The 72,089-nt window shown below is 32.4% G+C and overlaps 2 protein-coding genes across 2 annotated transcripts; both read left to right on the top strand.

Annotated features, from left to right (window-relative positions):
- Positions 1–1,303: 1,303 nt before the first annotated feature.
- Positions 1,304–4,067, top strand: LOC139520485 (tripartite motif-containing protein 3-like). Its single transcript, XM_071313139.1, has 2 exons — positions 1,304–1,516; positions 2,642–4,067. The coding sequence occupies exon 2, from the start codon at positions 2,926–2,928 to the stop codon at positions 3,892–3,894; it is 969 nt and encodes a 322-aa protein (XP_071169240.1). The 5' UTR covers positions 1,304–1,516; positions 2,642–2,925; the 3' UTR covers positions 3,895–4,067.
- Positions 4,068–42,753: 38,686 nt separating this feature from the next.
- On the top strand, positions 42,754–70,304 carry LOC139503604 (pyrethroid hydrolase Ces2e-like). The gene is made up of 11 exons (XM_071293417.1): positions 42,754–43,204; positions 53,042–53,206; positions 57,614–57,761; positions 60,575–60,760; positions 62,475–62,677; positions 64,694–64,838; positions 65,081–65,188; positions 66,121–66,194; positions 66,788–66,911; positions 67,844–67,979; positions 69,714–70,304. The coding sequence occupies exons 1-11, from the start codon at positions 42,956–42,958 to the stop codon at positions 70,090–70,092; spliced, it is 1,917 nt and encodes a 638-aa protein (XP_071149518.1). The 5' UTR covers positions 42,754–42,955; the 3' UTR covers positions 70,093–70,304.
- Positions 70,305–72,089: the final 1,785 nt, after the last annotated feature.

Genomic DNA, 72,089 nt, shown 5'->3' with positions numbered 1-72,089 from the left:
CTTTCTCATTTTTAGCCATGGCGTTGTCAGTTTGTTTTAGATTTATAAGTTTGACTGTCCCTTTGGTATCTTTCGTCCCTCTTTTATATATGAACTCAGTGTTAATAAGTGAGTTGTACAGTACTTGGACGAGTGTGACTGGCTACCGAGGTCCCTTTGTTATATATGAACTTACAACATCGGTGTTGACAAGTCAGTGATGCAGTAGTTGAACTAATGATACCATTAGGATTCCGATGCTCCTATGTTCTAGAGCAATATTAACTTGTTATTGCAATGCACCTTTAAGACATAATAACTGTATTCTGCTATTTTATCCTTAATTACATTTTTAAATATCTGTAACTATCTTGCTACATATTTTAGTACAATTATTTAATGTTACATGAAACGCGCGTCTGGCGTACTAAATTATAATCCTGGTACCTTTGATAACTACTATAAACATACAATGTTTTGATGACGCATGTGTCAGTATCCCGATGTTGCTTGCCCTTATTGTGCAGGGGTAGTTTCACAATACTATTTATATATAATAACATGCTCTTTTCAATATTGTCTCAGACATCATCCCGAAGCTTAAGCCGATGGCCTATATCGGTTGGGGATTATTTCAGGGCCAATATGGAAAAGACATGTTATAATATATTTGTCACGTATTTAAGTTCTGCAGGAAAGAGAAACACGTTCAATTATAACTATCTGATTAACAACAAAAGGTAAAATATAAAAAAAAAACTTTTTTCATTTACTGCATACACATTTATTGTAACATTTTCCCATATATTTTAATGTGGTAATACACAAAAGCAATACTTTGGCATAACTGAGTCTAATTCGATAATAGTTTGTTGCACATTGTTAATAGTAGCTATTGTAACCAAATGTATCAATTTTCACTGAAATAGTACACTATTTTTTTTAGGAATCAGCTGGGGCTTACCTCCGGATGCTTAATTTTTATCGAATAATGGTCAACAACTATGTATATTAAAATAAAAGAGTGTAAGATACATTATTGATTTTATTGATTGTGTTTTGGTTTTCTATACTACCGATACAACTGGTGAAATATTACTACCATTCAATGTTTTTTGTTCATGTTGCGTTTTAAATCTATTTTTGTTCATTTTTTTTCTCAACAAAAGTGGTTTGACCCATAAATGTTTATACGCATGCACCAAGTAGGCATTGTAAATTGGGTATTGTATTAGTTTATAGATTGACGAATTTGATCGACTAAGATATATACATTTACAACTTGTTTAGACTCGTACCAATTTAGAAATTTCTTTACGGCGACATTGCATGTCTTACAAGTGTTTCATTTACAGTTATCCTGTGTACGTATTTTGAAGTTCAAGATTTATTAATTTACATTGAAACCAACCCGAAACATTAATTTTTATACTTGGAATACTTAAGAATGTGGTACTGTGAAAATCAAAATATCGAAAAATAATGAAAGTACAAGAACGCGAATAGTCAACCAGACATACACATTCATCACAAGAAGGTGAGATATTTGATATAAACAAATCGTAAATAACAATGTTCTTGAAATGCTTTACAATCCATATATATTTTAGTTCATTGTTGAAGGACGTTCGGGTGCTTATTATTGCTTTCATCCACTTTATTTTAATTTCGATGGATAGTTGTCTCATTGAAAATTCTAACACATTTTGTTTCTTCTATATCAAATAAAAAACAAACCCCCTCATTAAACAATGTTTATACGTCACTGACACACCAATCATTGGGTTTCACTCTTACTTTCACAGCTGACAAAGGGATATCATACAGAACAGAATGTACTGTAAGTACATTAAGTAGTCTTCTTCGAATTGGAAAATAGGCAATAATGACTTGTATTAGTCGGATACAATTTCTTTTTATATCCCTGTTCTATTTTTTTAATTTGTCTGTGTAGTATTGAAATGTAAAGATACGAAAGATACCAGAGGGACAGTCAAACTCATAAATTGAAAATAAACTGACAACGCCATGGCTAAAAATAAAAAGACAAACAGATAAATAATAGTACAGAAGACACAACATAGAAAACTAAAGACTAAGCATCACGAAACCCAGCCAAAACTTGGGGTTATCTCAGGTGCTCAGGAAGGGAAAGCAGATCCTGCTCAACATGTGGCACCCGTCGTGTTGATTATGTTATTACAAATCCGGTAAATAGTCTAATTCGGTAGTTCACATTCGTGAAAAGGGAAGGGTATTGTCGTTACGACACAAGGAACATATCCGATATCATCTTTGTCACGGTTGTTCCTTAACGGTCAACCAACTCGTGATGGAGTCCGTAAAATTTACGCAGGGATGATTTCAACTTCCCCATTTGTAATTCTTGGTTTGATAGTTTCCTTGTGAGCAGCAATCCTCTATGAAGGAAATATTGTCTTTAAATCATTAGAGGCAGAAACGATATGAAAAGTATAACATTTTGTAAAAGTAAACTGAGTCAGATTTTACAATCTAAGGGAAAACAAGTGAGGAATTAGATAAATTAATTGAGGAATTTTGTTTTAATTTGAAAGTAAAATTTCGTATTATTTCCGTTGATGAAATTAAAGAACAAGTTTAATAAATATTTAAAGAGTTAAGATATTTTTTTTTGCTACAGAAATGGCAGCTGCACCAAATGTGTGTGAAGGCTGCGAAAACGACGAAAAGATAGAATCATTTTGTGTCAATTGTGAGCAGCTGTATTGCCAGGATTGCACCGCTTATCATATGAAATGTAAAACCACACGTTCCCATGTCTTAGTAGATGCATCGCATCAAGATACAAATATTACTCATTCTTCTATTGAGGTAAATTGTGGCAATTAGTGTGGAGGGCAAGCAGTAAGTCTTTGTCTAGAGTGCAGACAATTGCTTTGTGACAATTGCACAAAGAGACATTCCATGCTTAAGGCAACTAAAGGTCATATCGCAATATCTGCAAAACAACTCGCTAGAGACGAAACAATGTCATTTATTTCAGACAGTCACTCGGGGGTGGTAGAAACAAGAACACATGTAGTTTCACATGTACAACAATTAGTGCAAGCCCAGGTTCAAGTTGAGAAAGGTCAGTACTCGGGTACATTCAAACACGAGTTCATGTGTTCTGCCCCAGGAGACAAAGAGGTAACTCGAGTTCGTGGTATCGCAATTCTTTCCGACGGCAGAATTGTTGTTGCCGATTATAAAAATCGAAGCTTGAAATTATTTAATAGTGAATTGAGGTTTGAAACGGTAAAGTATATTAAAGAGGATCCTAGAGGAATGGCTACATCAGCTAATGATTTTGTAGTAGTCACTATTGCTGACAAGAAGGAAATAAGAATATATAAATTCGAAAAGAATAAGATACGCACTCACAAAACGATAAAAGTAGTCGATAAGCCGTACAGCATTGCTTGTGATAAAGACCATTTTGCAGTTGAACTTGGTGAAGGAGACGATGGTACTATTCGTATTTATGACCAGAACATTAGAGAAATGTGTGTTATTCCGGGTAACACCAGAAGCTTTGGACAATTTACTGGCAATACATTACGCCTTGCCTTAGATTATACGAAACAGGTCATATTTGTAGCCGATGTGGTAAAAGAGTCTGTCCATTGTGTTGATTTTCATGGTGGGCTGATCTGGACCGTGAACGTTAGAAGTCCAAGAGGAATAGTTTTCCATAACAGCATTCTGTTCGTTGCTAGCAATGACGCGCACAGGATAAATCAAATGAATGCAATTGATGGGTTAGTCTACGCTCTATTAGATGAAGATAATAGAATTAAGCGACCACGGTATATTGCATATAACGCTAATTTGAGGAAACTCGCTGTAGAAATCGATAGCAACCATATTAAACTTTATAGCATAACTAAATGACATATGTAATTTGCAAGTTTTTACCATTTGAAGAAGTATAAAAGAACATAGTTCCAATGTCTGTATTCGCGTAACACATATCTTATCTATTGGGCAATACCCAACGAATACATTTTTTTGTTTTATTGAACTTTTTATAACGAGTTTAAAAGAAATGAAAACTTGAGAACAAATGCAATGCAATTTTCAATATATGTTATATTTCCAAAAGACATACCTCTTTTGATTGGCACTAAACGAGCTTGTCCGAGACATTGCTTATTTAAACCTTTAGTATATAATTGATTTAAAATCTTGCAAAAATTGTTCACACCAGTACGCTTCAAATGCAATTTTCCATATAAAGTTATTTAAAAGCGGTATAACTCGATTTCATAATAATCTGGAAAGTTTGGAACATATGAGAGCGCTGTACTTATTCAGGAATCTGACAGTTGCTATTCATTCGTTTGATGTGTTTGAGCATTTGAAATTGTCCTCGGAGTTCAGTTCTTTTGTGGTTTTCCTTTTTACAAAGACATTTTCTACTATATATATAACATTTCTGAAGGAGAACAACTCTTTTAGAATGGTTGATCGGCAATGAATTTCGAACTTGTCTGAGACATTTCTAATATACACATTTGCTATCAGTTATGTAAAAGATCGGACGAACAGACGCACGATATTTCTATGTTAAATATTCGTAACTTACTGCATTTCACTTTCCCCCTAAGCTTACTGAACATAAGATCCAAATCAATATTTGAGGAAATAGAAGTGTTCGTAGATTCAAACTTTTTCTTTTACAATAATACACGTAATCAAACACCGCTAATTGCATTTATGTACATGTTAGTTTGAAAATACGCTTTATTTTATATCTGCATTTGAATGTTTTATCTTATACGTTGTATGTCAAAGGTGTATTTAAATGTTTTGTGTTATACAAGTGACGAGACTTTATATACATATTTGATCTGTATAAAACTGTTAATGAACTAATATCTAATTATCAATCAATGGTACTTGATAATAATGTTCAACACCGCAACTACAGATCTGTCTGTAAATACGAACTATTTTTTTAAGACCAAATATTATTTTCTGTAAAAAATCTTTCACTTTTTTGGCAATCAAGGTATGAATAATTTACCATTCACGATAACAAAAAAATGCCATAACGTGGAGTTATTGTAGTAATATTGTTACAATAATTTTCTTGACAGTTATTTGCAAGTTCAATATTTATGGTTTGAATGTGAAAAATTCATCAATTGTTGCCATCTTAATGTATATATGATTAATTTATATATATGTAATGTGTTGTATTTTTGATGTACGAATCTTAACTGTATTATATATATTTTATATTTGAGGGCTTCAAAGAAAATATTCAAAACTGGTTAAAGGGGCACTAGCTACGAGATATTTAAAAAATCTAAAGTATGAACTGTTTTGTTCAATCGTTAATGAAAGTGAAATAGTGAAATAATAATTCATTTTTAACAGCTAAAATGGTTCAATTTTGTCATATTAAGCTAATAAAAATTGATAATGAATTATTCACGAGAAGTGAACTATTTGACCTCATTAAACCTGCATTCATCTGAACTCCTATTTAACCTCGACGAAAGAGATAGAATAACGCATGCATTGTCCGTGTACAAAGAATGTCAACATTGAAAGTGAAACAAAGGTAAATAATTTGATTGACTGATTCGATCCACAAAAAAATCTTTCTTATTTAGGAAAAAAACGAAGGTAAACATAAATTTTTAAACTATAATACAAAATTTAGTAGACCTATAAAAATCCAACTGCACGAGTTGCTTTATCTATTTATATCTATGTTTATGTTTACATCGCTTATATGGTCATAGAAGGTCAACTCGAAATTTAATTAGACGGCGTCATTGCTAAAATTCACACCAGTATCAGTCAGCTTACATACACCAGGGTACCCGCAGACACTAGTGTACCGGAAGTACATCACTATCCCGAAAATGGCTTTTATAAATAAATCATATGGGAAAATTATGTTCTTAAATTAGATCATAGATAAGGGCTATAGTAACTATTAAAACTGTCGGCTATATCACAACATCGTTAATTAAGTTTTAGTGTGCCAATTGTTTATGACCTTTGTACGACTTGCTACAGAATATAATGTAAACATACCAGATAGCATCAGAGAAATATATTATATCACACGAAACGAAGCTAAATTTTATTGAGACTATGGCCTGTAAATTTTTAATTTTATACTTTTGATATTTTGGAAATGTTTTACATTGTTATAAATAAAATATGAGAATTTGAGTCAAATTGGTGAACATGAATTTGACAGCTAGGCCCCTTAAACAGACGTGTTAAGAATATTTGGAAAGAAAGCAATTCTTTTCCTTTGTAAGGTTTCATCTGGCTAGTAAAATGAATGTATGCTTTTGTAAAATTGTAGTTTACTACTTTGTCAGTAACTGCTGGTAGTCTTTTCTTTATTTATATATCATTGTCATTTGGCTTAATTTCTTTTGTTAGCTATTCTGACATCGGAATCGGACTTCTTTTAAACTGAGTTATACTGTGCGTATTGCTTGTTTTGTTTTGTTTTGTTCTTGTGTTTGTTTTTTTTACATTGGCTAGATATATTAAGGAGAGTTGCACCTGTCCCAATTCAGGAACCTATGACCTTTGTTAGTCTTGTATGCTTTTGAATTTTAGTTCATTTATATATTTCAGTTTAGTATGACGCTCATCATCACTGAACTAGTACATATTTTTATTAATATGCCAGCTTAAGCTCTACTCCGGGTGGGTGATTTTCTCGCTGTTTTGAAATCCATTAGTTGCCGCTGACTAATTTTCTTGCTTTGGTCAGGTTGCTATCTCTTTGACAAATTCCCCATTTACATTTTCAATTCTATTTATATGTTACATGTTTATGTGATTTCATGCTTTCTCAGACGTTTAATTGATGAGATAAAAAGAGGAAATTATTAATTTATACTGTTAAATCACAGATAAAGTCTTTTTGAAATGTTATATACTTCTAAAACAGTGTTTGTTTACAATTAAATTTAAGAGAAACAACCGTTTTTTATCGGACGATGACTTCGGGAAACAAGAATTTATTGAAATGATAAAATCTTCAGATCATTCTTAATCTACAACTGTGCAACTTAAACCAACTGAGTTCAAATTTCTAGGTTGTATCTATTCATGTATCGTTTTTGTCAAAAGTTCCTCGGAAGATATCAAGACCTTGTTGATAAATATTCTGTTTCAATAATACTGGATTGTCTTGAAGTATAGATTGTAGGTACTGACTTTAGTTACCATCTTAGTAACGTGTTTTAGTACTCTTTTTATTTGTCTGTGCATATATTTAACCGTTAGTGTTAAGTTAATTTTTTTGCAATATACCTTTGGCTATAATCGATATTTATACAGCCCGCCTGTGTTAAAAAAGTGCTATTTTATTTTTTGTATTCTTGTTTTTCATATTTGCTAATATACTTTGGCTATATAGTGGCTATATGTCATTTTGTATTTCTTTGTTAACATAGTATTTTTGGTATTTAAACTGCGTTTGATTTAATAAGAAAATGTTTTAATCAAATGTATTACTGTAGTAAGCCAAAATTGCAGACACGATATAATTTTGTGAAATTCTTTAGAAAAGAAGCTCTTTCTTGTTGTTAATATCGGTTATCTAAACTGACTTCTGTCTAAATTTGTGCGTTTGTTTTGTTGTTGCTAGAACGATCATAATGACATAACGACAATCAATGTTTAATAATATTGTTAGTTATACCCGAATATTGCTTTACACCGCATTAGCACAAAAAGGCTATATCGTAGCGATATCAATGATATATAAATTATAACGTAACATCGAAAATATTTTATAACATATAGTTGAGGTCTTTCTGTCTTTTTAATATACTACATACTTCTACAACTATAAAGAGGTTATAATTTACTTTCAATGTTAGCTAATTGTAAAATGTTCATTGTAGGAACAAATAATTTATGACACAAGTTTATAAAGATTTATCACAACCGGCCATTTTCCGAATCAAGTGCATTCAAAGTTTTCGAGTACCCTTTGTTCTCTTTATTAAACGGTTATTCAACTTATTGGAAAGGTTGTTGTAGTCGGATTATAACATAATATTCAGTGATTAGGACAGTTATGATATAAATATATATTCTAATATGATAGCACTACTATGAAATTTAGGAGTCAACAGTCATTCTACAAAGTTGGAAATAAAATCATCATAGATACCAGGACTAAATTTAGTATATACGCCAGACGCGCGTTTCGTCTACAAAAGACTCATCAGTGACGCTCGAATCCAAAAAAGTTAAAAAGGCCAAATGAAGTACGAAGTTGAGCATTGAGAACCAAAATTCCTAAAACACTGGTAGAATTTTAATGTATTCAACTAACGATGAAAATAAAGATACAAATTAAAGTCCTATTGTTTGCCTCCCCTTTATATGTGTAAATCACATTACATAAACTGCTTGATAAATGCACTAGATTGTGATAATTCACTTGGAAACTCAACATATACACCCCGACACTTTAAAATGAGAATATCCTAAAAAATCAAAGGTCTGTTCTATATCCCGTTGGAAATTCGACTAAAGACGTAGAACAGGATCTTCCTTCACTGTAATGAATACATAAACTACATAAGTGTCTTTACAAACAACGATATAGTGATGAGTCGTCAAAGTGCTCCACGAAATTTCTTTCTAAATTATTAACACTGTTATCATCAAATAAAGCCGGGCTGTAAAGTTATTGTGAAACTTCATATTCTAGAGGTGGCGTGAATCAGATGTGCATACCAAAAATCCCAAAGATATTGTAGAGTACAAACAATCTTTCATCTTGCAATAGCATTAAAACATTTGAATTTTTACAGACGCTAACCCAGTTTTTCCGATTTTAAACTAAAAGAAAATGGAAAGAGTTGGTCATGCTTTGTTACATAAAAAAATAATTTCAAAAGGTAAATACAAGTATCTTGTCTTAGGGAGGGATAAATCCTACTTCGTAAAAAAAAAAAATTCTGCTTCCAACGAAAAAAATATCTGAAAATAGTATTAGGGAGATGCTTGATTTCATACAGGAACTTCTTATAAAGTAAGAAAGAAAGTTAGCAGTACTTTTAAACTTTACTTTCCACTATATAGATGATGTTCTCACTCTAACAAATTAGAAATTTAGTGACTATGTTAAAGGCATATATCTCATCTAATGCGATAAAAGATACACCAGATAGTGTTAAATCTGCCTTATATCTTGACTAACATATATATAGGAATTGAAAATGAAGATTGGTTGAAAAAACACTTTACGATAAAAGAGATGATTTTTAACTTGTAATTTAATTTGTGAGTATCCATTTTTATGTAGCAACCTTTCAGGTGTGCACCTGCACTTGGGGTATATATCTCCCAGTTGAGTCGATATATTTCCTATCATTTATTGCTTGATAGAGGGTTGATGCCTACAAGGAAGCTATTAATCCATACTTCCACATTGGTGAAGTTGAAATCATGAATTAATTTCAAATATGTTGGCCACGAGCATCACTGAAGATACATGTATTGTCAAAATGCGCATCTGGTGCAGGAAAATTGGTACCGTTAATGTTATTATCTAGACGCCATCACAATCTGGTTGACCGTTAGGGAATATCCGTTTCACAGATGATAGCGGATGTATTTATAATGTCTTAACTACAATCCCATCCCCTTTTTAGCTCACCTTTCCAAAGGAAATGTGAGTTTTTGCCATCATTTGGCGTCCGTCGTCGTCCGTCCGTCGTCGTCGTCTGTCCGTCGTCGTCGTCGTCGTAAACTATTTCAAAGATCTGCATCTGATTGATTCCTAGGGTATTTAGAATAAAGTTTGTGTTTTAATTCCCATTTCATAAAAAAACATGGCCGCCATGGCTAAAAATAGAACATAGGGGTAAAATGCAGTTTTTAGCTTATAACTCAAAAACCAAAGCATTTAGATCAAATCTGACATGGGTTAAAATTGTTTATCAGGTCAAGATCTATCTGCCCTGAAATTTTCAGATGAATCGGGCAACCCGTTGTTGGGTTGCCGCCCCTGAATTGGTAATTTTAAGTAAGTTTTGCTGTTTTTGGTTATTATCTTGAATATTATTATAGATGTAGATAAACTGTAAACAGCAATAATGTAATGCTTGGGGTATACAATGTTTTTTTATACTTTCATCATAAATTATATGATGAACACGAGACAAACGGGACATTTCAGTGTGTCCACTCTTGTGTTTGCTTTTGAAGAAGATATGACAGAATCGAAGAACCGTTTATATAAATTGAAAACCCAAAATAATCATTGATGGAAGATTTAAGCAAAAAATTTAAGGAGAGCGATTCATGCTCTTGAGAGCCTCTTGTTTCTGAATGTGATCTAAAGAATTATAACCGGATTTGAACTAACATGAGCAAAACGACGGGTGACCAATGTAGGGCAGTATCTAAAGCCCAAATTGTGGTTGGGTTCGTGTCGCTCAGACTTTAGTTTTCTATGCTGTGTTTTGTGTACTACTGAATATAGAAAATAAGCAGAAGTGGTATGGCTGAAAATGAGACTCAAAGTCATAATATGTAAAAAGTAAACAGGCGGCGTTCAGCACGGTACATTGGTTCACATCGAACAGCAAGTAAAACACAGCTAATGTATAAAAGAGGGACGAAAGATCCCAGAGGGACAGTCAAACTCAAAGATTGAAAATAAACTGACAACGCCAAGCTAAAAATAAAAAGTCAAACGGACAAATAATAGTACAGAAGACAAACATAGAAAACTAAAGACTAAGCAACACGAACCCTACCAAAAACTGGGGTTCACAATTGTGAAAAAGGAAAAGGTATTGAAGTCAATCAGGAAAACCAACGGTTCTATCTTTATAAAACGAGAAACGAAAAACTGTTGTCTAATTGTCTTTATCTTTTTTTGGTCATGGCGTTGTCAGTTTATTTGCAAATCATGAGTTTGAATGTCACTCTGATTTCTTTCGCCTCTTCTCTAAAGATTGTGTTCTATCACTCACGCGATTAGAGAATAAAAACCGAGATACCTTTATTTAAACATCTATTTATCCCGACAACGGTAAAGGCAAAAGGATTTTTGAGATGTTTGATGTGTATAGATTGATATTTTTGTGTTAGATACATTTGTACAGTAAAGTTTTATTATACAATTATGGCCCGCTGAGAAGGTGTATATCAAAAATGTTCAACTCGAGAAAGTTTTATTCCTTAAGGACTTCGACTTAGTTATATAAGGTATACCTGTTTACTCATTTGCTATTATGTCACTTAATTACATAACATATACAAACAATAGCTATACCACTGATCCCACAAATTCAACCAGTTTCCTAGACTGAGAAGACATCAATCGAAGATTCATTTTGCTTAGAACAGGTATTTGTTTGAGGTCATATTGTATCACGGTCATCTGCCTACGTAGCTTGCTTATGTTATCCATGCCCATCTTCAATTTACATCACATTTATAAAATTTTGAAAATCTTTTATATATTTGTAAGACTCAAATCGACGTCGGGTCTCTAATCGACGTCCGTTCCTCAAATCGACGTCCAAATCTGACGTCACAATAAAATAATATTCCAAATCAACGGCAAATGTTATGCTAACCTAATCGACGTCCAATTTTAAGCTTCTCTAATCGACGTCCAATGTTTAGCTTCTCTGATGTCCGTTTTGGACTTAAACTACACAATTGAACTGAACCGACTTCAGATGAAATCTTGAGACTTTTAACATACAAAATATAGTATGTGCATGCCAAAAGAAATCTAATTTCTTTTAAATGTATAACCTTCTACTGGTATTCTTTTTTTTTTATAGTATGTAAACAGGTTGTGATATCAATTTTATAATTTTAGAGATTGCATAAAAATAGGGTGATGTAATATAATTACAAATGAGACAACTAATACTATCCACCAGAGTTCAACATGTTTTGTAGAATAATTATGAAAATCTCTTTTACATTAATATGCTCTTAATATATTCAACAGCATTTTTGCGGTATATTTATCAAAATAAATCAAAATCAATGTTAAATTTGTACAAATAATCTTTTTAATAAAAGGGGCCCATGTACTCGCTTTCGAGCTAAATCAGTTAAAATCTTTAAAGAAAAAAAAACAATATTAAAAAGCATCTTTTCCCGATATGTCACAGTTTGATGTCGAGAAAATAACAGTTTTCGGTAGCAACGTCATTACCTCGCCTGTAATTGTATCGTATGCCCTTAATTACAGTTCAAATGTCTTTTATTCATTATCGCTGTACAAACGTGTTAACTAGAAATATATAAAAAGCAAAATCACAAAACACTGAACTCCAAGAAAATTCAAAACGGAAAGTCCCAAAACCAAATGGCAAAATCAAATGATAAAACACACCAAACGAATGGACAACAACTGTCATATTCCTGACTCGGTACAGGCATACACCTGTCCTAAGTCAGGAATCTGATGTACTGTAGTTGTCGTATTATGTAACCTATTTTCACTCCCGGTTTTTAGTGGAGTTCGTGTTGTCTCTTAATTATTTTTTATAACTGTTGATGTAAATGTCCTTTGGGTTTGTGAGTCCTTGTTTACTCCTTGGTTTTGATTGTTATTGTCTGATACGTGTTTCTTGTTTTTCATTTTTTATATAGATAAGACCGTTGGTTTTCCCGTTTGAATGGTTTCACACCAGTAATTTTGAGGCCCTTTATAGTTTCTTGTTCGGTGTGAGCCAAAGCTCCGTGTTGAAGGCCGTACATTGACCTATAGTGTATACTTTTATAAATTGTTATTTGGATGGAGAGTTGTCTCATTGACACTCATACCACATCTTCCTATATCTATATAAAATATTAAAATATGTTTCAAAATCATTGGTCAAATTTTATATGAAGAAACCACATTTCTAATATCTCGTTTAAACAAGTTATCATGGATTTTACTAAATCGCTAAACCTGTTAGTGAAAATTACTAATGAAGGCTTATTCATTAAGTCACATTACCCCTTTCACAGCAGAAATTTGGGGTTTCTGCCATAATGAGTATACAAAAATCTCAAATGTTTCACAAGAAAACTCCACAATATTTATATAGACCCTAAATAGTTATCAAAGGTACCAGGATTATAATTTAATACGCCCTCAGAATACGCCAGACGCTCGATTCGTCTACATAAGACTCATCAGTGACGCTCAGATAAAAATAGTTAGAAAGCCAAACAAGTATAACATTAAAGAGCATTGAGGACCCAAAATTCCCCAAAATTGTGCCAAATACGGATAGGTAATATATGCTTGGGATTAAAAATCCTAACTTTTACGAATATTTCATACTTTTTTAAACAGTTAATTTCAAAAATGATCATAAACGCGTTTGGCTTTGTTATTTACTATATGTACCATGATAATTTTACAGACAGCTAATAAAAAATATGTTATTCTTTCTTTAAAAATTCTCTTTCAGTTCTCACAGAATCCAAAACTCAAAGCCGTACTGCTAAACACCAGAAACAAAACACTAGCAGAGGCTAGTCCGTTTGATGAGAAATGGGGAATCGGGTTAGCGACAGATCATCCAGATGCATTAAACAAAGAAAAATGGCGCGGAACCAATCTCCTGGGAACAATTCTGATGGACGTTAGAGAGGAACTATATAATGACCAAATAAAATAAATGTTTTTAAAAGAGAACAAAAACACTTGTGATAATTAACTACTTATTTTTTTTAATTAAATGTATTTTACTATATTATTACAATTTACCGATACGTTTTTACAATATTCACACTAAAATCATCCCGTTTTGTTTGAAATAGGTGATATACTAGTGCAATAAATCTTCAAAATTCATGACGTCATTAACGACAAAATCTTAGTTTAAACCAATTTTTACTTTCAAATATTATATTGCTATACAATAAAAGGGTTATTGCATGAATATTGGTAAATATTGTCCCTCGTAGAACATATATTGCACTCGCAAGCTCGTGCAATATAAAATTCTACTCGGGACAATATTCCCAAATATTCATGCAATAACCCTATATTATAGTATAATCAAATGTGTACTTGGACTCAATTACTTAATTTATAATAAATAATTTTTTTTCTATCTGTCGTTTTTTTTCTTTGAAAATTTCAAAGGTCATGCTAGTTATCAAAAGTACCAGGATTATAATTTTATACGCCAGACGCGCGTTTCGTCTACAAAGGACTCATCAGTGACGCTCAGATCAAAATAGTTAAAAAAGCCAAATAAATACAAAGTTGAAGAGCATTGAGGACCCAAAATTCCAAAAAGTTGTGCCAAAGACGGCTAAGGTAATCTACTCCTGGGGTAAGAAAATCCTTAGTTTTTCGAAAAATTCAAAGTTTTGTAAACAGAAAATTTATAAAAATGACCATATAATTGATATTCATGTCAACACCGAAGTGCTGACTACTGGGCTGGTGATACCCTCGGGGACGAAACGTCCACCAGCAGTGGCATCGACCCAGTGGTGTAAATAGTTATCAAAAGTACCAGAATTATAATTTTATACGCAACTGTAAATGTATGATGACATTTTAGCGTGTAATCTTAAACATTAAAAGTAAAGTAACAAAAATACTGAACTCCGAGGAAAATTCTAACGAAAAGTCCCTAAGCAAATAGCAAAATCAAAAACTATAACACACTAAACGAGTAAAAGCGGTCATATTCCAGACTTGGTACAGGCATGTATGCATGTTTCGTGAATTGAAATGCATTGAACAGCTGTATACTTCTGTTGCCTTTATTTACATCTTTACAGCACCTCAGTGATAGGCTGTTTTTGACGATTTAGACTACTTCTACCTCGAATGATGCATATGTCCTGTACAAGTTTCAATTTTGTACATGTTATAATTAGTATAGTGCAAAAATACAAGTTATTATATGTACAAAAGTAACTCGCCACAAAGTCTATAATTGGTTTATCTGAGATTTTTAGGGACAATGCCTTAAAATTTTGAATCATTTCCCCTCTTTTTTTGTAACATGCAAAACTGAAAGCAAGCTATTCTATCTAATCAAATCTTATGCAGCAATTTATTTTTTGATAATGAAATAGATCAATGAATGAGTCGAATGTCATTTAGATATACTACAGCGAGGTCACTGTGGAGTTGGTCCAATGCAAACATTAAATATTACTCTGCAGTTGGGACAGAATTTTTTATTCTTTCATGATATAATCGATGTTTGCAAATTTACTTTTGACAGACTGCATCAACATAGCACCCACATTTCGATATTTTTCTTTTGATTACCAGCTGTCACTATCTTATACTGCTTCAAAATGGTTCTTTCTGTGGCAGTATGTTTAGTTGCATATTTTGCCTGCTTAACATTCCTTATCAATATTTCTATCCTCCCCTTTGAAAATGGGGAGATTTTTTTGCAGAGGTATTACGTAATTATAAAAACTATTTATCTTGCCATTACTGTACCAAAATGGTATCACACTAACAATAATGGACAATTATAAAAAATCATGAACATATTGTTGAGGTTATAACTTATCTGAATGTGTTGCAATAGTAGAAACATATTTTAATTTTTCAAATTTTGTACAAGTTAAAATCATTTCGAAGCAATATGTACGAGATACGTTTGTACATGTTATAACTTGTATTTTTGCATTGTACAAATTATAACTGTTCACATTTTTTGTACATGTTATAACCTGTACAGAAACGAAACTTGTACACAACACATACAAAAAGTAGTTAATTTTTGATGTCATGATGTCATTTACAGAAGATATTGGAGCCATTCAATATGTACAAAATTCTAAAGAAATTCTTATTGACTGGTTTTGAGGAAAGAGTAGGAGAACGCCTTTTTTTTAACTTGAAGGATAAGTTGGGTTATGCTTATTTTTCATTCTATATGTTTGTTTGTACTGCGTAACGTCCTATTGATTTTTTCAAACAACACATTACATTTTATAGGAAAAATATTCTTCAAAGTTTCAATGCAAGGTATGTTTTTGTTGAGAAAACCCATCTCTGAGTAAATGGTAATTCCGTAATTAGAGATATTGATAGTTATGCGAACTTTTTTCTCTAATATAAGGGCATTCGATACAAATGGCAAACCCCCTGCTATTTTTTTAATAGTATTTTATTTGTTGTATCGATGTACTGTATTCAACATACGTTTTGGGTACAAGGTTAGCTGGGTTATACCAGGGGGCTTTAGTTGGCATTTTCTGCTTCACCACAAAGCATGCACCATTGGGAGAAGACGGATCGGCCGAAAGTCGGCACGAAATTTAGCTGATAAAATCTGAACTCAATTGAAGAAAACTTAAGAAAGAAGATAAAATGTATAGTCGCCGTCACATAAAATTTGCACCATGTTTTTTGTCAAAATTTTCTTAAATATCGACCGCGTTTACTAAAGATCATGTTTTCAATTAGCGGAAGAAAAATCCTGTCCAAATATCCACTACTGTCCTACCTTTTATTGTGTTTGCACTGTATAATCCCGACCTTTACATAATCCAAGATTATTTTGAATGGTGGAATCCGATATTGTTATTACCGGAATTGTTGCCGTGGAGTTCCACGTGCTCCCCATTTTCTTGTGTCTCTCGGAGCTTTTCGTCATCTTTAAGTAAAAAGCGCGGAAATTGCATCATCAATGACAATGATATTCCCGGAGAGTAACGAATGTTATGGAATAAGGGATCCTAATAGAAACCAAGATGGCGGTTTTACAATGTAAAAAATCTTGAAAAATGTGATTGTCAGGATTATACAGTGCAAACACAATAAAAAATGGACAGTAGTGAATATTTGGACAGGATTTTACTTCTGCTAAATGAAAAACATCATCTTGAGTAAACGCGGCTGATATATAATTTTTTTGGACAAAAAAATGGTGCCAATTTTACGTGACGGCGACTAAAGGACTCGCTATTTGAAGGCTAGATGCAGAGGGTTTTGAGTATCCAACGATACAAACTGACGAACGTAGAATTGAACAAGAGAAAACGAGAAATAGATATGAAATATGAAATTCTCGTCTCCTGTCTCGTTTTAAACTTTTAAAAGGATCAAATGTCACAGAAATATGACTTATCGTCCTTTTTACTACATAAGAAGATGCCTGTACCAAGTCAGGAATATGACAGTTATTTTTAACAACATTGTTAAATATTTATTTCAAGAATTGGCTTGTTACAATATCCTTCAGGAGTTTAAGCTCCTCATGACAGGTGTTATCCATTCGTTTGATTGGTTGAGCTTTTGATTTTACCATTTCATTAGGGACTTTCGCATTTTTTTTGTATTTGTTTACGTCATGGGCTAATAAAAACTGGTTTCGTGTGAAAATAATTGTTTTTCATATATGCTTTGTGCGGATATAAGCCGCAAAACTACATCTGGAGATTTGATAAACATGTGATTATTATGGAATGTCCCATTTAGTATCTTTCGCCTCTCTTATTTATAAGCAAAAATGACAAAGTATATAGGGAAGAAATTTTTGGAAATAATGAGTTGATGCGAAGATTTACAACTAAGCACAGCCGACAAACAAAATATATCATCCACATCACTATCTTTGGAGTTTAACCAAAATATTCTTTATTCATATCGTGGTTTCGAGTTTTGATTGACAAACTTATTCCGTTTCTTTTTAAACGTTATTAAAGTGTAAAACGCTTTGTCTGAATTAATAATATGATTATAGATATGGTTTATCTTATTAATACGACTGTTAACAAGCCAAAATTCAATTTCTGTCATCTTAGATGTATAAGGGGAGATAACTCAAATCCTAAATAAAGGAATGTTACATCAATGTGTTTATAACAAGAAAAGGAGTATTGTTCTGTTAGCGAGCCCCAGATCTCCCGGGACAGCGATGTAACAATACAACATATGAACCAACTATAAAAATTATTTGATAATGGCTTTACTCCTCAGATAGAAAAACACAAACAGGACGTGGCAGTGTATTGATACATCCTTAGAACTAAAAAGATTAAGGAACTCGCAGTTACTGACAGCTTGTTCAAAGACAAAAATAACTGATAAAAAATCATGCATCTAAGACTTAAGTTTCAATCAGCACATATCCAAAACAAAATGGATTTAGTGTATAGAAGTCATTAACAGTCGGAGAAAAATTTGTATAATGCCAAAATAGAGTTACTGACAGATTGTTAAACTGTGAATATGCATATCTATATGTATATCACAATACTATTAGTTTTAATTTAATTAACTGATAGCAAAATCAATATCTTCACCAATAAAACAATATTTAAAGATCTAATTACAGTGTAATTAGTAAACATTTACAAGTAGTTTTTAGCGAAGCTTACATATCAAATTTGTGTATTTATGAAAGAATTAGGTAAAGGTTTTAATTAATTTGTGGAAACGAATCCCTAACTTAATACTGAACCAGTAATTCATAGTTTAAATAGTGTTTGCATCGGTACTAATATGGTTAATTATAAATTAAAACAAAACAAAATACATATTCGAACGCTTGAAGTCCTACATCCTGTCAATACTTATATTTTTCCATTGCTCAAGGTCATGTTTGTTCAGCCTGTTAATGAAATCTTTACACTTAATCCATATGATGTGTGCTAATTGATATTTTAGTCTGATTTTTTTTATAAGCTGTCATTGACTCATTTTGTGTCTTTAGCCTTTCGTTAGTTTTTTTTATGGTTTGTGCTGTCAATTAAACAGAATTCTCTGGCTTTGTCTAATATATTTGTTAGTTAAAGGTTAGGTATAAGTATGAAAGGGTAATTTTTATATATGCGGTTGTTTGTTTCATGGTTCTTATCGACTTCTGGTAGAAAATGTTGCAAGGATGTATAGCACAACCACCCTTGACTAGAGCTCAATCAAATGAGAAATCAGCTTTAGCAAGAATGTGCTCAATTTCCTAAGGGTTTTGAATTGAGGAGTTCAAACCATGTAAAAACAAGCTATAAACCACAGCTGGTCAGATAGTACTGAAAAACAATAAAACAAATATTATTATTATAAACGTCATTAAGCGATTTTCAATGAAAATACATTGAAATGTTAAGCGCTAAGACTCAGTGAGTTTCAGTTAGACAATTTATGATTTACCATATTGTATCGAAACCTATAAATTTGACGAGTTGACTGATATAGGATAGGCAATCAAGCACGTTGTGTGAGTCTTAGTTTTCTCCATATTATTGAAACAGTAAAGTAATACAGGTTCAGCTGCTAGTGAGTGTCAAAGAAGTATATAAGTCTAGATAAAGCGTTTTGGTTTATTTCAGAAGATTCAAATGAAATGTAAACATAATATAGCCTCATTTGTGAATAACGTCTCTTTATAGGAAAGCAAATACATCATTTTAATAATGAGATTTTTAAAAATAAGACAATTTATAAAGATAAGGTATATGAATTCATCAAAGTCGAAATCTCTGGTTACGTTTAAAAGACAGACATCGAATTGCACACTTCGCTAGATTAAAAACCTGCCTGTTAACCAATTGTCTAAAATTATCATAAATAAAATTCTTAATTTAAACTGTAATCAATGGAAACATAAAGAAAATATGGAAATTATACAAATTCAAACATGAACGTTAATAACTTTATTGTAACGAATCGTCAAATATACTCAATGTCAATTTTATATTCTCAAACGTCTATAAATAAAGAACAAATTATGTTGTCTTTAAAAATGTACCTGTGATAATAGAAACGGCACAAAACATACTTCAATTTTGATTGCGTTGTTACATTCGTGTGAGATGCAGTTTATACTTCGTTTGTGGTGTACTGGTGAGATGTAGGAAATCAATGGGAGGTTTCTGTTGTAATTCTGAAGTTTACATGTTGTAATATACTATTATATTATTTATTTATGAATTTCTCTATGCTGTGTGTTCTTGCGTTTATTTTAGCTGTATTCCTGTCACGTAGTGTTGTCATATTAGCGATAATTCTAACATTGTCATATACTAGAAAGCTTGTTAGCTATAAACCCAGGTTCAGCTAACTATTTTTTTCTTCAAACGTCCTGTACCAAATCAGAAATTGGTAGTAATCATCAACAATTTCATTCCATGTATGTTAGCTTTAGTTTTAGTTGTAGTTCAGTGTTTCTGGTGGTCTGTTGTTTTCTTCTAATAGTTGATGGGTTGTCCTGGGTGTTGGTTTGTGACCGGTTCTATTTTCTGCTTAATCGATTTAAGATTATTGAACAGTAACATACTACTGTTGCTTTTATTTACAAAACTAGTAGTGTCCAATATTTTAGAAAAGAGTAGCTTTAACTAGTACCAATCATGTGATTGTTAAACGTAAGCAATTGAATCAAACATTGGCGGCTTTCGGCTAAAACAATTTATGCCAGTTATATTTCTCAAATGAAACTGCAAATATTTTTCACGTCATTATATTGTCCTTCTTTCTCGTCTATGAAACACTTTTTACTTACAATGAAAGATGTTTTGATAACTTAAATTGGATACCTGCTTTTCAAAGTTCCCGCCCTTGGAAAAAATACAGTTCTTTAAAGGTGACCTTGGTTACTTGTTTTGTTTTTGAGTTCAGTCAAAGTTAAGATATGATTTGAAAAAATATTTAAAGTTATGAATTTGAATGAACGTTCGCTTTTACTTGATAAAATTTCAAATTTATAATATCATGATTTGTATACGAAAGTTTTAGATTAAAAGTTTGAGTTTATATGCCTTTATGCGGGAAAGATATTATGTCATATAATTAATGAATCGAATGATTCATTGATTGAGGTTTAATGCCATTTTAAGCACTATTGATCTATTCGGAGGCGGACGTATTTAATTACTAGTGTTTAGGGAGCCAGAGTGGCGGAGAGAATATCTGACCTTCGACAAGAAAACTAACTTATTTCGAAGTAACAAACTCAGGATTAACAGGTGGGTACTTCAGTAGTTGGACTAGTGTAACATGCCACTGAGGCCCCTATGTAATATATGAACTGACAACCTCAGTGTTGATAAGGCAGTGGTACAGTAGTTGGACTAATGAGACCGGCTACCGAGGCTCCTATGTAATATATGCACTGACAACCTCAGTGTTAATAAGTGAGTGGTATAGTAGTTAGACTAATGAGACAGGCTACCGAGGCCCCTATGTAATATATGAACTTACAACATCAGTGTTGACAAGTCAGTGGTATAGATATTTTTTTAATTTATTGAATACAAATTTATTGTAACATTTCCTCATATAATTGAATATGGTAATACACAAGAGCAGTACTTTGGCATAACTAGGTATAATTCTATAATAGTTAGTTGCACATTGTTACAAGTAGCTATTGTATCAAAATTGTCATAATTTCCTCGATAGAGGGTTGCTTCTGCAGGGAAGCTATTGGACCAAGAGTTCCAAGTTGTGAAGTTGATATCATCCCTTCGTAATCGCATATTGAATAACCGTTTCACAGATGATATCGGATAATTTTCTTATGTCGCAACTACAATCCACTTCCCTTTTATCCACGATAGTGACCTACCGAATTGGACTATTTACCGGGTTTGTAGTAACATGAGCAAGGAGACGGGTGACACATGTGGAGAAAGAACTGCTTACCCTTCCCGAGCACCTGAGATCACCTATGAGATTAAATGTCCCTCTGGTATATTTCGCCCTTTATTTTTGAATACAAATACTCACAATTTAGCGCCTGTCCCAAGTCAGGAGACTCTGGCCTTTGTTTGTCTTGTATGTTGTTTTTACATTTTAGTTCATTTATATGTATTAGACAATATAAAAAAGAAGATGTGGTGTGATTGCCAATGAGACAACTGTCCACAAGAGACCAAAATGACACAGACATTAACAACTATAGGTCATCGTACGTAGAGTTTAGTTTTACGTCCATTTTCACTAAACTGTTACACTATTTTATTCAGGGACTAGCTGAGGACCACCTTCGGATGCGGGATTTTCACGCTGTGTGTAAGAACCATTGATGGCCTTCTTCTGTTTTCTGCTCTATGATCGGGTTGTTGTCTCTTTGACATATTCCACAGTTCCATTCTATATTTTACCGTCATTGTTTGCCATTGTCATAAAGAACGCAATAACGTCACGTCCTTTGAAACGGGGCAAAACAACATATAAACATTTTTTTGCCCCGGGCAGCAATGTTAGATAACAACTTTTAGGTTATTACATATTCAAAACCCAATGTTTTCGTTTCAAAGATGTGATAAATATATATATATATTTGTATTTCACACACAGCACTTAAAGATATTGATATTGTTCGTGATTAATGTCAGATAATTGTCCTTTTAATTTTCTGATTTGTGTTCATATATTTATCCATAAAGGTGATACTCGTGATGTTGTTGTTCAAACTTTGCGTATGTTTTTTTGAATTATTAACAGTCTACTTATTAATAGCATATCAAACCAGATTTAAAGGTTGTACGATGACCGACAGTTCTGCATTGAAACTCCATTATATTTTCCCCAAAGATTGCGAAGGATCATTCCTTCCGTTTAAAACGTTCGGGACAATGTTGCGGCATAATTTCGTCTAGCGATAAATATCTAGTACAGTCCATGAGGTTTTTAACTAGTTCAGCGGTATCTAGAACTGTTCCCGACGTTATCAATTAGCTCACCAGTAAATGTCTAGCACTGTCCACTAGAGATAACGGATACTCTGTATCAATGAGTTCGACGGTAAATGTCCCCGAAAGTATCATTTTTGAGTAATATATTCTTGATGCTGGAGCTGCGTTTCTTTTAATTTTATTTTATCTTCACCGTTATTTGTCCATAATGTTTCTTTTGGTTGTGTGACTTTTGACACGAATATGTATTAACACAAACCGCCATCTGGTTTTTGACATATTTTTAGTTTTTGGCTTTCCTGATGCAGCTCGGTTCTGATATGAGATTTGGAGACAACAGTTTATTACAGTGTTGTTTCTTTTTTGTTTACCCTTTTATTCATATTTACTTCATAATTTACACTTGATCGAAAAAGTGTATAAAAGACGGTGGAAAGATACCAGACGGACAGTCAAACTCATAGATCGAAAATAAACTGACAATGTCATGGCTGGAAATGAAAAGACAAACAGACAAATAATAGTACACAAGACCCAACATAGAAAACTAAAGACAAAGGAACACGAACCCCACCCAAAAAATGGGCGTGATCTCAGGTGCTTCGGAAGGGTAAGCAGATGCGGCTCCACACGTGGCACCGTCGTGTTGCTTATAATATTACAAATCCGGTAAATAGTCTAATTCGATAGGTCATATTCATAAAATCTACGAAGGGATAATTTCAACTTACCAATTTAAAACTCTTGGTTTAATAGCTTTCTTGTGAGCAGCAAACCTTCTATCAAGGAAATCATGATATAAATTCAAGCACGGGAAGATCGTATCAATTGGGAGATATATTCATGCAGGCGCTGCTAAAATGTTGCTACATAGAAATGGAAAGTTCACAATTGGGAAGCTGAAATCATCTCTTTTGTCGAAAAGTTTTATTTTTAACCGACCCTTATTTTCCATTTCTAGATGTTATCCAAGATATGATGCCGACTTAACTATATCTGTTGTATCATTTGTCTCTAGTTAGATGGGATAGATGCGTTCAACATAGTCACCAAATTTTGAATTATTTAGTGAAAAGTTAAAGGATATTGCTAATTTCTTATCTTTCTTCCTAAGAAGTTCCTGTATAAAGTCAGTCTAATAATAATAAAGAAAAAAGTCGGTAAGAGGAAAGAGGCACAAGTGGTTCCCATTGGAATGCCGACAGTCTATTGAAAAACACGTCCTCCAAACGTAACAAATATGTTGTCAATCAAGAAATCAAGCATCTTGCCAATGTCAGTTTCAGAGATTTCTTTGTTTGAATCAGAGTGATCCTTTAAAAAGTAAAAGTTATCCCTCCCTACGGTTTCGTGGAGAAATTGGAAGACCCAGCAATATAATATTGTTTGTAAGGACACTTATGTCGTTTAGGCATCCAATAATGTGAGAGAAGATCCATTTCTTCATCTTCGGTTAAAATTCAAACAGAACATAAAACAGACCTTTTTTTAGCCCATTGCCTGGCATAATCCTCGACTGAATCCATCAGTATTTTGTTAATTATTGTCACATTAACCAATTATGTATGTTTGGGTTACACACCTAATTGTGTCAATATAACGGAATAAAAAAACTTTTCTTACAAACGGGAGGTTTAGCTAGCTATAAATCAGCTTCAATTCATAATAGTCTAATAGTCAGACATGTGGTTTTTTACTTGATCCGTTGATTCACAACGTTTGATTTTGTCAACTTTGATAAACTTCTTCCCCTTTTAATATTTGCCTTGAAGTTCGGGCTTCAATTCATGAAATAGCGACTAAAGAAATTGAAAAGAATATATCATAAAATTGAGAATGGAAATGTGGAATGTGTCAAAGAGACAACAACCCGACCAAATAAAAAAACAACAGCAGAAGGTCACCAACAGGTCTTCAATGTAGCGAGAAATTCCCGCACCCGGAGGCGTCCTTCAGCTGGCCCCTAAACAAATATATACTAGTTCAGTGATAATGAACGCCATACTAATTTCCAAATTGTACACAAGAAACTAAAATTAAAATAATACAAGACTAACAAAGGCCAGAGGCTCCTGACTTGGGACAGGCGCAAAAATGCGGCGGGGTTAAACATGTTTGTGAGATCTCAACCCTCCCCCTATACCTCTAACCAATGTAGAAAAGTAAACGCATAACAATACGCACATTAAAATTCAGTTCAAGAGAAGTCCGAGTCTGATGTCAGAAGATGTAATGCCCGTGTCATGCCAACAACTGTTTTTAGAATAAATGTGTTTAGTTCCGACGCAAAGACCTTATCAGTGACTCAATATTAACGCCAAAATATGCAATCTTTAATAACTTGACAGCAGTATCGTAATTATATCCCTTCTTAATAAGTCTATTCAAAGGTTTTGTAAGTTTCTGAGGTGAATACTGACACCTTTGTGCTTTATACAGAATATTTCCATAAAAAATTGGATGTGAAATACCTGAACGTATAAGAAGTCTGCATGTTGAGCTATATTTACGAATGATGTCTTTATACCGATGATAAAATTTAGTAAATGTTTTGACTAGTTTGTGATATCGAAAACCCTGGTGTAATAATTTTTCAGTAATACATAAATTTCTCTCGTTAAAATCTAAAACATTGTTACATACATGACCGAATCGTACAAGTTGAGATATATAAACACCGTAAGATGGTGACAAGGGAACGTCACCATCTAAAAACGGATAATTAACGATAGGAAATGAAAAATCATCCCTTTTATCATAAATTTTAGTATTCAGCTTTCCGTTAGTGATATAGATATCAAGATCGAGGAAAGGGCAGTGGTCATTGTTAGTATTAGCTTTATTTAAAGTAAGTTCAGCAGGATAAATTTCATTAATATACATACTGAAGTCGTCATTATTGAGAGCCAAAATATCATCCAAATATCTAAAAGTATTATTAAATTTGTTTATCAGATGTTGTTTTGATGGGTCTTTGCTTATTTTTGTCATAAATTGTAACTCATAACAATACAAAAAGAGGTCCGCAATAAGTGGTGCACAGTTAGTCCCCATTGGAATTCCGATAATCTGACGATATACGGAATCCCCAATGCGAACAAAAATGTTATCTAGTAAAAATTCAAGGGCATATATAGTATCAAAGCATGTCCAATTAACATAGTTTTTTTGTTTATTGCTACTAAAAAATGACCTAAAAGAGTTTGAACATATATATTCACATTCTGATTTTTTGAATGCCCATTTAATTAGGTGTGTGAATTTTTTCTTAATGAGAATGTGAGGCAATGTGGTATACAGGGTAGAAAAATCAAAACTTTGAACAGATTCAAAATCACCAATATAAGCATGCAATTTATCAAGTACTTCCAACGAGTTCTTGACACTCCAAAAGTAATTTATTCCACTATTTTCGAAGGCCTTATTTGAACAATTTATTATAAGGTTTTTAATTGTACCAAGTGTGCTGGTAAGAAGAATAGACAATTTAGTAGTTGAACAATGGCTTGAAGACGAAATAAATCTATATTTGTAAGGGGTTTTGTGTAGCTTCGGAAGCCAATACATAGTTGGGACTTTCATTGTATTTGGCTCTGCTTGTAAAGCGGTGGCTAGAAGTTTATGTTTGTTACAGATTTCGTTTTCTGAAAATGGAGTCAGTTGGAATGTTGGTGAATTGGTGATTTCCTTTTTCAGAACCTCAATGTAAAATTTTCGTCAAACAATAATAATATTATTAGCAGCTTTATCGGCCGGGACAAAAACAAATTCCTTGGCTAGTTCTTTTAGTTTATGTTTGATACGAGAAATAGGTTTATTGTGGTTATTGTTAATAGTAAAATGTTCTTTAAAATGTTGAATACGTATATCAACTATCTTCATTACTGAATTAAAAAAAGAGTCCAAAGATTTTTTGTCAGCCTTTTCCCGTTTTATCCATTTCATACAGTAAGTATGGAGAGAGTCGTGGATGATATTACGACACTCATTCCAATTAATAATTGACGGGGGACGATATTTAGGTCCTTTACTGAGGAATGATTTTAACTCTCGGTCTTGAACGATGTTAAGATCTCCTGTTATAACATGGGACATGGGTCCATAAATGTATTCGGAATTACTGCAATTACATGAAGTGGGTGTATTTTCACTGATATTAACATCTTTACACAATTGAATCATGTATTTTAGAACTCCATCTCAGCTTTAGTTAGTAGTTATCAAAGGTACCAGGATTAGAATTTAGTACGCCAGACGCACGTTTCGTCTACATAAGACTCATCAGTGACGCTTATATCAAAATAGTTATAAACCAAACAAATACAAAGTTGAAGAGCATTGAGGATCCAAAATTCCAAAAAGTTGTGCCAAATACGGCTAAGGTAATCTATGCCTGGGATAAGAAAATCCTTAGTTTTTCGAAAAATTCAAAGTTTTGTAAACAGGAAATTTATAAAAAAAAAAAAGACCACATAATTGATATTCATGTCAACACCGAAGTGCTGACTACTGGACTGGTGATACCCTCGGGGACGAATCGTCCACCAGCAGAGGCATCGACCCAGTGGTGTAAATAGTTATCAAAGGTACCAGGATTATAATTTAGTACGCCAGATGCGCGTTTCGGCTACATAAGACTCATCAGTGACGCTCATATCAAAATAGTTATAAACTAAACAAATACAAAGTTGAAGAGCATGGAGGATCAAAAATTCCAAAAAGTTGTGCCAAATACGGCTAAGGTAATCTATGCCTGGGATAAGGAAATCCTAAGTTTTTTTGAAAAAATTAAAGTTTTGTAAAAAAGACGTTATCTTATCGTTTAGTTTATAAAGTTATGGGGTTTGATAACATCTGACCATTTGAACTTGAATAATGATTATACAATAAATGTAATTAAATCTGTGTAAGATCCTGATTAACATCTAAAAAAACAGACAATGAAACTAAACGTACCACCAAATAAAAGACATGATTTCAGTTTTAACATTTGAACATTTCAGGCAACAAGATGTAAGCAAAATCATCAACGTTGTTAAACTGTTCAAATTGAAAATATTTATAAACTCATCATATATACCAGGATTAATGTCTGAATTTACGCCAGACGCTCGTTTCGTTTGCAAAAGGCTCATCAGTGACGCTCGAATCAAAAATGTTTAAAAGGCCAAATGATGTACAAAGTTGAAGAGTATTGAGGACCAAAATTCCTAAAAGTTTTGCCAAATACAGCTAAGGTAATCTATTCCTGAGGTAGAAATGACTTAGTATTTTAAAAATTCGAAGTTTTGTAAATAAAGGCAACAGTAGTATACCGCTGTTCAAAACTCATAAATCCATGGACAAAAAACAAAATCGGGGTAACAAACTAAAACCGAGGGAAACGCATTAAATATAAGAGGAGAACAACGACATAACACTAAAATGTAACACACATAGACAAAATCCAACGAGAATAACAAATATAACATATATATATAACATCAAAACCAAATACATGAATTTGGGATAGACAAGTACCGTGACAATGTGAATTTACACTCAAAAATAAGAGAAAACAAACGACACAACGTTATAATGTAATACACACAGAAACGAACTATAATATAACAATGGCCATATTCCTGACTTGGTACAGGGCATTTTTAAAGGAAAAAATGGTGGGTTGAACCTGGTTTTGTGGCATTCCAAACCTCGCACTTTTATGGCCATGTGAAATATAACATCAAAATGACAACACAGGACTACAATATAAATAAATTGGAGAACACAATTGGCAAAGAATCATACGAACAACAGCCAACAAAAGGCAACAAGTTCAAAATTTTAATACGCCAGAAGTGTATTTTGTCCACACAAGACCTACGCATGACGCCCAGATACAAAAGTTTGAAAGCCGAAACGAATACAAAGTTGAACAGCATCGAGGACCAAATGATCAAAAAAGGCTGTGCCAAAAACGGCAAGGGTTTTCTGTTAGTTACCAGAAAATCCCTATAATTTAGAATAATTTATACTTTTGCAAACAGTAAATTTTATAAAATGAATATTCAAAAGATGTACATGATAAAACTGAAGTATTAACTAATTACAGGAAACAACTGAAATACATTTACATAACCAGACATTTGAAACACAAAAGTAGACACATCCGAATAAGTTTAAACCTCTACGCCAAGTGACGTATATTTTCTGGGAGATTCAGTGTGATTTTTCACAAAATATGAATTATTGTAACCCAAAACAAGAAATTTGTATCTACGATTTCCATTTTTATAGAAAAAGCTCTGTTTTATGAGATGGTGTAGTCGATCTTTCAACTGAGCATGGGGAATAGTAGTATATAGCGTAGAAAAATCAAAAGTTTTTATGTTGCTGCAAAATTGCAAAGATTGTGATTGAAGGTTAAGCAGTAGATCTTTCGAATTTTTGAGAATCCACATCTGGTTAACACCACTGGTAGAATATATCTCCTCACAATATTTTTGAAGCCCATCTTTAACTGTCGAAAGAATAGTAGTCAGTACTTTAGAAAGATGTTTGGTCGAACATTTTGAAGACCCAGCTATGTATCGTTCTTTATATGGAGTTTTGTGTAATTTAGGTATCCAGTATAATGAATGCAAGTTTTCTTCGTTTTCTTTGATGTTGATACCAAAAGAAAGAAGAACAGATTTATGATTTTGTAAAATTTCGTCCTTGGTAAATGATGTTAAAGAATATGTAGGATTACCAGTAGTTTTATCAATTCCAAGCTCTGTAGTGAGACATTGCAAATAATGTTTTTTACATATGAAGACAATATTATTGGAGGCTTTATCTGCTGGAACAACGACATATTTGTCATGCAAAGAGGATAAAGCATCCACAACCTCGGGATTCTTGAAAGGGTTAGAAACTTTAGTACTCATATTACATCGTAGTTTTTTTTTTTGCGCCTCTGAATGCATGATCGAATAGCTTTGATCCATTCAGACAAAGTGTCCAGTTCTGGATCGTCTGGTTCGCGCTTTACCCATTTTCTTGCATAGTCCTCAACCGCATTCATCAGTAACTTGAAATTCTTTTTCCAGTTGATGGGCTTGGGGATTCTATATTTTGGTCCCTTGGCTAACAACTCTCTTAGTTGTTCATTGGTAACGATGCCAAGGTCTCCAGTAATAATATGACCAGCTGGACTGCAATTGTATTGTGACGATGCACATGATCAATCCGGAGGCTTGGATTTTGTATCTTTGAGGTTAAAAGCCGCTAAAACTCTCTTGTGGTTGAAAATCTTGGATGCAATAGACTTGGTGTAAGTATAAGAAATAACAGGTGTAGCTTTATTTTTGAAGTAATCAGGTATAGTTTTTTGTACAGATTTTTTGATGGAAAATATTGCTAATATTTACAGCATCTAAACCTTTTAAACTATTAATTTGCGGACACTTGGAACTTTCGAACGAACAAAATATTCAAATTTTCAAACATGTTCAGAATTACATAAAAAGGTCAAACAGATTTCTTATGCCTTGATAGAGCGTTATTATTGCTGACACAGGACGTCATCGTTACCATCAATCCACAAGTCATCGTCACAGAAGTATACGATTTTTCAAACTTTCTTTTTCCTTTTTTACTTTGTCTCCTCTTTGTTCACCTATGAAAGCTAGTATTATATTGTATAAACTGTTTGTTTTATATGCATGTCCATTATATTATACTATTATTGTAACTTTATATTGTATTATGGAGAAGACTTCATAAGTATGATTTACTTGTGTCTAATCCATTTTGCTTTAATTCAGCAAATAAAATATGTTTAAACTAAATCTAAACCTTTATTGGCGAATTCTACCTTAAAAAAATAACGTTTTTCCTCACTATTGGATGTAGTCGATACGGGTTTGAATAGTCTATGGTTAGCAATGTCCATGATAATTGCAACAGTTAATTCATAAATATGACCATATCAATGATGTAATAAGTTAAACTTTTATTTTATTTTGTAGAAGTACATGCTGGGCAATATTGTTTAGAGCATATTGTGGGGAAGATGTTAGGCAATCTTTGAATAGATATTGGACTATGTTTTTGTATTCACAAATGTTTAAAATTGACCAACATTCAATAATGAAAATCTTTGTTAAAATCATGTCCCCAGTGTAGGAAGAATTGAGTTCACACCAGATGACACATGAAAAACCATATATGTTAGAAAGTACATACTGAGCTAATTTTGTTCCACAAAAGAGAAAAAGAAAAGTCATTAATCATGTTACAGTTTTATAATTCATTTTTGACGTTAACTAATAATGTCTTTAGAAGATTCGGATATGTTCAGTTATTTAAATGGTGTTATATAACAAAGAATTAGAAGTTGTAATTGAAAAAAAGTCGTTAGATGTACGACTTGAGGTACATTTTGTACCATGTAAATTAAATGTATCAAATTTCTTATAAGTGCTTAACTATCGATGCCACAAAATAACTTGCTTCCGAACGGGTGTGTAATGCACTTTTTAAACTCAGCAGGGACTATCTCTTAATTTCATTTGTTGCTTTTCATTCATAACGACTTTGAAGTAAACACAATCTTCTTAATATACAAGGATCATTTAATTTCAGAATAGTCAACAACAACATTACACTGTTACGTACGGAAGCCGTAAAGGGACACACAAAACATAAGAAAATATTTTTTCTAATTCGAGATCACGATAAAATATTACCGTTTTACCGAGATCTCGATAAAATATATTGTTATCTCGATAAAACGAAATTGTTATATCGAGATCTCGGATTATTAAATCGTTATCTCGGATTATTAAATCGTTATCTCGATTTATTAAATCGTTATCTCGATTTATTATATCGTTATCTCGATTTATTATATCGTTATCTCGATTTATTATATTGAGATCTCGATTTATTATATCGAGATCTCGGATTATTATATTGTTATCTCGGTTTAATATATCGAGATCTCGATAAAAATATATCGTTATCTCGAGAAAACGAAACTGTTATATCGAGATCTCGGATTATTAAATCGTTATCTCGGTTTAATATATCGAGATCTCGATAAAAAAATATATCGTTATCTCGAGAAAACGAAACTGTTATATCGAGATATTGGATTATTATATTGTTATCTCGAGAAAACGATATATTTTTTATCGAGATCTCGATATATTAAACCGAGATAACGATTTAATAATCCGAGATCTCGATATAACAGTTTCGTTTTCTCGAGATAACGATATAATAACCCGAGATCTCGATATAACAGTTTCGTTTTCTCGAGATAACGATATAATATTCCGAGATCTCGATATAACAGTTTCGTTTTCTCGAGATAACGATATATTTTTTATCGAGAATTCGATACATTAAACCGAGATAACCATTTAATAATCTGAGATCTCGATATAACCGTTTCGTTTTCTCGAGATAACGATATATTAAACCGAGATAACAATATAATAATCCGAGATCACGATATAATAATCCGAGATCTCGATATAAGAAATCGAGATAACGATAAAATAAATCGAGATAACGATATAATAAATCGAGATAACGATTTAATAATCCGAGATAACGATTTAATAATCCGAGATAACGATTTAATAATCCGAGATAACGATTTAATAATCCGAGATCTCGATATAACAATTTCGTTTTATCGAGATAACGATATATTTTTTCTCGAGATCTCGGTAAAACGGTAATGTTTTATCGTGATCTCGAATTAAAAAAAATTTTTTCTTATGTTTTGTGTGTCCCCTTACGGCTTCCGTAGTTACGAATAAGACGAAGTACAGAGAAATATAGATTAAGGCAACAGTAGTTTGTAGATATTCAAATATATTAAAACGGTGAGAAAGGTATGTCAAAAAGTTTGTGTATACTAAAATAAAAAAATCACAAAATGATGGACTGTTTGTTGAGTTTGGTGGATATATATTTCCATAAAAGATCATTCCAATAGAAACATTTAAGGAATGAATGTAATATGTTTTCTGTCTATGAAGAAATAACATAAAAAATGTGGTGCACACTAAATTACCCGCGTAGAGGGTTATTTTGAAGTGTGCACCACATATTTTATGTTAGGCCGTGTCTGTTTTTTTCTTTGTTTTGCGTCAACTGATTCTGAGAAAACCTACCAGACAGCAAGGAAAAAAAAAACACACACAAAGAAAATAACACAAGAGTCTGCTGAAGTTCTGGACTGATTAACAATGACTTTAGATCAATACTGTCATATCTAAGTGAAAGAGCAAACATGACAAACAGGAAATTTAGCAATGTACAAACTTGATATGACTATATTCTGAGAAATGGCCTTGGTATTTCAAATATTTCCCATTTATACTGAAGCCTTTGAGAAGAGACATGTTTTGATCTGAGATGTGTCATGTTGTATTAAAACCTATGTATAATCAATAATTCCCTGTATCAAATCAATAATGCTTTAAGCATGAATTATCTCCCATTTGCAGAGTTATTTTCCTATAATTGGAATACTTTATGTAAACTTTTTGGCAATATATTGATATTTTGTTCTGCATACTTTTTTTTCAGAAAATAAACTAATGAAATTATGTTTTATATCTTAATATCTTGTGGAATTAAAAATGTACATACTAATTTATCCTATCTTATCAGACAGTAGATATCATTTAAAGAAATTTATTAGAAATATTTGCAAAAACTACTATTTTTCATTTAAAAAAGTATAAAAATTTATTTCAATTATAAAATACGATAACTGTGCAAATGGGAGGTAACTCTTGAAACATAACATTTTATCAGAGTTTTATCCCCTATGGTGATAGGTTCATTGAATCTTGTATTTAACGTGTCTCTTATGCTGGCTACGTAAAGGCTCTCTAGGATCTGAGAAAAAGTTTCTGTGCCGGCGAGCGGAAAGAAATATGGAGCCAGAACGATCCTTTTATCTTTGAAAAGTGAAACACAAACGATCTCGCTCGCAGGCACATTTATACTGGCCATTTCTGCTGTCACATGTATCGAAGTCAAGATCGCTTAAACGCTTTAAATAAGGAGCGTACTTGTTATTTAAAGCGCAAAATAGATTTGAGTATAAGAATACACAAAAACACGGCTGGAAAAACCCGGAAAATACGGATTTTCTACTGACGAACAAAAAAAAGTTTGTGTTTGTTTTTGACACAAATTGGCCGAAAACCTACCCGCACGCGGACGCAAAACAAATAAAAAAACAACTACGGCCTTATTTCGAATAGGCAGAAAAAATATTACAGTCATGGCTTATAATTTAATTCTTAATTCCATTTTAAACCGGAGTAAATCATGAATAAACGTCGATGACGTCACGATCACATGACAACATTATGTCTATGAGCTGATAAACAAAACGACGTCAGCCAATCAGATGACACATTACATCCATAATTAAATTATTAAATAATGTGCTAGCAAACTTACTGTGTACTCGCATTAAACAGAAAGTCAAGAAGAAAAACCTTCACTCAATAACCCTTTTTATGTTATTACATCTCATATATCCCCGTGGAGTCATAATTATATAACAAAGGGTATCAAATGATGCTGATATAGATATAAAGAACCAGCAAGAATCTTAACCTACAGAAGGAGAAAAAACAGGTGCGTCGACAAGTTAATACTCCTGGTAGGTTTTTTGTTGAAGCATGTTAAGAATTTACCGCATACTGACAGAAAATAATTGTTGATATTAAACTCCATACCACTGACTTTATTTCACGATTTTTGGACACATGCTTATTTATTTGCTTATATTTCCATTTTTCGTGAAAACTGTATTCTTGCGTCTTTTTTTCTGTGGTATAAGGAATTTTTTTAACCATCTTTTTAAACATCAAATATCTAAGATTGTTTTAATGAAAGTTGACATAAACCAATGATGATAGACACTTCAGTCCTCATAGAGATCTTAAGTTGTGATGTGGTCTTTAAATCGGATATAGATTCATTAAAATGGGCTTGGGGAACAAGGCAGGAATATAGCAGTTGTTTTCCATTTGTTCTGTTGGTGGGGTTGTGGAACAAGGCAGGAATATAGCAGTTGTTTTCCATTTGTTCTGTTGGTTGGGTTGGGGAACAAGGCAGGAATATAGCAGTTGTTTTCCATTTGCTCTGTTTGTTGAGTTGGGGAACAAGGCAGGAATAAATCAGTTGTTTTCCATTTGTTCTGTTGGTTGGGTTGGGGAACAAGGCAGGAATAAAGCAGTTGTTTTCCATTTGTTCTGTTGGTTGGGTTGGGGAACAAGGCAGGAATAAAGCAGTTGTTTTTCATTTGTTCTGTTGGTTGGGTTGGGGAACAAGTCAGGAATAAAGCAGTTGTTTTCCGTTTGTTCTGTTGGTTGGGTTGGGGAACAAGGCAGGAATAAATCAGTTGTTTTCCGTTTGTTCTGTTGGTTGGGTTGGGGAACAAGGCAGGAATAAAGCAGTTGTTTTCCATTTGTTCTGTTGGTTGGGTTGGGGAACAAGGCAGGAATAAGGCAATTGTTTTCCATTTGTTCTGTTTGGGTTGGGGATCAAGTCAGGAATAAAGCAGTTGTTTTCCATTTGTTCTGTTGGTTGGGTTGGGGAACAAGTCAGGAATAAATCAGTTGTTTTCCATTTGTTCTGTTGGTTGGGTTGGGGAACAAGGCAGGAATAAAGCAGTTGTTTTCCATTTGTTCTGTTGGTTGGGTTGGGGAACTAGGCAGGAATAAAGCAGTTGTTCTCCATTTGTTCTGTTGGTTGGGTTGGGGAACAAGGAATAAAGCAGTTTGTTCTCCATTTGTTCTGTTGGTTGATATAAACCAAGATATAGGAGACAATTATTTTTTGTCAGTTTTTGTTTTACTTCTCCTTTTTCAATTGATCTTTGAGTTCGGTATTATTGTTAATAATCTTTGTACTCTGGTGACGTTACTATAATCCTAAATCGTCAAAATCTCACCTGAAGTAAACATAAAATAATAAAGCACTGTTCAGGGCTATTTTGATCGAATATGGTACCGCATTTATTGAATCAATCAGTTCCAACTATCAGACCAATTGTCGAATAGTATGAACAATTACAACCACTGGGTCAATGCCACTGCCGGTGGAGTTTCTACTCCCCGAGGGTATCATCATTCCTGGAGCTGTTTACAAAACTTTAGATTTTTGAAATACTAAGGCTTTTCAACTTAGCAATATATTACCTTTTGTAGACAATACGAGCGTATGGCGCAGATACAAAATTTCAATCCTGGTATCTATGATGAGTTTATTTACTTGATCTGTTGTTCCAGAAGTATTATAGTGCTACAATGTCTCCTGTATAGCACGAAAGTCCTAAAAACAACTTTATTAAAATTTCAAACATGTTACATTAATGTTATTCATATCTGCTGAGAAATGCACAGTTTTCTTTTTTTGAACTACAAATAAATCTATATTTGGATGGTGTGGGCAACTAATTTATATGATATTTAAGGATCAAACCACATTGTGGTGTTCATTATATGTATCAGTAGATAAAAAAAACTGTTACTTTATTGTGTAAAAATATGATATTTGAAACCACCTATTAATTTTAAAGGTAAACTATATTTGAATCTTTTACGTCAAATAGTACGACATCATATCTTAAGCGATTTGATAATTTTAATTCCGTTTCCGTTGACGAATCGTTTATAGATAACTTCTTAGATCTGACTGAATATAATATGGAAATTAAAAGTAATAATGTAATCCAAGAGGCCGCATCCTGAAAACAAGTTTAACATATTTGATAAAGAGAAACGGAAGATACCAAATGGATGTTCAAGGTCACCTCCATGTAAAAATAGAACGAAATATGGCCTATTGATAACCAGCAGAATCCATCATACATAGACTGAAAGATAATTTTTATAATGATAACTCCCATTTTCTGATCGAATATACATTTATCATCCTGTAATAAGCTCCCCTGCACAACATTTATTTACACACTTCAAAGTGGTCTTCGCAAACAGAGGTACACAAGGACCCTTCGAAAACCTTTTTTTGATATCTAAGTATTGAACAATCTGTGCCATGAAAATTCCGGAGTTATAATATTGTCAACGAAAACAAAATCGAAACACCCTTTTTAATAGTTTTTATTGGCTTTGAACTCGCTGTGAGTAACTGCTAGTACTTTCAGATCTGTACTTAGTGTCCTTTTTTTGTCGGGATGTGTACAACTACCTGGTCGCTTCCTCTCTGTATTTTTATTTGTATCCTTCTGATGAGTTAAGCCTTTTCAACTGACACTGTCCGAGGATAGGTGGAGGTTTGGTATCCCGCTAACATGTTTAACCCCGCAATATTCTGTATGTATGTGCCTTTCCAAAGTCAGGAGCCTGTAATTCTGTGGTTGTCGGTTGTTGCTGTGTTAGGTATTAGTTTTTCGTTCATTTTTTGTTTAAAATCATATTATTTACGCAAATTTGAAATTTTCAAAAATATTTTTTTTCCTGGGTCAAAGCCTGGTACGCCTACTCTGAAAAAAAAAGTCATTGCAAAATCATTAGCAAGATGATTACAACATCACAGTAACAATTAGCTGTGTTGTAATAAAGTTCGTTTATATATGCATGTAGCGCATAGACGTTTAACCCTATTTTAAGTTGGCTAAAATTGATTCTGAGCGAAGACCGGGTTTTCTTTCACGAAGTAATATGTTTTAAGAAGAAAATGTAACCGGATACAAAAAGAAAACACAGTTGTAATTGCTTTTATTAAAAAAAATCCCTCCACCGTAGAACTGTTAAGATTACGGTGTTTTCTCTGTTTATATAAATTAAAGATGTCAGCAGGAAACTACAATAGGATAAAAGGACAACCACTTTGGACTTTGGACACCTGACAATAACAATAATAACAACAAAAAACAAGTCTTTTTAATATTATAAATTTAGTTTGGGGATCAAATACTCAAGTTAATATTCAACATCATGCTTATAACCATTTCTTATATTTCTTTAAATTGTTAACATCCTAACATTTGACAACTATTCTTTCATAATTTCACGGAGGTAAACATTTCATCAGTGAGGGAAAGACACACAGTTCTATCTTTTTACAGTTTTACCATGTTAGATGAACTATTGTGACTTCTTGAGTATAGCCGGTCATGAGGCACTGAGATTGTACATAGAAACTTCAAAACAAATGCCAAACATGTACTAGAAGTCCCGAGGTGGCTATCAAAATTATTAATTGAACAACATCCCATTTATTTACTATCATTTTCAAGTGGTTTCAATGGGGCAAATAATTCGGTCCCCGTTCCAGTGAACACACCAAATACCAGAAAATTAACTATGTGTATTTCAGTTCCGATCAACTATCATTGATTCATGTTCTTTTTATTATGTATATATTGCACACTGAAATTCAATATTGAAATATCAATTATTAATACATGTTTTTGCTAACCTTTGTTAATCTGCAATAAGCATGAATTGTTTTGCTAATCAATTAATGTTCCTATACAATGTTTACAAAAATGCATTATCTATTTTTTATAACTTCAGCTAATCTAGGCACACCTCCACAGTCATGTCTATTTGTAAATGTTTTAATTTTCAACAAGTCAAGTGAAGCATGGGTGTATAACGCACACTTTTAAAGTAAGTCCAAATGTATATCAATCAATATTTAAAAATACAACATTTCAAATACTCTATCAACAACCACATGCGCGCATATTACCTTCAATTAGGATAGAGCGAAGAAGTCCATAGCTTTTTAGAAAGCTCAAACTTGTGTTATTGTATGTTACAATATGAAAACATCAACACAATTGTGGTCTTCATTAATAGTTTTTAAATAAGTAAAAATGGACATCTCTTGCTTTAGAAATGACACCTTCAATTGTGGACAAGCTTAAAGGCCTTGCACTTGATTCTAGATGAAAAGACAATTTGGTTGGTGTCCACTTACATGATAGGTTCAACAAACAAGTAAACTGGACTAAAATGGCGAAACAAATATAAATCATTGTGGACATGTGTATCTCTTTCATATTTTGTTTGTAATATAGAACTTATACATATTGTACAATGTGTGTACTTATTTTCCATTTGAAAATCACTTCTAACACTAAAGGAATGAATCAACTTTTTTTTCAATTTTGGTATTTGGTCCTACCACTCAATTTCTGAATTTTTCTTTCATTATGTTTTTTTAAGATTTAAAACATATTCATAGGCATCAAAATATCTCGAACCGGTTGTAAAAATAACCCAATCGGTGACCGTAGATAAACTCGCATGAAAAAAAAGAAGAACGAATAAGTCCACTAAGAAGATGTGGTATGATTGCCAATTAGACAACTCTCCACAAGAGACAAAATGACACAGAAATTAACCGTTATAGGTCACCGTACGACCTTCAACACTGAGCAAAGCCCATACAGCATAGTCAGCTATTAAAGGCCCCGAAATGACAATGTAAAGCAATCCAAACGAGAAAACTAACGGCCTTATTTATATAAAAATAAGGAAGATTGGAGACAATCTTTTCAAAAATAGCATGAGAAGAAAAGTCCGGCATTTGAAAAAGAGAGACGATAGTTATCATACAAAAGAGACAGTCAAACTCATAAATCGAAAATAAACTGACAACGCCATGGCTAAAAATGAAAAAGACAAACAGACAAAAAATAGTACACATGACACAACATAGAAAATTAAAGAATAAGCAACACAAACCCCACCAAAACTAGGGGTGATATCAGGTGCTCCGGAAAGGTAAGCAGATCCTGCTCCCCATGTGGCACCCGTCGTGTTGCTCATGTTATAACGTATCCGGTAAATAGTCTAATTTGGTAGGTCACATTCATGAAATGGAAGGGGATTGTACTTACGACGTAGGGAACATATCCGATATCATTTGTGAAACGGTTATTCCATAACGGTCAACCAACTCGTGATGGCGTCCGTAAAATTTACTAAGGGATGATTTCAACTTCACGATTTGGAACTTTTGGTTTAATAGCTTCCTTGTGAGCAGCTACCCTCTTTCAAGAGAATCATGATAGGAAATGCAAGCACGGGAATATAGTATCAATTGAAACATAAGTCTCGGTACAGTTTTATGTAGATTATTTCTTTTTTCTGAATAGATATTATTATAATTGTGTTGTATCGCTTGTAAAATAAATTAGATTTTTTTATTTGATGTTTCAATGAAATAAATTGCTTCAGAGGGAAAACCATGGTATATTATCTGCAATTTGATGTTGTATCATACTTTGCTAATTACATATGCAACTCAACTAGAATCCAAAGGAAAGAAGGCGGGGCTTAGCTATGGTACAATATATTTATTTTGATGTTATTCCATGGCTGAAGCTCCACCCTTTTTTTGAAAGGTATCCGCCTCAGAAATATTTAGGAAACTGAAAAATGTAAAAGGTCAAGATCTTCATTTGTTTTCATTCATATCAAAAAGCAATAAATCATGTGTACCACGACTTAAGAAACCTTTTTGAAACTATATAGGATTGTTACGAGTTCCCTTAATTTTGGAAAAATTACTAAAAGTTTCTTCTTTCAGTTCTGAGTACCATTTCCTTTGCGAAAATTCAATTAAATTTCGATTGAAAGGGGGAAGGGGGGGGGGGGGGGGGGTGTAACTATAGAAAAAGGAAAAAATATCGGCTACAAAAATTTGTGAAAAAAAAATTATTCGGACTATAGAAAAAGGAATAAATAACATATATTCAACTCGTGACCAAACAACACTGATAATTAACTCATGCGCTACGCGCATTCGTGAATTAATGTGTTGTTCGGTCACGCGTTGAATATTTTTCGATATTTGAATTCTTCGATTAGTTATTCTATAAATTTAAACAAACTCATCCGTTTAAGGCAAACAAAGACTCACAAAACCAAAGGTCATTTACATCAACAGTTATAAAATTAATAATAATTAAGAAACAACACGAACTCCACTAATATGATATGTTAACTTGTAAGACCCATGGTATATATATAGTACTTATAAACAAATATTTGTTTCAATAACAAAACAATAAATGATTTATTTCCGACATATGGCACCGATTTCGAATCGGTCAATTATCGATAAATGATTATTAGGGGTGTTGAAAGCTTTTGTTTTTGTATTTAAAGATGTCTACTACAGAAAATAAAATAAGGATACGGAAAACTTGAAGCCTATAAGCGATTTTCTGAAAGGTTAAATTAATAGAATCAAAAACTACAATTTCTATGAATCGCCGCTTTATATCAGGCGCCTCGCGACACGATAGAATGGCTTATCGTTCGTCATTAGCATTAAAACTTCAGATTTTTACAAGTGCCTCAAACATCAGTTATTGTGTTAAATTATCCATCAGTACCATGTAATTAGCTTGTCAACATTAACCAAATTGGTTTTCTACATTGAATCTACAACCATTTCTATTATTCGGCGTAAACTGTAAGTACTATGTAATCGCAAAGGGTTGGGGATTTTGGACAACGTCGTTTATGGACGATGTTTACATCCTAATGGGTACTAATGGTGTCTCTGTGATAGCAGACTTATTTATGTATTGATACGAATCACAATTTGTGGCTAAACTATATAAGTAAAGATCCGTCTCAGATCGATTAAAAATATATAATAAATATACATTTACCGTTGCTTTAATGTCACCTTTGCTTTATATAACAGTAATTCTATAGTTTTACTATGGTATTTTACACATGGGACCTAATAGTCAAAAGATATCTAATACAATAAATTATTGTCTATGTTTTAATTTCTTAAAATTACGACTTACATGGCAATGTTTAATGGAATATATTATAATGAAGATGGAGTAACGTCCAGTTCCACTGAGTGGCCAATTAAATGCATATTTAGGGACGAGAACATGTTTTAAAAATACGTTATTGATATGACCTCTACACTGTACTAGACGATACGCTGAGTCGGGTTTTATTCGTTCCAAAAAAGATATGCCACCCTATGACACAATATTCTGACCAAATGTCGTCCACTCTTACTCCTAAATATCGTGTGCTTAGTGAGGAAGGATTTTCAACTTTCAAGCCTTGGTTTGACCAGGCTAGGGACCATAAACACGATTCACAACCCTCTAGGCGAGCATGCTATCTTTAGAACACCTAGAAGGTCAAGACATGACATGTTTATATTTCCTAAATGATATGAACAGATATCAGAAGGCAAATATCTAAACTTGTTTATGTTAATTTGATAACTATTATAAGTTAAAATTTTATTAAAACATCTATTATAGAGCTCCTAAACAATGGAGGATCCTTGTTTGACAAGTAAAAGAGTGCGAACTATAATTGGATTTTCTTACATGTAGGGACAGCCCGACGGTTCTACGATGGGATCAGGAACTGTTGATATATCCTAAACATATTAGTACATTCCTGTTTTGCAGGGTTTACTTTTATTAGTGTAAAAGGTAGTGCTATAATGTTTGTTTTTCTATAATCAATATGTGGGGTTTTTTTTTTTGCATCTTCCCATTTTTGTTTACATCGATAGTCGTTATACATGTATGTATTCGACTCTTTAGAACAAGTTTATTTTCTAGCTTTGGAGCTACTTATATTATAAATTATGATGGATCGATAAATATAATTGATAAATGTATAACGATAACTTATAAAGTTATAGAATAATTAAAAAAACATTCTGTTATAATTAGTAAAGCCTTTTTAAATGGAATATCTGATAATCCATAACATACACATTTATTTACGAAAACCAGATAAAATGCACTATCTATCTAAGAACATTTTTCTCGTGTCAAGTCAGGGTAAAACATCTTTTCCAACATCATGTTATCTCACTGTTGTTTTCAATTTAATATCCGATTTCTTATTACACTACAATAAAGCAAGGAAGGTGTAATTGAAAATTTAATATATCCTCCATCTTATCATCTGTCGATAAATGTCTAACTGTAATGTAAATTCGACAAACTGTTTGGCCATAACATGTTGACCTTTATAAGAATGTGATTTGTGTCCTGTCAAAGTGTTTTTGAACCCAGTTATTACCTGTTAAATACAGGTAATTCTTTAAGCTACCTGTTCCTTTCATCTTTAACCAGGTATCGTTTACATTTTACCACCCATAATTAAGGCTTTCGATTGATAGACGCTGAGGTATTCACGGGTCAATTTTTCATGAATAATTTTACAGTAATATATAACGTCTTATCCCAGTGTTCATTGATTGATTGAACGGGTACACGGAGAACTGCTATAAAAGATAAGCCTTCTGACTGCGCATCTCAATTACAATGGTGTACTAGTGAGCAAGTCAGGTGGAAACCATGCGATCTCTCATAATACCTACTGACCGAGCTTTTCTTTCTACATTTTACAAAATGACAAATATACAGTTATATTGTGTAATTATTGTGTTATGTTATAAATATACTTTAGCTGTTAATCATGTTATAAGACACACGGAGTATGGTAAAGTTAAAGGTGTTTTGGAACATGTTCAGCATGGGAAAGTAATAGAGAAATTTTTAGGCATTCCATACGCGCAACCACCTATTGGGAAATTAAGATTCGAGGTAAGCTTAATTAGTTTATTTCTGTAATGACTTTCAAACTATTTATTCAACATTCATAACTCCTGTGTTACATAATCTTGTTATACATAAAGAAACATGATTAAAAATCAAAGTAACTGATATATTTCATATTTGTCTATTGACAGATTTCTGATATAAATGCATTTGCGTATTAACTACATTAAGATTTGTATTCAACTTCAGGATTTCAATTATATGTTTGATATCTATGAATATAAAATAATATGAATGTTCAGATGCATGTCGACTTAACTTACATCGATCTTATTTATGTTCAATTTAAATAAAAATGTCTTTTATTATTAAATATATTACCATTACAATTCTGTTTCTGCGTCAGGACATGAGGAACTATTTTTATAATTCAGATATAAACATTAAATTCAGTAAAGTACATGTTTAACCAAATAATTGAATTGTCATGTTTGTGTTATTTTGGTTTTCTATGTACGTATTATAAATATTTATACATATTAATTTTTTTTTATCAAGTACGTATTTTCGTACTCTGATTCTAATAAATTAACATCCAATCATTTATATTCTAAAACTGAAAAAAAAGTAATGAGATATAATAAGATAATAGATATAGGAAGATGTGGTGTGAGTGCCAATGAGACAACTCTCCATACAAATAACAATTTAAAAAGTAAACCATTATAGGTTAAAGTACGGCCTTCAACATACTGTATACTTTTGTAATAATGTATACTTTTTTGTGAAAGTTTCTAAACTTGCTAAAGAACGAGCCTCCCGCATTTTGAAAGAGGAAATGCATCTTAATCATTAGAAAATCGTATAATAAATTTCACCAGAAAAAGATGGATAAATAACTGATTAATATCACAGTACATTTAAAGTTGGATCTTTAGTTTAGCAGTGATAAAATATTGTGAAATTACGGTATACGAAAAGTGTTGTCCAAACCCACATATTCTACTATAAAATTTGAATGTTGGTACTGCACTGTCTATATCAAAAGGGTAGGATCCACAACGGCACACTGCCTACTAACAATTTGTGGGTAAAACTTGTACTGAAAGTTATTTTTCTATGTCATCACCTTATCAAAAATAATGAAATGGCTTGTTTCTTACCTAATGACAGGAATATGTTTTTATATTATTTGCATTCAAACGTACTGTCGTGCTATCAAATTAATAGAAATTGATTATCTATTCTTAGGGAAAACACAAATAAGGATAACGAAAACATAAAAATCTATTTAAGGAATTATAAATAAACTTTTATGTAGATTAGACTGTTGGTTTTCCCGTTTGAATGGTTTTACACTAGTAATTTTGGGGCCCTTTATAGCTTGTTGTTCGGTGTGAGCCAAGGCTCCGTGTTGAAGGCTGTACATTGACCTATAATGGTTTACTTTTTTAAATTGTAATTTGGATGGAGAGTTGTCTCATTGGCACTCACACCATATCTTCCTAAATCTATAAACAGACACCAAGATAAAGCAAAATGTGTGAACCAGACGCGCGTTTCGTTTACATAAGACTCGCCAGTGACGCTTGAATAAAATCTTTAGTATTTAAAAAAAAATCTAAATGTTGAAGATAGTGAATTTAAAATAGAGAGCATATCAATGTTAATTCTTGTTAACACAAAAATGACACTACTAGGCTGGTAATAAAACAGATGGTTCAATGGTAGATAATGAACTCGGGAGGGAGACAGACAAGCAAATGACGTATGGACATGCGACTTGATACACTGACAACTATTTTATAAATATCCAGCCTTGGGTACGACAACTTCCACTGGACTACAGTTTCCTTTGTTTGGGAAAACAACAACTACCACTCGGCTACAAACTCCTTTTCTTGGGACATGAAAACGGTCTCTGAAAAGAGGGGATTTTTGCAGCCCTGACTTGAGCAAACACGTGTATTGCAATAGAACGTCTAATGTTTCTAAAAAGACTTTGAAAGTGTTCCTCAACTTGAAGAGAAATTATTAAAATCAGAGATACCGGCCCCATTTGCACCGTGTGTGGTTGAGTATTTGCACTTCCTGCATAATGAAAACGCAGACTCTATATTTAGTGCAGGGTTAGAGAAGTATAGGAATTATATATCTATATCCCTTTAAACCCTTGAGTGTTATAGGAGGATATCAGTAGTAGTATGTAACGTTATGCGAATGTACTGATTTTATTTAGAGACTAAAGCGGGGGAAACATTTGTAAAAGATAATGTTATGACAATGACATGAAACAACACAATATTAAATGGAGACTATAAAATGAAAACCGTAAGGGGTAATACAATACGGAGTTATATATGTTTGTGATGCGAGTAGCTTGATATTGTTGCCCTTCATACTCAAGTGGAGACGATAGAAAGTAAACCGAAGCGGGTATTGCAAAACAGAGTAATGTATGGTCGTGATGTGTAAAGCTTCAAATTGTTATATACTTCATACTCAAGTGGAGACTATAGAATTTAAGCAATAGGGGGTAATGGAAGACGGAGTAATGTATGGTCGTTATGCGAATAGCTTCCTATTGTTACACGTCTTGCTCAAGTAGAGACTATAGAAAAATAATCTGAACTATTTTTGCAAGTCTTCTCTGTCGAGATTACAATAACATGGCTAACGTTTTCTAGACGTAAGTTTCAAAATTCATCAATAGGTGTAGTTGACCTTAGACAGTTTTTGTTGTTATTTTTTATACCAGAGCACCGCTAACAAATTTAAAGACATTTAGAGATCAAGATATGGGTTTTCAATGATGCATAATGAAAGTTTCCCCAAATAAGTGCTTAATTACAAACAATTAACAATGTCACTTACTCAACAGTCGTATGCAAATCATTTTTTATACGCTAGATTTCTTTCCTAGAAATATCAATGTAATAGGGAAAAGAAAGAATAAGGAAATGTGATGGCTACTTTTGAATGATAAACCTCTTGAAAATCAGATACATAGAATTTCGAAGAACAATGGCATGTATTTAATGCATATTCAAGAAATGAATAATTCATACAATAGGTATTATTAACTAAGGGTAGTCCAGGATAGATTGAGAATGAAAGTATGGTGCAAAGGGCAAAATTTGGCCTCACAAAAGACAACCTATGGACCCTAAAATAATTGTGTTTAAATGAGGAGAGAGCGCGGAACTCGACCTACACGAGGCATAAGATGAAACGTCAACAATCCGACTAAACAATGCTGGAGATTTATACATTGATCACAACCCACATTAGCAAGGTTGTTACTGTCTAATAGGAGCATTCCAGAGATACAACAACAAATGGAACTGTTTAACGACCTAGACTGGCTATACAGCCCTCGCACGGTCGGTATTCCAGAGGTAAACATATGTAAATACCCCAGTCAAACCTTGGCTATACCTCACAAGACAACAACGTAGTCTTCTTTAGAGTTGGTGGAGGCGGCTTTCGTGGTGTGGATCTCGCACTATTACCACCTACAAAGTTTGTGTCTTTTCCTTAGATATAAACAAAAACAACCAGAGACGATGCTATGCAATGCCTCTTTGATCCTGTTTGACCTACAGTGACCTGCCTTGTCATACAAAATAAATTATCATTTTATTTATACACGTCTTTTATTTCGAGTGTTATGCAATAAACCTCCCCGGTGACATGCTATATCTTTATAATGTTCTTAATAGAATCAATTTTAAACACCAATATCAGAATTTCTTTATCAACAAAAAGTAAAGTAGAAGCGTGAATTTCCAAATGTAAACACAGCGGGAAAATGATGATAAATTATCAAATATCATTGGTATTCAATCTTAAAACGCTTCATTACTTATCGTAACTGTATTTTTTCGTTTCCGAGTACAGAAAACGTGTAGGTTTTGAACCTGTCATTTTGGTGAGGTTTATTTGGATAAATGTTCTAAAATGTGTCACCTAGAATTAAAATGTTACATTGATTTATTTCTCGAGTTAACATTATATGAAATAGAAAGCCCTCCTATAGATCAGATCTTGTAAAAAATGTCCCACACTACACAAGTATCAATAGAGAATGACTTGTGTTTTTGAAAAAAAAGAAATAGCTATCATTGTTATGATAATATAATAGACATAAATCAAAGACTTTTGCCTTTTTTTCTGTCAATTTTGAAAACGGGAGCTAATCGTTGAGATTTAGAATAGTTTCACGCGATTCAAACGCAAATAATAATATTAAATCTTTAACAAAATCTAATTCCGCAAGATCACATCAAAAACTTCTAGATCAATGTCCTGTGCACGTTCATTAAAAAAGAAAAATAATCCATGTGTCGTTTATGGCAACGATAGAATCATAGGTTTATTTAAAACATGATATAAGAAATAAAGAACGAGAATTCACCTAAAGAACACGTACATTTGACACACAAAACAAAAATTCAAATAAAAAGCCATATTTTTTTTTTCATTTTGCACTAAATTAAAGAAAAAAAAACTCTTAATTTATCTTGAAAAAAAAACATTGACACGGATGTCAGCCATTTTGTTCCAAAATATGTGTCAAAACGATATTATTTCCTCTTCGTTGTTCGTGTAGTATTATATTTTATACACTTACAATATTTCCTGTTAGTGCAGATTTGTCAATTCTAGATGATCTGTAACTAATTAAATGACCTTTTTGGTTGTTTTCTATATGTTGTTATATCGGTATAAAAATTGCGGCTTTTATTCAACGCAATAATAAGTTTGAACGCTGTTTTCAATTTAGAACTGGTATGTTCTTATATCGGTATATGGGTCATTATAAAAAAAAAGGTGCCAATTTTGACGAGGTAATATTTTGAAAAATGATGTCATTGTTTAAAACATTTGAATGTGGCCCTCTATTCTAATGTATGGAAGCAACGATATCAGAAATATCAATGGGGAAAATGAAGAGTTCCTTCAATTTTATTTTAACAATTGAAGGTCATCCTTTGATAGAATCGTGTCAATGTTGTAACCAGTTTAAAACATACATTTAGGGACTAAATATTATTGTTAAACATCAAACAACTGTTCCAATTTGTTGTTTAGGTTTAAATTACGACTTATTGACATTATGCATATAGCTGTGCATTCTATTCAAACATAAATTTCAGAATACATTGTCGTAAAAAAGTTGGCTGTTCTAATTATGGCCGTTGTAAATACTAAAAAATATACTTTAACTGAATATATGTAAAATGTATAAGATTACATGATAATAATATACCTAATCCTTCTTATACGACCTAAAAACACTTTCATTTATGAATAAAAATTTAAAAAAATGTCGCATTTTTATATAGTAACACCACTGACCCTTCAGTTACTCCAATGACACAAAAGTATCACCATTGACATCACGTTTAAAATTTTACTTTTATTAAGTACTGAACACAAAGCTAAGAACACAGAGCAAAAGAAAAAGATGAAAAAATACTTCTTAGGCTAAAAAATCTCAAATTATATAACATAACATCCATTACTAAAAACGTCAATAGTGTTTCTCAATAGTGTCATTGGTGTTACCATCAGTTTGTGAAAACTTTGTATATGTAATACATGATATTGTTAAAACATTGTTAAATAAGTATTGTTTTTCATAAATAATATGATGTTTCGCTTGTTAAACATGAAAGAAACACAAAACAATGCTGATTGTCATGATATATTCAGTGGTCAATGGTGTTATTTTATCAAAATGGTCTCACCATTGACAGTAACACCAATGATTTAAGGTGTATTTTAAGATTCAGTTACAAAATAAGTGCTCCATTCCCCTATTCTATATGTTGTTACTGGTGCATGTTTCTATAATCAATATATTTCATAATTCAAAGTTAAGGAAATGTTTTAAAAAAATGATTTTTACAAGGGTACACCATGGACACTATTTTCATTTATGATAAAGCTTTCACTTATTTTTAAGATTTTTTTCACTAAATTTTCAACATAAATGTTTGTTTTCTTTTGCATAACATGCTTATAGGTAACATTGCTAAGGGAGAAACTATTGCAAATACCCAAATCTTGCGAAAGATAACTCGTATCCTACTAATTTGTCCTTTGGTTACACCATTGATTTAAAAAATGTAACATTTCCTTTTGGTGAAATTTTTTATTATAAAACCAACATACACCTCCTAAATCCTTAAAAAATGCTTGTCTGTATCAAAATGCAATAAAAAGTGATAATCGTAATAACAAATGATATGAATAATAGTCCTATTTCAAGTCTGAAGGGATTTATAGTAAAAAAAATAACAGTTAATTCTGGCTATATCCAAGGGTTTAAGAAAACATTAAGAATATTTTTATAAAATTTCATACTGTAAACTGTATATTGTCTATCACAAAACATTCATATCTAACATATGCAAGTGTTATTTTGATATATTTTCATGTCTGTGACTTAAAAATACCCAATAACATAGTTTTGCATGTTTTTTTTTTATAATGACCCATATATATAAGTTTGCACGTGCCTATCCAAAGAATTTTTTGTATGTCATACTTTCACGTTTTTGTTTATTAAAGAATTGGGTTTTGAATGCATTTTTCTAAAATAATTACTCGCACAGCAGTTTGTGTTTGTAGACAAGACAAGACAAGACAAGACAAGACAAATACTTTATTAAAGTCTCACCACTTGTTACATATAAAATATACAGCTTTTTAAAACACAAATTAACAACAAAAGCCACTCTATAAAGAGTTATGAGAGACTGTAAAACAATATTTCGTAAAATTTTTATACAAATACAACTTACTTAAGTCAACTATCATGAATATAATACATTTTCGCTTTATTAAAATTTCGTAGCAGATTTTGGCAATATAAAACACCATATTTTCATTTGTAAAAAGAAATATAAATTTTTCATTATCAGACATATGTAAAAAATTCTCATCAACAATACTAGCATGGTTAAAAATAACATTACGAATATCTGAATATACAGGACAGTTTAACAAAGCATGTTTTTCATCTTCAACCAAAGCTGCCGACAATGTACACGTGATTGTGGTGTGCTAAATACTACACGGAAGTTCTTATGATTGAGCTTTCGAATCCTTCTACATAAAAGTGCGTGCGCGCCACAGGGAGTCATACAGTAAACAATTATATCATTACCACATTACAGTTTAAGACCTCTTCTAAACATTTGACTTATGTTATATTCTTAGAAATCTTTATGTAAGTTTTTGTCGTTTCTTCGCTGTCTCTTTGGCGTTCATATTAAAATCTGCCGTTATTAAGTTTTAAAATCAGCACTTGAATGTCAAACTTATTCTTAAAAGTAGATTTTGTTTCTGTACAGTATTTGAATTTAGATATTATTCTAGAGAGCAGATTTCGTTCTTGTACAGTACTTGAATTTTGATCTTATTCCGGAGAGTAGATTGTGTTCCTGTACAGTATTTGAATGTCGATCTTATTATGGAGAGTATGTTTTGTTCCTGTACAGTATTTGAATGTCGATCTGGTGTTAGAAATAAGATTTTGTTCCTGTATAAATATACTGGTTTTGATCTTATTCTTGATAATTGATTTTGTTCCTATGCAGTACTCGACTGTTGATCTTGTTCTGAGGTGTAGATTTTGAATTCTCAGTCTGTTATTATAATTACAGAATGATAATTATCGACATTATATTATTAATTATTTTATCACTCTCAGTGCAATTAGATGAACTGATGACCTGAATACTAAAACATCTTTTAACGCAATGTAAATTAGGCAGAACAGAACTGATGCTGTAGACGAACTGTTACCCCGAGCTTCTAGGTCAGGGAAACAAGCTATTAAATCTGTACGTCAAATAATTAGTGACGGATACTTTGGAGACAAGTTCCTTAACTATTATCACATATATCGTAAATTTTAATGACATATTATTGGATTCTAGAGATGAGGATAACGTAAATATATCAGCTGCATAAACAATGTCGATGGTGTGAAGGGTCCTTCCTCCTTTAAGTATGGTCCTCATATTACACTGCTGAAAGCAATATAAGAATTTAAATGAAATTCAGCATTCTTGTGGTTTGGCAGCATTGTATAAAGAATAGCCTCTTGAAATGAGCAAATCATTAACTATTAAAACCAAGGAGACACAGACTTCTAACTTCTCGGGTTCATATATCTTAACCCAAATAGTAACCTACAAATTATAGAAACAGTGCAAAACAATATCATGGTGAAACACTTTCGTCTCTTTTTAATAAAAGACGTCAAAACAAGTAAACAAGGACACTCAGACTTATCATCGTCTTACCAGATATAATAATCAGTGGAAAGTCGAAGGATAATCATATATTTCATGCAGATTTGCACTTTACAATACGGCTTTTTGAAATTTAAAGAAAATTAAAATGAATTTAAAGTTCTTAAATTTAGATGAAAACAGCCACAATAAAATTCATTGAGTGCATTGAAGTAAACATTTCAATTATCAAAATAAAATATCAGTATACTTCCGTAAGAAACTGTGTTAGTTGTTTTAGTTTGTTTGATTTAAAGGTTCACGACAAACGAAAGTAGACAAGAGTGTTTGTATTCATCAGATGATATCTTAATAAAAACAAACATAAACAATTCAAAACATTATACATAGTATACATAGTATACTGTAGCTGACGACTTTCCGAGTAGTCTACTAGTTTATATCGTATCATAGAGTAAGACAACAACGGGTAACAAAACTGTCCAGTAAAACATAACAAGACTATAACAGGTAAAGGTGGCATGGTAATATTTGCATTCCGGAATTTAGCTTGCTCTTGTGTGTACCCTAAAGTCAATGTATCTGAACAGTGTGATTGAAAAAAAACAGTTATCTGCTGAACATACCTTCCCAAACTGAGGTATGAATCAGGCGTAGGAAAATATGAAACAATTTTAATACATACAGGTAAAAAAAAAATTATAATTTTTATAATTTTGTATTCACTGCACGATAAAGACCTAAAAGACCTAAAAGGACTAGTTGCCTTAAGATTTTTAAAATAGCAAAAAACAAAAAGTAAACGGTCATGATACATATTCTATTTCATTTCTGAATATTATAATAAAAGTACTTCACTTAACTGTGTATGTATTAATAAAATAAAGCTTAACTGTGTATGTATTAATAAAAAAAAAGAGGCTAGTATTGTTCCTATGGGCCAGAACATACTACTGTAACACCTTAAAACATTGTCTAGTCAGAAATAACGAGTTAACCATGGTCCAATCAAAATATCAAAGACAGTCAAAGTAACATACACTGTTAAGTCAGATGTAACAAAAGAGCCACGGTAATATTCACTGTCCTGTCAGAAATAACAAGACCGTCATGGGTAACATTTACTGTCTAGTAAGATATAATAAGACAGCCATGGGTTTAAAATGCTGTCTAGTCAGAAATAACAAGACCGCCACAGGTTAAATAAACTCTCCAATAGGAGAAATGCAAAGGCAATCACAGTAAAACACACTGTCCAGTAAGAAATAACAAGACTGTCACGGTTTTAATACAATGTCCATTCAGAAATAAGGAGTCAGCAACGGGCTAGATGCACCCTCTAGTCAGAAATAACAACACAGCCACGGGTTGGATACAATGTCTGGTTAGAAATAACAAGATAGCCACGGGTTAAGTATAATTTCTTGTCAGAAATAACAAGATAGCCACAGGTTAGATAAAATGTATAGACAGAAATAAAAAGATAGCCACAGGTTAGAAACAATGTATAGTCAGAAATGACAAGATAGTCACGAGTTATATACACTCTCTTATCGGAAATAAATACTCAATCACGGGTAAACTACTTTAAATATGTCTTTTCTATTTGCAGGCCCCAATCCCCCCACATGGCTGGGGCAGTGAAATACTCCGTACAGAAAACTTTGGTCCAGCCTGTCCCCAGGGTGCAGGAGGTATGGAATATATCAAACTGCATCATCCTGGATTTGATTTATCAAGTGAAGATTGTCTCTACCTCAATGTATATGTGCCTAAGGTAAGATAATCTATCAGTAGTAGAATTTTTCTGTTTTCTCGGGAACGACAATACATATGGTCAAACTATAAAATGAGAATAACTTCTTATTTTAATCACTTGATGTCAACTTTATATCACATTGATTTATTTTTGGTTTTTTTTTATAATATATATATTATCATATATTTTACTTCTGTATATTTCACTTCTGTGACGATGAACTGAAACAAACTTTTTTGTTTGTTATTGGCATTGAACTAGCTTTTAAGTAACTGCGAGTACTCTGTACTTTATGTCTTTGTGGTTTTTGTTAGTTGTTTTCGTACCTTTTAAAATATTTTTTGAGGGAAAAAAGCCCACACGAAGGCATTTTTATAGCACTATTGGAGCGGTGGACTAACTAGTCTATAACAAATAAAAGTTGTTGATCCTTTAAATGATAAAGTTCGAAGTAATGAAAGAGAAATTTTTAATATTAACACTTGCATTGTCACTTGGACTAACGACAAGAGCAATAAAAGGAATCCCCTCTAATATGACCATGAAAAAATAATTACTTTATTGATTAGAATTTGGTTTCTAGTTTTAATTACCACAGTATCTGGTACTTAACACAAAAATCTTTAGTTTAATGTCAGAGAAATTCAATGCCTTTATTACGATCTATAGTTTACCATATCGTTCAATTATCAATCGACTTATTTTTTACTTTTTCTTTTATTTCCATTTTATATATTTTAAAATGGCTGTAATGAATGTTTACATTTAATTTCTTACTTTTATTGCGATTCGAAAAACACAATGTTAAGACCCGGATGAAAGTTCGATAAAGTCGCACAACTTTTGTATCTTAGGGTGTATTTTTCTGCAACTTACTATACTTTTTGCGATTGTTTCAACAGTTATCAAATTGTTTGCTTTTCAAACGAAAGCTGGCTAGATTAAAGAGATTTGGTGACAATTTAACACGACTTTAATCAAGTTCAGTTCAACAGCTTTCATTTTTTAGACACCTTAAAGAAATTTGCTGAGTTGTATAAATTTGACGAAAGTATAGATACAATGTAGTCTAAGAACACAGGTCTTCCCTATAAAAACTACCCCTTTTTTAATTTATATTATCAGACCTTTTGACATTGATGGATGGAAACCATCTATTTTTTCTTCAATATTTACATCTGTAAGTCTCATTGTAGTTTTTACTATCACAGATATCTGAATTCCAATTACAACTTCTATAGTTATGAACAGAGAGGGTTTGTTTACTTTTAGCTGTTATGCATATTGTTTATTTCTATGATAATATTGGCTTGCTTCCTTTCTACCATTTTATCAATGGTAACAAATCACAGCATTACAAAAACATGAATAAAACGTGTTCGTTTATGTTTGTAATTGTTTTATCAAACTTTTACAGAATATAAAATAAATATTTATCTTAATTTTTTCAAACTTCTGCGATTATAAACTTGATTCCAGTATTGCAGCTTTTAATTGTTTTATTGTCATTTGCTCTTTTTCTTTTCATTTGAGTGTAAAACATTAATTTTGTAATTGAGCGCTTCATGCTATTCTTTCATTTCCATGATTTCCCAAACAACGCCACTCTCACTTGGTAAACAGATACCTTTGGCATAGACCTCGATTTGTGTGTGAAAATTTCGCCGTTGGATTTTCTGCTAAATTTAAACTTATGTTTTCTTGTTTTATGACTTCTTACTTTTTATAAGAAATTGCAAAAATTCTAAAGTTTAAACTATTTAAAGTCTTGATGTTCCGATGTGGAAAAGGGCGATGATTATGAAGAGGACACTATTTCTTAAAGATTGAAACAGATCAACATTTAAATTGTTCAAATCTAGAAAAAGTTACTTTAAAAACTGCCAGTACCGAAACAAGAATATAGCAGTTGTTTTTCACATGCACCGATAGTTGAATGCGTTCAATGTTGTCAGTTGGTATGGAACCCCCCTTTTAGAATTTTCCTTAGTGTTCAGTATTGTGTGTCAATATGAATAAAAACAAGAAGACGGATATCATTGCCAATGAGACATCTCTCCGCCAGTAACCAAATGGCTTTGATGGTTAGCAACTATAGGACATCGTACGGCTTCAATAACGAAGACAAACCCGTACTGCTTACTCATTTATAAAGAGACCCCCAAATTGCAAATAATATTAACAATTCAAACGAGACAAAAAAGCTACCTGATTAAGGAAAAAAACGGTAAACGAAGAGTCAGTAGAATTAACAGTACAAGAGATCCCTGACTTGGGACAGGCACATACAAAATTTGGTGGGATTAAACATGTTGCGCCCCAACAACCTGGAACAGTAGTGTAGCAGCAAAAATAATGGCAAACTGTAAAACGCAGTTGAAAAAGGCTTAACATCTTTTTTTATATTAACTCATAGTATCGATACAAAGCACGAATCAACTGACACAAATCAAAGTACAGATCTATTATAGCGTTCCCTTTGTCGCTGTTCTATTATAGCGTTCCCTTTGTCGCTGTTTAAAGCAGAATACTGTTTTAAACTTTTTTTCTCGTCAATTTGAGGCGATCATACGCCGTGTGCCCAACATTCATGCTAGTCACCTTTCTTCCTGTCAACATCAAAATTAGTGCTAAGCAATTGAAGTCTTACTCTCTTTTGATTACTAGGTCAGTGAAGTCGTTTACTATTTACCCCATGCCGACAATGCAATAAAAGATAATACTGACAATTTAATACGGGATCTGCGGTTGATTAGAACTAGTTCTTATAAAAGTGAAATCAGTAGACTAGACATACTCATTTCATAGTAAAACACAGACAATTAGAAGAAATCGTAAACCACAAATTAATTCAATAAGAAAATCAACGTTAACCAAAAGCAATTGTTCCTGCATTTTGTTTTTATTGCATCAAGGATCTAATTGTACGAATTAACGTTGGAGACGAGATCGGTGCACGATCAACTGTTTTTATGATGATTTGATGACGAAAGAATTAACGTCTTGGGAGTCAATCAGCATAACTGTTTGTTTGCACATGCAGAGAAACATTGAACATTGTCAAAACAATGAAATGCAATCAAAGGCCTATCCAGTATTGTTTTGATGATTAATTCGACACGTGCTAACGTTAAAGATCACAGGAGAACGAATAATATGATCTTCTGATGATTGTTTTACTGTTTTTACTGATAAGGCACCGTCTTGAACATTATTTTTTTTTATATAAGTATAGATTCAATAATCTGTTCTTGTTCATGTCTTATCATAATACAAGAAATGCATATCTAAGATGAACTTTCTACTGGAATTAACGGTCATATACGATATGACAGGCGTTTCATGAGTTACCAAAACAAGTTGTAAACGTTAAGCCTTTTACTTTCCCAAATTAATACTCGTTATATACTCCAACATTTTGATTCGAGTGCATCGTACCGGGTTTCCTGATATTATGGGGCTATAGAAATCTCATTCTTGTTTGGAATAATCTTTTATCAATTGGACAACTAAAATTACCGCGTGTGTCGAAGATCTTAGATTTGGTTGTCCTGGTGCTTTTAAATATTAAAAAAAAAAACCCAACAATATAACAATGTGAGATGCAAGAATCCCATCACTATTAAACCAACTTTGAACTGAAACAGTCATCTTGATTTGAACAGCTCTGAGAAGACTGAACAAAAACAAGTACATCTTACGTCGGATTATGCTGATCTACTGCGGTAAATTCGGTATTGTTCGGCAGATTATGCTGATCTACTGCGGTAAATTCAGTATTGTTCGGACATCTTAGGTCTGATTATGCCGATCCACTGCGGTAAATGCAGTATTGTTCGGCAGATTATGCTGATCTACTGCGGTAAATTCAGTATTGTTCGGCGGATTATGCTGATCCACTGCGGTAAATTCAGTATTGTTCGGCGGATTATGCTGATCTACTGTGGTAAATTCAGTATTGTTCGGCGGATTATGCTGATCCACTGCTGTAAATTCAGTATTGTTCGGCGGATTATGCTGATCTACTGCGGTAAATTCAGTATTGTTCGGCGGATTATACTGAATCATTTACTAGTACATGGACAGACCATCACATGAAAGTGCATCAAATATATAGACGAAAGGAAAATTAAAGAAATTGGTTTTTTCTCTCTCTTGTTAAACGTTATGATTAAACTCCGGTACGGAATTTTCTAGCTGCGTTGAAGACCCATTTAACATATTCCCCATTTCCATTCTCAACTTTAATTGTATTTCATATAAGTAAATTAATAATTATGATATCTTGGACATTTATTGTTTCCTTCGTTACCAGTCAAATCATTATAAATATTTTATGAATTCCGGTGTCAACATCGATGGCCTGACTTCTTAACATGTAAACCACAATGTTACAGTTTATAAACATACAGTTTTACTTTGCAGATTGTTAATCATAATTCCCGAATGCCTGTATTGGTATTTATACATGGCGGATCTTACTTTAATGGTATGGGTGGTATGTTTGAGGGGTCGTTTTTAGCTATTGAGGGTATCATTGTTGTTACTATTAATTACAGACTAGGAGCTTTAGGTAAGTACATAGGGGTCAAATTGTACTTACTATATACAAATACAAGGATATATTAAGGAGTACCTCAATGTGACAGCAACCCCACGAACGCAAATAAAACTAAAAAAAGACTAAAGATGAACATTCAGTCTTAAAATAAGTGAGAAATCTCATTGAAATGACAACACACTCATGCTTATTATACATACCGCAAACAAACAACAAATACTGAATTATAACCGCCATTTTATTTAATACCTGAACGGGAAAAATTAATACACTTATAGTTATCATAATGGGAACATTTCAGCGATTTAATAAAAAAAAAGAAACAGTTTCAAAACTATATTTACTATACATATATAGCGATGTCCCGTTGCGGACACGAATACAAATTACACAATGTTGTAGTCTCTTTATTTTCTCATTAAAACCGTATCTATTGTACAAGTCCCAATCAAAATTAGTTTTTTTTACTTACAAATAAAGCCGCACTTGTTTACAAAAGAAGACACCTTTCTAAGCAAAAGTTAAAAATGAAACAGAAAATTGAGAATTTAGTATTCCCCGAAAGTTGCCAATTCTTTCCAAATTAGCAAATTATAAATTTTCTGACTAAATTTATGGCATCAATGTAAAGCTTGGTTGGTCGTGTTCATTCATATCATGGTATACACTCATTGTAAAGCTTGTTTGGTCGTGTTCATTCATATCATGGTATACACTCATTGTAAAGCTTGTGTGGTCGTGTTCATTCATATCATGGTATACACTCATTGTAAATGACATTCATATCATGGTATACACTTATTGTAAAGCTTGTTTGGTCGTGTTCATTCATATCATGGTATACACTCATTGTAAAGCTTGGTTGGTCGCGTTCATTCATATCATGGTATACACTCATTGTAAAGCTTGGTTGGTCGTGTTCATTCATATCATGGTATACACTCATTGTAAAGCTTGTTTGGTCGTGTTCATTCATATCATGGTATACACTCATTGTAAGATGTAAAGCTTGGTTGGTCGTGTTCATTCATATCATGGTATACACTCATTTTAAAGCTTGTTTGGTCGTGTTCATTCATATCATGGTATACACTCATTGTAAGATGTAAAGCTTGGTTGGTCGTGTTCATTCATATCATGGTATACACTCATTGTAAAGCTTGTTTGGTCGTGTTCATTCATATCATGGTATACACTCATTGTAAAGCTTGGTTGGTCGCGTTCATTCATATCATGGTATACACTCATTGTAAAGCTTGGTTGGTCGTGTTCATTCATATCATGGTATACACTCATTGTAAAGCTTGTTTGGTCGTGTTCATTCATATCATGGTATACACTCATTGTAAGATGTAAAGCTTGGTTGGTCGTGTTCATTCATATCATGGTATACACTCATTTTAAAGCTTGGTTGGTCGTGTTCATTCATATCATGGTATACACTCATTGTAAGATGTAAAGCTTGGTTGGTCGTGTTCATTCATATCATGGTATACACTCATTGTAAGATGTAAAGCTTGGTTGGTCGTGTTCATTCATATCATGGTATACACTCATTTTAAAGCTTGTTTGGTCGTGTTCATTCATATCATGGTATACACTCATTGTAAGATGTAAAGCTTGGTTGGTCGTGTTCATTCATATCATGGTATACACTCATTGTAAAGCTTGTTTGGTCGTGTTCATTCATATCATGGTATACACTCATTGTAAGATGTAAAGCTTGGTTGGTCGTGTTCATTCATATCATGGTATACACTCATTGTAAAGCTTGTTTGGTCGTGTTCATTCATATCATGGTATACACTCATTGTAAAGCTTGGTTGGTCGTGTTCATTCAAATCATGGTATACACTCATTGTAAAGCTTGGTTGGTCGTGTTCATTCATATCATGGTATACACTCATTGTAAGATGTAAAGCTTGGTTGGTCGTGTTCATTCATATCATGGTATACACTCATTGTAAAGCTTGTTTGGTCGTGTTCATTCATATCATGGTATACACTCATTGTAAGATGTAAAGCTTGGTTGGTCGTGTTCATTCATATCATGGTATACACTCATTGTAAAGCTTGTTTGGTCGTGTTCATTCATATCATGGTATACACTCATTGTAAAGCTTGGTTGGTCGCGTTCATTCATATCATGGTATACACTCATTGTAAAGCTTGTTTGGTCGTGTTCATTCATATCATGGTATACACTCATTGTAAAGCTTGTTTGGTCGTGTTCATTCATATCATGGTATACACTCATTGTAAAGCTTGTTTGGTCGTGTTCATTCATATCATGGTATAAACTCATTGTAAGATGTAAAGCTTGGTTGGTCGTGTTCATTCATATCATGGTATACACTCATTGTAAGATGTAAAGCTTGTTTGGTCGTGTTCATTCATATCATGGTATACACTCATTGTAAAGCTTGTTTGGTCGTGTTCATTCATATCATGGTATACACTCATTGTAAGATGTAAAGCTTGGTTGGTCGTGTTCATTCATATCATGGTATACACTCATTGTAAGATGTAAAGCTTGGTTGGTCGTGTTCATTTATATCATGGTATACACTCATTGTAAAGCTTGTTTGGTCGTGTTCATTTATATCATGGTATACACTCATTGTAAGAAAATAACATTAATTAGTTTAATTTAATTTTCTTTAAAACTGAACCTGCAATTAATACCAGTAAAATTGCACAAGAAATCAATAAGAAACAAAAGTTTGATATTGGGCGTATTAGAAAAACTAGAACATTTTTATAAAATAACTTTAATGGAAGCATAAATATTATATGATATAAAATTCGTGACGAACTTCTTTCAGGATTTCTATCAACGGGTGACTCGAACATTCCTGGTAATTATGGCATGTTAGATCAAGTTGCAGCTTTACAGTGGGTCAAACAGAATATTGGTCATTTTGATGGTGATCCTGATAGAATAACTATTGACGGTCATAGTGCTGGAGGATGCAGTGTTGGACTCTTAATGATATCTCCTCTAACGAAAGGTATAGAAAGATATTTCTCTTAAAACGCGAATTCGTCATTAAACAATTGCCTACTTTCAAAGTAGTGATTCACCCTTATTTCGGTGTTTGGCAATGCATGTATCAGTTGACTAGCCTTACCTAAATATCTTATAATTTCAAAAGACTTATGAAAAGTCATTCTTGTTTGTTTGTCATACTCCATTATGTGTTGAGGAAAAGATCTAATTGTACCCAATAGACAAGTTTTACAATACCAATCATCGTTAAGATTAAATTCATGTCTATGTTTGTGACCGATGTAATGTCTCAAACTGGTTTGTTCCTAAAATTCTGAGTTTAATATGGTGTAAATCCTCTACAGTAAACGTTTTCTAGATTATATGATATCTAATGCAGAGTTTATTTGACATCTCAATACATCGGATCTTAATCAATCTTTTAATGTGCATATATCGTTTGTTCCATCTTCGTAGATTTTAAATTGAGAATGACAATTTATAAATCCGGTGCTTCCTATGCGCTTTTTATAGAATAACACATGATTCATCAAAGTGTTACCATTTAATTTATTAGAACATGCATTTTTTTTTAAAATAAGTTCATTTTGTCTGTTTACAATCTTTATAATTTCATTAATCGGCACAATGATTCGATTATTTCACAATTAGTTTTTCGAATTCCATCTTAATCTATTAAATTAGTGGTGCCCATCATTGAAGGTCTTTTGTCCTTGATTAATGATATACATCTCCTTTCATTTTATCTATTCAATGAAGATAAGACCTAAACGTGGATCTATTGACAATGTCCTTATTTGCATATTTCTATAATAAAATGCATATAGTTAATTAGAACGCGAAGTGTTTGTCCGTAACACAAGAACGTCTATAGCTATAAATAGGTGTCAAATCAAAAGTATAATAATCTGTCTTTCTAAACAAATAAGAAAGAGAATTACAGGAAGTAGTTACATATTCTTCCTTGAAAATCTATCATACTATATTGCTACCACTATGACAAAGAGAGTTCGATCTTATTACGTTATGATCTACTAGAAACCATCTCTTTATTAGACTATATTAAACTTCTGTCTCAGGATATTACATCGAGTATTCGGAGATTTATTGCACATTAAATTGGTTACTACGAAATACGATAAACTATCATACACAAAAAAGATTTATAACCTAAAAACAATTACTAAGCGTCTTTTTTATCGACAAAATTTCTCTACTCGGATGAGTTCGCGACACTTTGGTGAAATAAAATCCAGCGTGGAGTCTACTTGTTTGTCGCATTTTTAAAAGTCTTTATCAATTTCAATCATAGTAAATCAGTTTTATTATTGACAAGCCATATTGTATCAGAGATTTGTAATCAATTCTATATATTAATAAATTAAAAAGTTGTAATTTTCTGTACAAAAGTCGATATATTTGAAACAAAAAAGCATCCTGGGATGCTGTTTAGGTATGTTCAGATAAGACTGCATGCACTTGCAACATTCTCCTATGCTTTCAAGCTGAGTTTGCATGACGAAAGCTGAAATACAGGCGTAAAATATTTCCATAATATAATTACAATTTATAACGTAATGTGTTAGAGAGGAATTTGTAGTAAAGATATTTTTAACACGATATCGACTTTATGAATTATTGTTATTTGAATATTATTTTCTTCTTCTTAGGTTTATTTAGAAATCTTATTTGAATATCATTGTTTTATTTCCTAGGTTTATTTAGAAATGTAATAATTCAGAGTGGATCTCCATTGGCTCATTGGGCAGTAAGACAAAGACCTTCATTACCAGATGTGTATTATAATATCTTCACCAGCGCTTTTGACTGTCTCTCTAACAATACATACACAGTCAAACAATGTCTACAATCTGTGACGGCGGACGAGATCTTCCGAAAGACATCAGGAGGACATGCCGTAAGTGATATGCGTTTTCTTGGACATATCATGCAGACAAATAAAAATAAATATTCTGGCGCTACCAAATAAAGCATGTTTTCCTCTGGCAGCCAACACCCGAATTATAATAATATACTTTTTAGAAGTTACAAATTAATTTGTAAGTTTTGTCTTTCAAATGGGTATACTTATTTTTTGAGAAATTAAACATAAAAATATAAATCATAACAGATTTCTTCAAAACTTAGTAGTTAGTTGATTTATAATGATTTTTTCAAATTCAATTCCCCATTATCGATTCTAAGAGATTATTTTCACTTTATCATTGATGTCTAACTTCTTGTCATTTTCAGACGAACTAAGTGTACGATTTCAAAACTTTTCTTTATTCTTTTGTTTCTCTTTCTGTGAGGCATACTTGATTTGTCTTTTTTTTTTGTTATTTAGAAAATTATATTTTGATGGGAAACTTGCAAATTTTATTTACAACTATCTTAGACATGTGACGGAGGAGGGGTATATTTTTAGAGTTTGACTAATTGCATAGATATTTGTATATACTAGTTGTAGTTCTTTGTTGACCATAAACTGTCTTAGATTTGTTTGCAGTTAGATTATATTCTTTGTCGTTTACCACATTATTTAATTTATTCCTATCTGTCATCTCATTGAATATTTTTTGCTATGCAGTAGAAAGTAAATTCATAAAAATACTGAACTCCGAGGAAAATTCAAAACGGAAAGTACCTAATCAAATGACAAAATCAAAAAACACATCAAACGAATGGACAACCACTGTCATATTTCTGACTTGATACAGGTAGTAAACTACACACATATATGTTACTACATGTAATTTTAAAATCTAATTTCTTCTGTTTTTTTCCCCGTATAAATTACGTGTTACGTGAAACTTCATATGGACAAATCCATCCATCACTAATTTTGAAAGACTGAATTATAAATTTTTGAAGTTTTGATTGGCCAACATGTTTGGTGATATTTGAAGTACTTCTTCATCATGTTCATCAATGAGCAAAAATGTATGAACAGAATTAAGGAATAGTTACGACTAAATGCAATAGGAGAATGAATCTACCATATAAAACAATTATGAAAAAGAAGACATAAAACAAACGAGATAATTTGGCTATGTGTGTATTATTGCCATAGAAGTATACAATCCCGATCTGACATTTAACCCAATATTTATTTCCTTAACTGTTCGCTCACGATAACACAAATAAGATTCCGTTTCTGAAATTTTTACGGAGGAGTTTGTCTTTTAAACAGAAATATAAAACTAAAATTTAATTCACCGAATTAGAGTTATGGTATAACTTCAGCTTCTTTCCTATATAGTGCTGATAACAAACATCCCACATTGATTCAATCGAGGAAAGTAATTGCATGATCATAATATAACTGGGAAGACATTTTAATCAGTTATATATGTCATAAAATACCAATTGTATACTAAAATTGTTATTTATTGTCAAAGCGCCTTTTATTCAATACAAGATATACGATTAAAACTCTTGGTATTATAAACAAAGATATATACCCATATAGGTAAGCATGAGTTCAGGAAAGGGAACAGAACAAGGGAGGACCAAAAAAATAAACGGCGAATTACTAGTATGGGAATGTAGGCAATAATCCTATACACATTATATTGATCATGAAATGTACTTTGACTTCTAAACCTTAAATAAGTATTTCTTGTTGTTCAACAATTAAAGTCATATTGACAAAACTTTTAGTCATTTTTGCCTCGCAAAATCAAACGCAGACACACATATCTTGTTTAAGGAAGGGGCAAATTATATATTGTAAAAAAAGATTTATTTGTTTTTTGTCTTTACGCCATTTTTTCTCTGGTATTGGAAGTTTTTCTACGACTTATGATTTCTTGCGAATCTTAGCATAAGGAAAACTAGAATTATGATCATTTTGATGTTTGTTGAGGGAAGATTATCTAGTTCAAATTTACTTTAATTGTAATGAATTATATATAACTTAATTTAATTTCAGTCCAGTCCTCGGATATCACCTCAGTTTACACCAGTAGTAGATGGCTATTTTTTACCCAAACATCCTCGAGAGCTGCTTTTAGAAGGAGATTTCAATGTAGACAATGTAATGACGGGGGCAACAAAAGACGAAGGACTTGTAGCAGGTACCAACATATTAATTTTGTAAATTCATTTTGATAATGTTATTGTAAATATTGATAAACAAATTAAAAGATCTATATGACACCACCAAAATGACACTGCTGTTGAGTATGCAAACATTCTGGTATTAAATGTTAAAATAGAAAAATAATACATATATGATTGACATCTGTACAACATATAAAAAATTCGTGAAATTATAACAGTTGATATAAGAGTTGAAATGATTTTCATTGTATTTCAGCCAACCATTTGAATTATACACTTGCTGCTGACCTACATGGTCTTGACCAGCTGTTGACGTTAATACACTGTATCAGAGGAGATTTACCCAGATTACCAGGAATAGTAGGTAAACACATATGGATGTTGTACAGACCATCAACTGTATATAGGAATTAGATTGTCGATGCAACATATTTATATTATCCCTTTGATTAGTATTAAAAAGTGTGCCGATACTTTGAATTTTACAGTGCATCGCGTGCATTCTCGTTTTTTGTACCTTTTTTCCTTCTATAGCTTTTATTGAATTTGTGTTACTTTTTGGGGGTCATCGTGCTTTGACGAATAAAAAAAAATCAAAAGTATAAACATTGCTATCAGTTTAGGGACATTATCCTTTTTGATTGCTTTAAGAAATACATTGAAATAGAATGTACTGACTAACATTTTTAACCCCGCCACATTATTTATGTATGTGCCTGTCCTAAGTCAGGAGCCTGTAATTCAGTGGTTGTCGTTTGTTTATGTGTTACATATTTGTTTTTCGTTCATTTTTTTAACATAAATAAGGCCGTTAGTTTTCTCGTTTGAATTGTTTTACATTGTCTTATCGGGGCCTTTTATAGCTGACTATGCGATATGGGCTTAATTTTTGCTCATTGTTTAAGGCCGTACGGTGACCTATAGTTGTTAATGTCTGTGTCATTTTGGTCTTTTGTGGATAGTTGTCTCGTTTGGCAATCATACCACATCTTCTTTTTTATATGAGTATGTTTTTTTCCAAACAATAAATATTCACTTGATATTATTATTTTTGTGCATATTGGAATCGTTTACACTGACAAGAACTTGACTTATAGTATAGACATCTTAGTTCTGACTAATAAAACAAGGGACATATTTAGATGAATAATCCAAACGATGGTTAGTTTGATAATTTCTAACTACTCAATAATGATACAAAAAAACAATAGTATAGTGCTTCTAAAAGTATGAAATTTCAACAGTTTTCTTAATAAATTCATAAATGGTAAACATTATTTTTGATTTCTCTTACAGATACAGTTTTGGAGGTTTATGCTAGCTGGCCATTTGACACTTCAGATGAAAATGTTAGACAGATATTTTCTGAGGTAATACTTTAACGCCTAATAAGTGTTCACTATAATATATTTGTATTGGTTGAGTTGATGTAGTAAAACATTATGACAAAAATACTTAACTACAAGGTAAATTAAAAACGGACGCAGTTAGATTTTAACAAGAACTGGAACGAAATGAAAACAACTGTCATATTCCTGATTTGGTAGAGGCTTTTTCAAAAGTAAATGTGGGATTAAACTTGGTATTAAAGCTAGCTAAACCTCCAACATGTATGACAGTTGTTTATAGTTCTGTTATATTGTCAAAATTGGATGAGCAACCCAAACGGATATAATAGGTTCATCTGGCAATGATTGGGATTCAGCAGCCAAAAGTGTGTAATTTGATCTCTTGTAGAGAGTTGTCTCATTGGCAACCATACCTCATCTTCTCTTTTTTGTTTTTAGATATATATTAAAATGAATACTAATTAAAAAAAGTACGCGTTAAAAACCTCTTGCGTCCGAATCGCATCTCTCGACTGATCTGTACCAGAAGCGACAGTGTAATCACCAGAAAAGATTAAACTAATAAAACGTATTTTGTAAATGGCGATATTATATCATTTACGAAGTTTATTTAGATTATAGGAGACCATTTCATCACAGCGCCTACCCATGATTTAGCCGAGGCTCTCGTTAAACGTAATTCCACTGTATATTTGTACAACTTTGAATACAGATCAGAGTTCCAAAGAAAAGAAGAAGGTATACTTATCATTAATTAGTAAACTAATCAAAGTTAGAGGGTTATAATTGCGTATGTACATTTGCTACTAACAACTATTTCAATTGTTAAACACGTTTTACAAATGTTGCGGGTTATGCTAGCATTGGTACGCACATATCAACATTGCATTCATTGCATTTGGTATATATAACTGCACTTTGGTACAATATTGAAGGTCTTGTCATGATTTCTTTATCAAAACATTAGGTACAATAAGCTTATACACGATGTAACAATATTCATTGCTATTGTTTTATGGATTTATGCTTGAACTGTAGCTATGTTCGTATTATCTGTGAACAATTTTAATGAGTCAAAGTGTTGAATCATCTTTATCATATTTTTATTTTCTCTGTACATTTTTATTTTCTACTGACTGAGATAATGAAGGTAAATAAAGGCAACAGTAGTATACCGGTGTTCATATATCGATTGAGAGAAAAAAAAATCCTGGTTACAAACTCAAACCGAGGGAAACACATCAACTATAAGAGGAATCGAGGAAACAACAGAGCACTGAAGTGCAATAAAAACAATACAACATACATAGAAACGAACTATAAGTTAACAACTGCCATATTTCTCACTTGGTACAGGACATTTAAAAAAATGGTGGGTCCAACCTGGCCTTGTGGCTAGCCGAACCTCCACGGTATATGTTAATGTTAAATATACCACTAAAAATGACAGCATTACATGACAGGACCACAGTACAAAGTAGGAGGTTTTTTAGTTGATAACTCTTATGGTAACCTTTATTACTTATAACTAATAAGAATGCGTACAAATATACAATTCATCCAACCTACAAAACTCTTCCACGTATGTAGGAATATAAACTCGTAATTTTTGAAAGGTTCTATTCGTGTTTAAATGCATTGTTTGCCATGTCGCTTGCTCTTTCTTTAAGGTGTTGTTCATGGATCAGAAATATTTTATTTGTGTGGATTTCCAATGACTGGACATCCGACATTTCTATATGGCGAGAAAGACAGAAAAACTGCGAAAATGCTCATGCATCTGTGGGCAAATTTTGTTAAAAATGGGTATGTACTGATTATTATAATTCAATAATTTCATATTAGTTCATTTTAGAATACTAGTATCCAACAACACAAAATTCTGATACACATCTAGATTAACAATGGAAATAATATGAATAAAATATTTCGAGTCGATATGGTACATGGATACGAAACGAGTACATAACATGAGCTCTTTTGAGCTTTTAGAATCATATTCAAAACAGTGTAGCTGTGACCATTGATTGACGACCTTAAATTATCCCATTGACTGGGACAGATTAGGTGAACGTGTGTCTGTAACGTGAACTGCTCACTACTTACTTATTATAGAATTTAAACTGTGGGGTCACCAAAGTTTCTTAACTCCTTTGATATTAAAATATTCAAAAAGTTAATTAGGAATAACTCTATGTTTTGATTTACATTATTGATATAAATCAAAACATCGTGTCATTCCTGATTAGTTTTTCTTATTTCTTCATTTAGGTGTTGAGAACCTTTTGTGACCCCACAGTTTAAGTGTCTTTAACAAGTATATAGTAAGCAGCGGTCGTTACAGACAAACGTTCACATAATCTGTCCCAGTCAATGGGATAATTTAAGGTCGTCAATCAATGGCCACAGCTACACTGTTTTGAATATGATTCTAACTGATAAATCAAGCATCACAATATAGCATAAAGTGACATACCGACACACAATGAATAATATAAGTAAGCATGTTAGTATCAAACATATTTATAAGCATAAGAAGCCTGGCAGAAAAGTAATTAAAAAACTGTGAACTAATACAACTAACAATGAAATAAAATATGAAAATAAATATTTCGTAAATAAAATAAAGTACTTTTGCGTTCTCCAGTTTACCACAGAGTTATATTCGGTGTACTGAAATAGAGGTTCAAGAGATCAAAGAGTCGTAGATCTCTTAGGTCGAAAACAAACAAAACTTGTAAAACCGCTGCAATTGTTTGCACCTGTCCCAAGTTAGGAATCTGATGTTCAATAGTTTTCTTTTATTGATGTGGTTCATTAGTGTTTCTGGTTTCTTATTTTCATATATAGATTAGACTGGATTTTTTTTTCTCCGTTTGAATGGTTTACACTAGTCATTTTATGGGCCCTTTGTAGCTGGCTGTTCGGCGTGAGCAAGTGCTCCTTTCTCCATGACCGTTCTTTGACCTATAAGAGTTTACTTATATAAATTTTGACTTAGATGGAGGGTTGTCTCATTGGCACTCATATTTATATCTATAGGCAATTGCAAAGAAGACTAAATCAATGAAAAGATAAAACAACAGTATATAAAACACAACATAGAAAACGAAAGAATGAGTAATAGAAATAAATGAAAAAGGAGATCGCTGAATGGAAAGCTGATACTTCTCTTGTGACATCCATTGTATTACTCCCATAAAATACCTTGATTTATATCAAGTGATTAGGGCATCACGCCATTACGTATTGGTAGTTGACTGTTGTCTTACCCTAATAATTTTTCGAAAAACTAAGGGTTTTCTTATCCCAGGAATAGATTATGTTCGCCGTATTTGGCACAATTTTTTGGAATTTTGAGTCACCAATGCTCTTCAACTTTGTACTTGTTTGGCTTTCTAACTGTTTTGATATGAGCGTCACTGATGAGTCTTATGTAGACGAAACGCGCGTTTATAGTTATATTAAACCACCATTCATGAAAATATAGTTTTCTCATTTGATTTATCCTTCTTGTATTACTAGTGGTTATCTTTTCAGACTTCCAAGTCTCGTTCCTCACAAGGAGTTCCACATGGCACCTTATTCACTCCATAGGAAGCAGTACAGCAATATTTTCGACGGAGAAATGGTGCCGAAAGTCGAAGTCAACGCTAATTATAAAGATAAAAAGATACATTTTTGGAATAAAAAACTCCCTCAATTGTTATCAGATACACATAGACAAACCATCGACCAAAGTCGAACTGTTACTAAAAGTTACTTTGTGCAGGAAACGAACTCATGGGTGTTAATATCTATATGTATAGTTCTTGCAGCTCTGTCTATTTCATTCCTTGTCGGATATTGCAGAACAAGAAGACAGTTGATAAAAGTATTAAAACAAAATGGCGTGCCACTAGCTAACAGAATGATATAGACTTTATAAGAAAAAAGGCTGTGTCTTATAATAATGATTATAATCATTGATCAATAATTTGTCTCAAATTTTTACAACTTCAACCATGTATTCATTTTTTGTTAATCTCAGTTTTGTTTAGAATTTTTGTTATATATTTAATTCCTTAACCTATCGTTTTATCGTGAACATACACAATGTAAGTTGTATTGCTTAAATATCATCAGGTTTTTAAAGTTTGAGTTTTTGAGGAGTATGTTATTTTATAGATTAGATAATTTTATACATTACAATCTGTTAAACTTGATAAAAATTTAAACGAATCACAAGAAAAAAAACCCCCTCATTTGTTTTCAAAGTGCATACTGTTCTTATTGTATATTTTTGTATAGAAATATGTTGTCATTTATTTGTAGTCACACATAAGTGCATTGTTGAAACTATAGTTTAAAAAAGGTGCAGTGCGAAATATTCACCATCGAAATGTGACATGGCTATGTTTATAAAACTGCATACCAAATACCATTGACTTATCATAGTTGTTTCCCTTTAAATTAAAATATATACATACTTTAACTTGAAAACTATGTTGAAGTTTCATAGTCAATGAATCATGATGCGGAGGTGAGGCTTTATGATATCAATAGAAATGAGACTTGCAAATGCTAATACAACTGAACACCCAATATCACTGACTCAACTTTAGTCGTTCATCTTAAACTGATCTTAGTTATGGCAAACATATAAATAATACAAAACATTCAAAGCTAATGAACCATGACTTAAATAAGGGATGAGTAAGCTCCATGGAAACGCTGCATACCTAATACAATTGACCTACCACTAATGATTACTCTCAGACTGCCACAATCACAAATTAATCCATGTTGACAAAGCAAATTTTTCAAAGTTAATAGACCATCACATAGGAGGTAGGGCCAAATAATCTCCATCGAAGTGAGATTTCCCAATGCATATGCCAACTGCATTATAATAAAATTGACATATCACTAGTCACACTAATGGTTCCCAATCAAGTTCACTGCCGTCGGAAATAGTGCCCCTTAATCTCACTTTTTCGACTTCATTATCGACAGAAAAAACCTAGGGGTTATGAATTTACTTTTTTTGTTAAAAATCATTAAATTTAACGCAATAACAGTCATTTTATATCGGTAAATTTAAATGACCTTATTGTCGAAAAATTAGAATTAAATGAGAGCTAATTTTTATAATACTTCCGAAATATCAAATAAAGATAGGGGATCAAATGACTTATTTTCTTGAAAAATTAGAAAAATACAAATTAAACTATCAAATTTAGTATTATTATCTGCCGTGAATTTTCAAGGTTATTTTTCTAAAAACTTGAAATACACTTAACGGTAAAAAATTTTTAAAGACTGAGCTTTAGATTTTAATTTTAATATGTTTTTATTAGGTCTTTCCACTTTTCCGTGGAAAGACCTATTGTATTTGTTCTGATTATTATTATTTTTTTTTTTTTTTTTCTTCCGCCTAAATTTTTTTCTTGCGTAGTATTGATGTTTCAAAAGATGTCGCTTAGATATTTGGAATATGATGTCGTATAGTTTATACGCTTTTAAAATTTACAACTGCGTAACAAAATACTTTACGTTGTAAGAGTTATCTCCCCAAACACTGTTTTTCTTGTGGCCACTACTCCTTCGCAACCGTAAAAGATTACGACAAATTTATTTTACCAAATTGCTCGTTTCTTCTTCAGGATTAGGCAATTCATTTGGACCGAAGCTATCTGGAGACTCCATATGAGAGTTATTCCCCCTTTTCCATTTAATTAAGTGATATCCATTTCTAAATGGTAAACCATAAGTGATAGAGACCTAGGGTCTTTGGATTTAAGTTCCTTGGTTCAAAAAAATGAAAATAAGGTCAAGGTCAAAGGTCAAGGTCATATTCTAAATTTTGATTTTGGCTTATTTTCACTTATTTTCAAATACTGTATGACATATTGACAAATATTTTTTCCTAAATTG

Source organism: Mytilus edulis, chromosome 1, assembly GCF_963676685.1.
Source record: "Mytilus edulis chromosome 1, xbMytEdul2.2, whole genome shotgun sequence".
In the NCBI taxonomy this organism is placed as follows: Eukaryota; Metazoa; Mollusca; class Bivalvia; order Mytilida; family Mytilidae; genus Mytilus; species Mytilus edulis.
This window is presented reverse-complemented; position numbering and strand designations above follow the sequence as displayed.

Bases quoted from the DNA above. Each gene is read 5' to 3' on its own strand.
- LOC139520485 (XM_071313139.1), top strand. From the start codon at position 2,926: ATGCTTAAGGCAACTAAAGGTCATATCGCAATATCTGCAAAACAACTC.
- LOC139503604 (XM_071293417.1), top strand. From the start codon at position 42,956: ATGCGATCTCTCATAATACCTACTGACCGAGCTTTTCTTTCTACATTT. The intron at 57,762-60,574 runs GTAAGTACATAG...AACTTCTTTCAG, and splicing joins TTACAGACTAGGAGCTTTAG to GATTTCTATCAACGGGTGAC. The intron at 66,195-66,787 runs GTAATACTTTAA...AAGTTTATTTAG, and splicing joins TTAGACAGATATTTTCTGAG to ATTATAGGAGACCATTTCAT.